We start from the raw sequence: 72,089 nt of genomic DNA, 5'->3' as shown, positions 1-72,089 counted from the left end.
AAACAAAACAAAATACCCCTTCTTCAATGAAGTCCAAGGCAGACCCATTATAGAGTGAGTGTTTTTCTAGAGAGGATAGTATAGTATTCAAAATGAGAACTGAAAAACAGATTAAGACATATAAGCGAAAGTCTAGTGAAGAGTGTTCTTATTTTTACTTATTCTTCTTTCCAAGATAAAATTTGCTCTCAAAATGATGCAGCTGTTTTTCAAACTGAAAGGCTAAAGAAGGCAGATCAGATTTAATTTATATGTTTACATTGCTCCCAATAATAAGAATTTTGATATAATGACCAAGATGACAATTCTAGTGACAGTGTAAAAGGAAAGTTAGAACACCATTCTCTACAATAGAGGCACCTAGTTCAGATGAAATAGAGAATAATACAGTCATGATTCCTATAAATAGGACGACCTACACCACTGAGTTAGATCATTCATTACTCCTTTTTTTTTAATGACCTGTACTCTATTAATCCAACAATATAGAAGCACCTACAATGGGCCAGGCATGGAGATGGATAGAATTTATATAAAGATGAATATGACACAGTCATTAGGATATATATCTAATTCCTCCTGGCTTCTGTTTCTAAGTAAGAGAGTATGATTCTCCAATACATGATTTAGATTATCTCACAGGACCAAAAATAAAAGTTTCTTCTTTTCAAAATATCTCCTGATTTGGAAAACATAATTGTGCTTGCCACATTTTCTATTGTTTAGTGGCATGCTGTACTGAATTCTCAGAGCTAGTCATTGGCAGTGTGGACGAGAATTCTGACACAAAGAATAATAGTAGGTATTTCTTTGTCCACCTTCCTCCCTGAGATCCTGAGAATTTTGCATATCACTCCTAACATAATCCTCTCTCTTGATTCATCAACTGCCACCAGAAGTTGGAACTTGTTGACATACGTGGATTTAAAGAAGAAATTCCAGTTGAAAAGTTATGACATTCCTCAATTTTCCTATAAAGAAAAACACATTCCAGTCCTTTAAAAGTCTTGGGAATTCTTAATATATGTGACATGAAGTGGGATCAATATGTCCAAATTACTGATCACTTCAATTTAAAACCTATCAGTCAATTCAGGAAAGGTAAATTAGTCACGTCAGTGATTCATTATAGTCTCAAGCACTTGAAAATTGAACATACTTTTTCTCAGTGAATTATTCAGTAAATTAATCTTATGGTGTGCATGCACACAGCCTTAATTAATTAATCCCACTGAACCGGAGATTGATAGTGCATGAATGTACTTTGTGACTTTAAGCAAGTAGTAAAACTTTACTAAGGCATCTCTCCTATTCAGCTTTCCCGACACTCTCAAAATGAGCCTTGCAACAGCTACACATCTCTCTTCCAAAATGTATCTCTTTTCTCCCCAAGTACATTCCTTACAGGAGTGACCTGAAGGTTGTGGTAGAAGTCTGTAGCTTGATTAATGGTGCTGGCTCTTAAAAGTTTGTAAGTCACATTCTGGACATAGTGCAGACACTTTGGTGGGAGCATTAATCCTTCCCTCTAGACCACTAGGGCAGCACATAGGATCTCAAGTCTTTGTTCTGAAAAGAAATGAGCAATTATCTAAAAGAACTGAAAGTACCCAAGGACTTAATTTGCCATTCACTCAGCAGAGTCTACTTCATTATAAGAACCAACATTTGGATGTTACTTACAATTTACCAAAACATGCCATTTGCATGATCCCATTTGTTCCCCTACAAGAGTTCTAACATGGGAAATAAGGTACATTTGATTAATATTTCTTTTATAAATAAGGAAACCGAGGCTCAAAACCCCACTTCTTATTAGAGTTATCCAACACACTAAGATAACACTTGAAGTGGCAAACACCATGTTCCTTTTGTATAATTCTGCCTCATTTTACATGTTTTAATGGGGCTTGTTCTGATTCCTTTCATGGGCTGATCCAGGTGCAGGTCATGACGTTCCTACAGGATTCTACTTTCAGAAGTGGGAGAATGAAGTCATTCCCACGCGGGGGTCCAAAGTGAAAGCCCTTTAGTATCCTCCAGAGAGCCCTGCTCTGCCTTTCTGAAGTAAGTAGGCTGACAGTTTACTCTTTTACTAACCACTATAATATGTAATAACAACTGAAAGCTGTAATTGTTTTTCTTCCAAATATAACCTTTCTTTAGAGGCTGGTTTATGAATCCTTGGCAATCAGCTGGAGGGTAGGTGAGTCTGGGGTTGTCACTTCAGTGATTGCATAATCAACTGAGAAAAATTGCATGAACTGGGAACTAGACTAACAATTGGAACAATAATGAAAGGAAATACAAGGGAGCAGAGGGAAGAAACTGCAAGTGTATTTTTGGAATCCTGATGCAAGAAGCAGATTGCGTTAGGTGTGAGAGGAAAGGAGTTAAGGTTAGGTTTCACCTGGATTTTGTGTGGTCTTTTGCAAAAAGGTCTAGACTTTTCATTCAATATATTGAAATGGCATTTAATGCGCGACCAGTTAATGAATGAACGGTACGGCACTGTTCTTGGCACAATGGGCTGCCAATCGGGATATAAATAGTTTCTGCATTCAGAAATGAGTTTTGGGAAATAAGCCTAAAGTGGGCAATAAACTGTAATGGAAAAGGAAAGGTATTTGCCATCAGTCCCCCAGATCTGCTACCTGTGCATTTTGTCATTTCTCTGGGATTTTAATATATTAATTATAAAAATTTGTAATTAATACACTAAGCTTCTGAAAAAATATCTAACATAATGAGTATTCATGATCTACCCTAATACTTTGATAATACAAAACAGACTATTCTATTAATGTACAAGCATATGTCAAAGACATTGTGGGTTCTGTTCCAGACCACTGCAATAAAGTGAGCTTCATTATCTTTTAAAAATAATACCCACTTCATAGAATTGTTTTGAAAATTAAACCACTGAAGTGATAAGCACTTAGTATGCACATAGAAATGGTAGCTGGTTATTAGGTCTTCAGCAAAATTATATTATATTACAGGGCTCCAATCCTTGAGAGCAGAGACTCAGCTCTATTTGCTGTGGGCATAAACTGAGAAGGAAATCTCCTCAAAAATAGACAAATGTGCTCTAGAGTCCTCCTCCAGAAAGAGACTCCTCCAGAAACTGAGAGATTACTTGAGCAAGATTTCCAAAGATTTATGTTTTTGCTTCTGAAAAAGGATTCCTTTAAAAAACTCCTTCTTGTAGAGATAGAAAGCTGATATTCTGCCACTCTGAATAATAAATAGGCTAATCCATAATTTATTCTATTTCTATTCTAAATCTTTCAATCAGAAAGATGCCAGCCACAAAGAAGGTGCTCAAGAACACACATCAAATACAGGCATACCTCGTTTTACTGTGCTTCGCTTTATTGCACTTTGCAGATACTGTGCTTTTTTTTTTTTTTTTAAGATTTTATTTATTTGCGAGAGAGAGAATGAGAGACAGAGAGCATGAGAGGGAGGAGGGTCAGAGGGAGAAGCAGACTCCCTGCTGAGCAGGGAGCCCGATGTGGGACTCGATCCCGGGACTCCAGGATCATGACCTGAGCCGAAGGCAGTCGCTTAACCAACTGAGCCACCCAGGCGCCCCGGAGATACTGCTCTTTTTACAAATTGAAGGTTTGGGGCAACCCTGCGTCTGGCGAGTCTTTTGCCGCCATTTTTCCAAAGGCATTTACTCCTTTCATGTCTCCGTGTTACATGTTGGTAATTCTCACAATATATCAGACTTTTTCATCATTATTATTATATTTGCTGATCTGTAATCAGTGATTAGGACTTGCTAAAAGTTCGATTATGGTTAGCAATTTTTAGCAAGGAAGTATTTTTTACTAAGGCACAGACACTGGTTTTTTTTAGACATAATGCTATTGCATGTGTAATGGAATATGGTATAGTGCAAACCTAACCTTTCTGTGCACTGGGAAACCAAAGAATTCATTTTGTTCACTTTATTTTGATTGTCTGGAACTGAACCCACAGTATCTTTGAGGTATGCCTATCAGTTAATAGAATAGTCTGTTTTATATTATGAAAGTATTTGGATAGATGTTGAATACTTATCAAGTTAGACATTTTTTCATGAGCTTAATGTGTTAAAAATGTATTAATTACAAATTCATTATAAATTAATATATAAAAATCAGTTTTCCACTTGTATCCTAGGTTTTTCCCCTCTTTTCTTCCAAAGTAATAGCGATGAGCTAAAGAAAACTATAATAGTAATGTAACACTTATTGAGGCTTATTATGTGACAAGCATCATGGCAAGCTCTTTGGCTGATTATCTCACTTATCCCGCATAGCAACCCTGAGATAGGTGCCCTTACTGTCCCATTTCACAGAGGATGAAACCAAGGTGTAGATAAATTAACGTTACGTGCATTGCTACTAAACTCACCTAAAGTCAACTGGTAGCTTTAGTAGTAATAACACAAATTTATCTGTTTTAGTCATCTTTTAAAAATTAATATGGTATTTCCATGGGATAACTTAGACTCTAGTCCTATTTCTCATCAAAAATAACAACACTTTGGGGACACCTGAGTGACTCAGTTGGTTAAGTGTCCGACTCTTGGTTTCTGCTCAGGTTATGATCTCAGGGTTGTGGGATCCAGCCCCTCACTGGGCTCTGCACTCAGTACAGAGTCTACTTCAGATTCTTTCTCCCTCTCCCTCTGCCCCTTCCCACTTGCATGTGAGTGCTCTCTCTCTCTCTCTCTCCCTAAAATCAATAAATAAAATCTTAAAAAAAATAATAACACCTGGCTGGCTCAGTCAGAAGAGGCTGTGACTCTTGATCTCAGGGTCACGAGTTTGAGCCCCAGGTTGGAGGTAGAGATTATGTAAATAAATAAAACTTAAAAAAACAAAACAAAACACTTCTGGTGGTAAGCCTTTAACACCTCACAAACTATGCCAAGAGTCAGAGATTCTGGCTGCAAGTCTCAGCTTTGCTACCCACTGATGAGAAAGAGGAGACCTTCTACATGAATTTAATAGTTGTTCCCACCAACAGTGACAATACTGCTAGATGTGATGAAGAGAGTGTGCTGAGAGGTCGGGAGGAGGGCATGGGGTCCCATTTCCTTCGGGACAGGGAGCAGGATTTATTACCTTTTTATCTACCAAAGCAATATTTTTTCCCTGCTATGACACACATGGGTCAGTGAAGGGACATTCCCTTGGGCATGCTAGTAAATTAAAATGCAATAAATATAATTCTACTTTTTCTCTCATTCAAGTGAGTACACTACATTGCAAGTGACTAAGATGAAAATAGATCTGTTCTAACGTATTAAGAAAGGAAACTACTTACAGATTTTTGTCCCTTAAATATTATTGTCCATAAATTACTTGTGAAACATGTCAAAAATTGATGGAAACACAACAGGGAACCTAAGCTAACTTGTGGTATATACTCAATAAATATTTGTTAAATTGAATATATTTAGAAGGAGGAAAGAAGTCAAATAATTATTTTATTCCTTGACAGCATCAATATCAAAGAAGTAAATATTTAAACCATAAAAAACTATAATGTTATTGAAGGAGGATCAGAAATGTTTAATTATATTTTTCTGATATTAAAAATTCCTTTTCCTATAAAGTCTCTCATAGGAAGGTATGAAAATTATAATCTATGTTTTAATCACATTTTTATTGTGAAGACAAAATTTAACAAAAAAAGTTATTATAATGAAATGAGAAATCACCATTAGCCCATTACAGTATTCTTAACTTATTTTATTTTTTGAAAGCATGGTCTATAAGGATAGATATTTAATTATGGTTGTAATATATAAAAGAGAAATGGGAAGAAATCTGTGGGTGACCACTTGAGAATGTAATGGGATCTACTGAAAAAGCGGACCTCCTTGTCCGCAGAATATCTAAAAATCTGCCTTAAGACTTGTTCTAATCCATATTGATAAGTACATCATAACATGCATTGAGGAGAAAAGCAAAGGAAAAAATAATCAGATTCATCTGAATCATAAATACTATGTAAAAAACACAAAAAAATTCAGTACATAAACTGGTTTAAAAAAAGAGAAACTGATTGAACTAAGACATTTTATAGCTACATTTTAACTAGTTGCCAAGTGTTGTATGTAACCAAATATAATCATTCCACTTCCTCCCTCCCTCCCACCTCACTAACCAGTGTGTAAGTGTAAGTGTAAGTGAAGATACTGCCTGAGGATGCAAATAAATTAGTGTCAGCACAATATGGTGGTGAGGAGCATGGTTTTGACCCCGGCCCTACCAGAAACTAACCTGACTTCGGGCAAGTTACTTACTAAGTATCTGATCTTTAATGTCCTTAAATTTAAATGGGGAAAAATAATGGAATCTAATCAATAGAGTGATTGTATATGTACAACGCTTAGGCAAGTAATAAATGTCCAGTCGGCACTAAATAAATGTTACCTTTCCTTTTTTGTTGTTGATTTTGCTGCTGTTATGTTTAAGAAGCGGTCAATCCAAAATATCATATTAGATATACTATTAGATATTATATTTTTGATTATGATGTTAGCTATGTGAAGTGACAAAACATTAATTTTTAACTCACTGCTGAAACCCAACATTTCGTCTACTGAATAAAAACACGTGCTTCTCAAATGAATGAATAACTTACCAACATTGTACAGTGAGGTTGTTGGCTCTGTGACTTACTCTTAAGTAAGGCTATTTGGATGAGATTGATCAGAAATAGCTAAGTTTTCTTTGGAAGAGACTGAAACCATGAGTAGAGCTACTACAGAGTAACAGAATTTGTATATTGGAACAACTAAATTATTCAGCAAAACTACATTAAAAACAGAACATTTGGAATAACAACTGAGTGACTATAATTTGAATAATTTGGAATCCTCTCTCTCTCTCTCTCTCTCTCTCTCTCACACACACACACACACACACACACCACTTAATTAACTGCACCAAAACTAAAGAATCATACAATCAGAAGTATGGAACTCCTTGTCACTAATAAAACATCAGTAGCACAGAAAAATAGTTAACAATAACAAAAAAGCAGATTCAAGATTTCAAAGATGGCACCATGCTACTGAAAGGAGAGAGAGTGATGGCAGGTTTAGGTGTGCATAAGTGTCTGCACACCTCCAATCAGGTTCCTTTTTATGTCCTTCCTCGGTAAACACGAAAGGCTTTATTCTGAGAGTCTCAGTGATGAAAAGAGATCTGCTGTCTTCACATCTTATAAAGGTGACAGGTGTCGTAGCTGAGCCAATAGAGCATTTGGTGCTTTCATAGAAGGACTTAAATTTCTGAAAGATGATTCAAAATCTTGTTGCAGGATCTATCAAATTGCAACAATAATTACTTTGCTTCAATTTAAACTCCCAGAAAATAAGGGAACATTAAGGTCATGTGGACATAGAATGTTACTAAAAGAAGCAATATGTATATGTTTACTGTGCTAATCAAAATCATGCTAATTAAAATCGGAGTATTTATAAAGTTATGACACCATGTACAGAACTGGGCAATACTTTAAGTATGAAGAACAAAATAATTAGTGAGGCATCTGCTTGAATTACCTAAAGAATCTGAATGCAATGTTGTCTTTAGTCTTTCCTACTTTACCTACTTCCCTAGTCCTTAGCCCCAGCCCAACCCCTCAGCATGGCTAAAAGTCACACTTACCAGCTAGTAAATATACATGGCTCTTGGAATGTGTGTGTGTGTGTGTGTAATTTTATCTTGGAGGGAAAACTTATTCAACCCATAACCTGTCTTTCACCCACTGTTGGTTATACTCTGCAAATGACCTAGTCCAAGATGATTTCAGTATCTTAAAGTCAGCCCTTCTCTGATAAAAATGGTTGCTTATCCATGTGCACTTGAGAAATACACAGTGTGTGTGAACTGAAGAAGTGCATCTAGATGTGTACACTCAGGTGGGTTTGTGTCTCAGACTCTTCACAGACATGACTGAAGAACATGAGTTTCAAGAATGTGTTTGATGTGCATGTGTATGTAAGTAAGTATATAAATGTGTATGCATGCATAGGTAAATATAGATCTTCTTGGGATGCAATTTAGCATACTTATAAACCTGAACTCTGCAGCAGAAATCTTTTGCATTCAAATCCTAGGACCAATATCTATAAGCTGAGTGACCTTGAGCAAGTTATTTAAACTTTCTATGCCTTAGTTTCCTCATCTACAGAGTGGGCATAAAATTTTACCTACCTCATGGAGTCATAACAAGAATTAAATAATCTTTTAAGTCGTAGTCCTGGCACATAGTCATCAGTAAAAATTATTGTTTATTTTCATCTCCCCAAAAAGAAAGGATACATGTTCTGAGAAGTATAAATGTGCTTGCCACGTATGTATCAGAGAACACTGTCTATACCTTGCATAGCGTTTACTGTTTGCTCCTTCCTGTCCCCCAACTCCATAAAGGTTGGCATCTTCTCCATTAGAAAAAAGGAACAGAAAGAAGAGCTGGAGGCAATCAGTGAGCCCAGAGTAATCCCTGAGTCAATGTGAGGAAATTCCACTGAGAATCCTGTGTGACCCTGGATAATCAGCCTATTAAACATAGTAGCACACATGAAAATAAAGCAGAAAATCTAGGCGAAGACTTATTAACTCCTTGGGAAAACAAACTTGAAACTCGTAATTCAAAATAATTTACAAATTTCCTTGTTGTTCAATGCCAGTATAGCTGGTTCTAGCATTTCAAAATCTGTGTCTATTAAGACGAGCTTACTCATGTATTAGACGCGCAGACTTATTTTTGCTCCTCCAAGTTTACTCTCATATATATGTTTCACCTCTTGCTTTCATTGATATATGCAGATTTGGAGGCAATAAGAATATATTTTCTGCCTATGTTTTTATAGTATATTCATCAACAAAAAGCTTAGATTTGCAGATAAATATACAGACCCTGTCAAAAATTCCAGTTTGAAAATCAGGATGGGCTTGTCCATTTTGAAAAAAAAAAATAACACCAGATCATTCAAAATTTAGTCAATATACATAAGCATACTGCTTTGATCAAACAGAAGAGAAGAGATGGAAATTCTTAGGTGCTTACTCATTAGTCAGGATGCTCAAGTCCACCTAATTTTCAGGGTAAACGGCTTTGCCTCTGCCCCCAACTGTTTCAGTTTTCCACGTTACAGGTTTATAAAATGTTCACCAAAATCTATATTTAAAAAAAAAACAATTTATAAAGGCTGTCATAATACAATCTGAAAATACATTTATTTGCGAATAAACACAATTACTTATGCCCTATCTTACTCTGCCTTTAGTCCAAAAATGCTGAAGCATTGATGCAGTATTGCCCCACACTTAAGAAGAAACACGTGGTAACTGTGCCCTTTCACCTCCTGGATGTTTGTTCATGAGCAGATTACTCAAGCCTCAATCGTCTTGCCCCCCTCCCCCCAAAAGAAGGATGAAGATTAAAACTTTAATCTCATAAAGTTGTTTTGAAAATTAAATGAGATAATGAATAGAAAGGGCTTAGAGTTTCAGGCATATATTAAGTCCTCAAGCATTTAGTAGCTCTTATTTTTCCTATTCTCTATGTCTAACATGCTCTTTTCCTATTTCCCAAGTAGGAAACTGATATTTACACTTCAAGCGTAAACCCAAGTAATTCCTTTGTCAATCCTTCCTGACATCTCCAAGGAAGTCAAGCAGATTTTTCCTCATGGAGAAACTGGGAAGCATCACTATGGAAAGAATGATGCTGGGAGAAGCAACAAGAAAAACTCAGTAAGAAACAGACTCTACACTGCCCTGGGTCAAGAGTTTGGTGAGCTCCACTTCCTCTTTCCTGAATCCCTGATGGCACCTTCATAGTCTGAGATGGAACTTCTGGGATGGAAAACGGGGGGGTTAACAAAATTTGAGAGAATGTAGGACTGAGATATTTTTGTTGGGAGATCTGGATCTTCCATTCTCTCTTTAGTTCTTTGGCTTGGTAAAGCCTATTTTGTTGGTAACTTTGACTGAGACAGAGTACAAAACAGGCTGGCTCTAGGCTCAGAGAGAGGTACCATGGGGCTCTTTAAATTTCATTTTAAGAAATTACTCGTTCCTGGATATGAAATAAGTAGGGGTTCAGGGTGAAATGTAGGAATAGAAATATAACTAGAATGTATGGGAACATCCCTGTTTGTGTGTTTAACAATCTTAATATCAAACACAGTGAAGCACTTGGAATATTTCACACAAACATCCATCCAGTCCAATGACAGGCTCTAGGCTCTGTCAAGGCAGCCTGTCCCAGTTCTGGCCCAGAGAGGAAAAGCAACTGCTGTTCCTGCCTCCACATTTATGAACTGAGTCAGAAGCACTTACAGTCTGGATCGATAGAAGATTCTGGATTTGAGATTGTCATAATCATCTAAGACACTTACATGTGAAGGCAATACAAATATACACATAGATATGCACTGGCTCAAGAAATACCAAGTTCATGAAAATAAAGCGAAGTATTTAACACCATTTTTCAAGAGATTGAATCAGAACAAAGAATTTAGAAATAGAGAGATCCTGCTAAACAACGCTTGTAATCATAGAAACCAGTGAAGCAAGGAGTAATAAAGTAGTCGTTATATAGTACAAGGCAAATGATTGAAAATACTGGAAAAAAGAAAACATGTATAGAAGTATATGCATAAATAATGAAAATACAAAAATTTAATAGCAATCCATTCAGTCTAACTCCTCACATCATATCACAAAAGATCTGAAACTGAATGTGAACTAAGCAAACACTAACACAAAATATACCACATTTTATCCTTGGCTTTGATAATTACCATAAAAATAATGATAGCATATAATTTTTCAAAGTAAAACTAAGAGCTAATTAAATTCTGAATACAGATTTATACTCTCTGAATCATTATTTTGAGAGAGGGAAAGAGTTGTGAACGCAAAACATGGAGAAGAAATAAGACATGAAGGAAAGATAAAATGAAATCAAACAAAAATGCAAGAGGAGACAATGTGAGAGGATTAAACTACTAATGTAAAAGCAAATACTTGGGGCACCTGGGTGGGTCAGCTGGTTAAGCGTCCCATTCTTGATTTCGGCTCAGGTCATGATCTCAGGGTTGTGAGATCGAGCCCCATGTGGAGTTCTACGCTCAATGGGGAGTCAGCTTAAAATTCTCTCTCTCCCTCTCCTCCTGCCCCCCCCATACACACATACACTTGCTTGCATACTCTCTCAAAAAATAAAATGAAAGCAAATACAAATCCAACTATAGCCTCCTTAGAAGAAACCAACCTGAACAAAATGACACAGAGAATTTAAAAATAAAAGAATGGCACATGTCTCTCAAAGTAAAAGAGAAGGGGTAGTGATAATAGCTTCATGTGAACTAGAATTACAAGCAAAATATTTTAAATGGAATAGAGAAAATAGTAATAATTATGTATAAAATTCAAACGATGTAAAAAAAAATCCTATTAGAATTTGATCAAACACAGTAAGTGCAAGAAATGCAAATACAGTTACAGATCAGGTATATTAAAAAAAAATAAGAACAAAGGAAAATGAATAACATAATGAATATGGGGAATGAATATAAATATAACAGTGTGTGTGTACAACCAACCCTCTTCAATAAAGAATATAGTCTTCTTTTCAATTATCCAAGTAATTAAAAAACTGAAAAACTGAGAAAAATCTCAAAGAATAGACATTTATAAAGCCATATTTCTGACCAAAGTGCAATAAAATAAATTTACATGAAAATTTTAAATAAGAACAACAAAAGCAACGAACACTCAACACTTCAGGTATTAAAAATTAAAGTGACTATTGAATTAAAAGAAAAACCAAACCACCATTTTCAACAAATACTACTTGTGTTGAACATTGATTTTTGCTGTCATTGTACTATACATTTACAAATATATCTCACTTAATCTTGCAAAGCACTGTAAGGTAATATTTTTACTATAAATTACAAAGAAGAAACTTAATGAGTTAAAGTTCTTTTCACAATATGTGCAGAAATCAAACCCAAGCCTGCATTGTTCCAGTCCCATGTTCTTATTAACCAGACTATATTTTAAAGTTTTAAATGAGACCAAAGCAATTGTTAGAGACAAAGTCATAGTCAAAAATGTTCTCAGTATTAAACAAGAAGAATTTTTAAAAGAAGGAGCTAAATGTTCAACTCAGGATGTTATGAAAAGAATGAAAGCAAAGCTCCCCATGGAATCAGAATGAAGTAACTACAAAAAAAAAGTAATAAATTATAAAATCAAAAGTAACAGAATTAAGAAAATTAAAAATTCACAAAACTGTGGCACACCTTACCAAAAGAGCATGAGAAAAATATGACTAAAATTAGGAAAAGAAAAAAATAATAACAGATTTGGAGAATAATCAAGTTTAACAGAATCATCTGTACAATTACTTGATAAAAATTGTTAAGCATTTTCATTAAATAGATAAGGAATCCATAATTTACCAAAATTAATGAAGATATATAACATATAATCAAAAGTCTTAGAAAGAATTATAATCAATTTTTAAAATTTTTGTAAAAAAGAATTTGAGCTTTTTATCAAGAGTTTTATGGGGGGGGGCCATTCCAATATTTAAAGAATTGATAATCCTCATGTTCTATGAACTCTTCAGCAGCATAAGGAAAAAGGGGAAGCCACCAATTAATTTTATATAATCAGTATGATTCTGATACAAATATGAGTCAAATAGAACTCAAAAAATTTTTTGAAAACTTTAAATCAATCTAAATTATTAATGTAAATGCACAATGTTTTGGTAAAATACTAGCAAAAAGAATTCAACAGTACATTAAAAGAGTAAATGATGACTAAAGCCACTGAATTGAAAATGTATTAATATTAGGAAAACTAATATGATACATAACAGTCTCTATCCACAAGAATGTGTGTGTGTATATGTATACACACATAATAATCCCAAAGCATTAAAAACAAAATATTTGATGAAATTCAATTCCTTAATATCACATATAGCATCTGCCTTAAACCAAACTTCAATGCCATATTATTGGTAAAAGACTTAAAGAATTCTTATTATACTATAACAAAAATTGATTGTTTCAACATCGTTATTGTTTTGTAACAATTACTATAGTTATATTCAGTTTTATAACATTAATACAAAACATCGAATCCAAAAAGATGTTAAATAAAAACAAGGAATAATTTACTGCAAAGCAAGGGACATTTTTCATGATTTATAATGAAAGTTAATGCAGTATATTTATAAATACTATATTTATATATCAAGTCCAATAAATTACAATTTTATAAAAAATGCAGTTTTATATGCTAGACTCACCTTTTACTAAAAATCCTTCTAGACATAATTAAAATCCACAAGTAAATATTTTACTTATACCCCTGTCATTTTAAATTAACTTTTAGAAAGATAAATCTTTCCATACTTTTTTCCATCCTCATAGGGTACATTGTGAAATGCACTTTAAGAATATCCGCAAAAGTAACATGTATTTTGATGCAGAGGTGGGAAGTTTGTTCCCGTTTTTGAAAGGGGGAAAAGCAAGATTTCCTTTTGAAGATACACATAAACATTACGGAAGACACCAACTGAATCCCTGGGAAGATGGGGTTAGAAGTGTCCGCTGCTTGTGAACAGCTCAACAGCATGGAGTCCTCCAGGTTGGTGTATCTCTAAACGTGACCCACCTGGAGATCCATGGTGTCGAACAATGAACTTTGCACACCAGCAAGGTCTCCATAAAGTGAGGGAGCTCCTCTTCACCATCGTTGGTTGAAGAATACACAACCTGCATCTACACTAGCCCAAATTAGGTTCTGTCCTTTGTCTTCTAGGTCAGAGTTTCCTCCATTCATTTTCCATTTTTAAGCTCCCGGCCAGGATGCATGCTTCCCAGAATCCAGATTAATCCTGAGCTTGGACACTTTACCTTTGCTGAAGAAAAATGAACATGGAAACTAGCAAAAAAATTGCAGGGTGTGTCTACTTGCTCCTAAAGGTTCAAAGAGTACGCAATTTCGGTTGCTATATAACAAACATGAAATTGTACTTTGTGGCCAAATATATACATCTTGCTGTGGAATTTCAAAGTTCAACGACTATGCTTCTGATTGCAGTTGTTACCTGTACTTAACATGGTGGAGAAAGGAGGCGCCGCTAATAGTCATGTTTAAAAACTGACCTGGGGTTGCACTGCAACCAACTTTTAAAGGCCTAGTTGTTTCTGATTTACCCTTTTACATTCAGTGGTGTCCTAAGTACCCCCCAATCTAAGCTGCTCCATCCTCACTGTGGTCTGCTCCTGGTGCTTCTGGAGCTACATTTCATGGGATCCTTGAAGTGTTTTTCTGCTCTGCTTATTTCTGCCATGCTCCTCAGCTCCTCACAGATGGCCACACCAGCTGCTCCAGAGCCCTACAGTAATACTCACTCCCAGCACAGCCATTGTCCCTAGGCTGGAGTAAGGTGTAGGGGAAGAAAGTGTCTGCATATATGGCATGAGTTCATGACCAGGGGAGGGCTGTGCTTAAATACATGTATCCCATCTGCTTCCGATTTTTAGATGCATTTAATTGGGGCAATGTCTGTTATTTTTCAATTAGAGAGAGATAAAAATTAAAGCGTATATACTGTTGGAAGAAACCACAGGTTAACTTCTCACTTCTTACGAAGTTGCTTTATAAATCCAAACTCTTCTGAAATTTATACCAATTGTTAATTCTGAAAACCATTCCAATTCTCTCAAATTACTGACAACTGAGTACAAAAGCAGATAGATGGACAGATAGGTGAGTTTAAAAGAAATATCATAGTACAAATTTAGTAGTAAACTATTATTTCATATTTTGATCAGACAGTAGGTTCTGTTGGTGCAGAGAGGAACTTGGAACCTACTGAAAGCCGCGGAAAGAATGGAGATCTGGTGGGGGAGGCTGAAGTGTTAATTCTTCATTAATCTCTTCATTAAGGCTCTTCATTAATCTCTTCATTAATCTCTTCATTAAGGCTCTTCATTAATCTAGTTTAACTAAGAATATCATTTCAATATAGAAGGAGAGAATGATAGAATCCACTGACAGTTCTTCCTACCTGGCTACATAGTAGATTAGCAACATCTCACATGTACGCACACTCCTGTGTCAGAAAACTTGGATTTCAGTTTCATCTTGGGGCTCAAACAATTGAACCAGCAGCTACCTTCGCAAGTCACTCAGCCCCTAATTCTGTGCTTCTCCATGTGTTATTTGGAAAACAACACAGGAGTTTTTGTGAGGTATGAGTAAGATAATGTGTGTGCAAGTTCTCTGTATGTTGTAAAGCTTACACATTTAAGAAGTTTTGATATCATTATTTTAGTCAATGCAACTGATCAAGAAACTAAAGGGCTAGGTCCTTACAACAAATGGGATCGAATGGCATCTGCATGCTTTTAATAAAAGCAATGGGAAAGAGGAGGAAAAAAGACAAAAGAGAATGGTCAAAGGGCATTCATCAAGATCCAGAGATCATTGCTATTTGTGTTGCTCTCCACAGGCTCACGTGAAAAGCTGCTGGTCAGTCTGATTCAGTCCAGCAAGGACTCAGCACATGACAGACGCCACGTGACTAGATGTGGGATAAAGAAATACACTTTTTTCTTCTCTTTGGGTCAGTATTTGGTGGGTCTGTTTTCAAAACTGCCTAGATGGCAAAACCACACGGACACTGGAAACATGCCATTCAAGCACCCATGTCTAAAATGCCTCAATCCATTTCCACCTGAATACAGATGCAAATCCATGTTGTACCTTTCTACTTTGCCAAGAACCAGGGGTCACCACTCAATGTCCTTAATTTTGGGCAGTTCACAATAGTCTAGATCCTGAAAGGACATTGTCACTTTGCCAGTGGTCTCCATATGGGAGCGCCTGCACTCCAGCTGTTGTGCAAGGCGATCCACTGGCTTGCAGGAAGAATGTATTTTTATCTCATCCTTTAAAAAAAAATGTGCACATATACTATAATATACGTAATCAGGTGATACCCCCTCAATCTATATAATTTATAAATAAATATCCAATTTTTAAAAAAGATTTTATTTATTTATTTGACAGAGAGAGACACAGCAAAGAGGGAACCCAAGCAGGGGGAGTGGGAGAGGGAGAAGCAGGCTCCCCGCCGAGCAGGGAGCCCGATGTGGGACTCGACCCCAGGACCCTGGGATCACGACCCGAGCCGAAGGCAGGCGCTTAACGACTGAGCCACCCAGGCGCCCCGTAAATATCCAATTACTGATCAGGGCTCAACATACCGTGATTAGAGGCTAAGTAGCTGATCTCCTCACTAAGTACCCACCCATATCATTCCCATCTTTTGGTGTCCTGCTGATTTCCACATGACCATAGCTGTTCCTGTAGGTCTCAGAGCTTTTTCAGAAACCTACAAGTCTGTTCTGCCCTCCCCTTGTGGCAAACTGGAAATGGCCCTAGGAGGCAGCCTTCCAATAATGATTTTCTTTTTTTTAAAGATTTTATCCATCTATTTGAGAGAGAGAGTGATCAAGCATGAGCAGGGAGGAGCAGAGGGAGAGGGAGAAGCAGACTCCCCACTGAGCAGGGAGCCCCACGTGGGACTCCATCCCAGGACTCCAGCATCATGACCCAAGTCAAAGGCAGACATTTAACCGACTGAGCCACCCAGGCGCCCCTCAAATAATGATTATTTCAGCCATTGGTATATAAATCCCCCAGCTCCCTCAGTCCTCAGGCTAGACAATTATGAGGCACCATTTCTTAGCACTTCCCATGTGTTCAAGCTCCAGTCACCGTCTGAGGCGCCCAGCCTAACAGAAAATCTTGCAGTGACTGCCTCTCTTTCCTGTTTCACGTCCTCTCTCCCCAACATAGCTTTTACTCGCCCACATTTATGTCCCAAGCAGAAGCAGGCTCTCGTTCCTGGGAGAACCCTAAACCGAAACAGGTGTGTGGTCACAATCATTCAGATGCCACTGCTCCAAACCACGATCCTATTTTATTGATTTTCAGGGCAATCTGCTCACAGTCACTGACACAGCAAAATCAGTCCTGCTTTAACTCCCTGGCATAGTGTAGCTGTAATGTGGTATAATACCAAACAACAACAACAAAAAAAGTGAATGTGGCAACAAAACATGTCGGTTAGTCTTAAGACTTGTCTCCTTTCACCAATATCTGCAAAGTCCACCCGGGCTGCTCCCAGGTTCTGAAGGGAGGGCTGAGGAAGCGATCCATACACTTGGTGATGATGATGGCCTCAGCAATAACCCTGCTTTCATGTTGGTGGCATTACTTTTTTCCCACTAATTCATGCAAACAAAATCATGGCTCACTAGGTTTCTGTGTTTGTTTTGTTTATTTAAACACTCTTCACTGCCTCCTGGAAAACAAAAGGGAAAATAATGACAATAATAAAAACTAAGCACTCCTCTTTATAGAAGATTATTTCTCTTTATCAGATACTTTTCAGTGTTTATCTTCCCTTGGGAATTTACTAGAGATATTTGCATGAAAACATGCTTTTTAAGCTATGAAGTACACCCATATCTAGTGTTTGTCACCTAATCCATAATACTCTCTTTGTATCTTTCCTCCCAAATATTAACTCTGAAGAAGATTCTGATGCTCTCACAAACAGGTCTTTGAGTTCAAGGAACCGTAAAACAAGAGATGGATTACTACATTGTGCATTTTACAACGCACGTAGACTCCTTAGGAGAGGATGCAGACTTCAATATTCTCTATATCTGCTGCATTGTTTCTAAAGACAACGGAATACTTCTCAAGCCTCTTATATTAATGCCTTCTTAAATTCTTAATTTGATTGAATGGCATATATTCTGACTCTCGGTGACATGAAACAGACGCTTAAACATCACATTTCTCAACCAACAGATAATGCAAAGATACGGCGTATCTTAGAAAATTTTTTGCTGAGTTTAGAATCAGTGGCTTAGATTCTTCTTGGGCTAAAGTCAATTATTCACATTAAGAAGTTAATGAGCAGAGGTGTCTGGGTGCCTCAGTCAGTTAAGCGTCTGACTCTTGATTTTTGGCTCAGGTCATGATCTTGAAGTCCTGAGATTGAGCCCGGCGTCAGGCTCTGCACGAGGTGTGGAGCCTGCTTAAGATTCTCTTTCTCCCTCTCCCTCTGCCCCTCCCCACCCATCCCCTACCCTGTGCTCGCCTGCTTGCACACACACTCTAAAAAATTTTAAAAAGTTAATGAGCAGTCATCTGTGATCTGTGCTGTAACAGGAAGTTCCACTGCCCAACTGTGGAGACATTTTCAGTTTGCCAAATGATAAAGTTTCAATACAGAATCAGCTTTTCTTTATAAATAATGAATAAGAGCAACATATGTTAAGAACTCCCCGAATGAAACTGTTCATTTTTTGAGACGAATGGTCTATGCCCACTCGCTTATTATTGAAACTATACAGATTATAAAGTATGAGAGATTACTAGGAATATAATCAAAATATTGAAATTCAGAATTGCATAACATTCCTTAGTAGTAAGCTTCCTGAGAATAATAATAACTGTGATGTTTTGAATTTGTGGAGAACAAACTCACTGTAAGCCATAAATCAGCCAACTCAACTTTAGCACAATAGAATTTGCTCTACTTATAAACTGACACTTGATCATTAACTCTTTAGAATTTTCTATTCTTTTGTTAACTGTTTTATGACTGTTCTCAGGTTAGCAACAAGATTTGAATAGTGAAATCTTTCCCTATTGTGTACATCTTGATAGTTAACCGTGTTAGGTTTTTTTTAACAAGTCAAAACACATAGTGCTCATTTTAGCCTTTTAATTTCCCATTTTGTGTAGCCATGTCAGCATCGATTTGTATACCTTCAGGGTCACCACACTCAAAATACACTGAATACATCCTTTATCCTACTTTCTATTTACTTTGTGTCAGGATACAGCTCGTCCTTTCTGGTCAGCTCCTTCTTTCTTACAAGTGGATTAGTCACTGGGACAGTTAGTCTCATTCTTTCTCTAATAGGGCCCAGAAAAGGCTCCATATAATCTATTAATTCTCACACACACACACACACACACACACCACTCTAATATTTAATCCACAGAGATTTAACAACGTGAAGTAATTAACTGCATGAATGATAAAATCAATGTACCAAAAAAACTGATTATTGATATGACCTAAACCAACTCTTCTACTAACACTACCTACTTAGTGCTTGTCAATGGAGATACCTTGTTATCAAATTAAGAGCATTTTCTAGATCTAACACTACTCTGACAGCATTTAACAATGGATATGTTTTTGTTTTTAATTCTACAAGCACATAATGCAAACATGAGCTTATTAAATAAGCATTTCAAAAAACCGGTTGTATGGACTAGGAGAAACACATAAACCTTGAGAAAAATAGTTCATAAACGTCAGTGTTAATTTTAACCTTCCGTTCGTCCATTAAATTCATTGTCAACTCTTCAGCTGAAGTGTCTGATAACCAAAAATAAGATCACTTGAAATTTATTTATTGCCATCACAGCGTGCTGTCATCAGCAGCAGTCCCGAAGTATTTAAGAGAGGAACGTGTGCCCTTGCATAGGCCAGCCTTTGTAATTCTACTGTAGAAACAGGCACAAAAATTAGATGGGATGTTGGTTTTAGATTGAGATGACATTTAGAAAATTATTTTCTTTTGGCCAGCATTCTTAAAAAAAAAAAAAAACCCTCTAAAAACAAAACAAAACAAAACAAAACAAACCATGGAGGGGAGACATAAGTGAAAGACAAAAAGTGGGGGGAAACAGTGATTAGGTTTACACAAAAGTAAAAATTAAGACATGCAGATAAGCAAATATGAGTTCTCTCCTGTGAAATACAACAAAAGATGTGTCTGTTTTTACTTTCCAGGACTATTATTAATGCTTGCTAAAAATGGCTTGAACAGTGGTGCAAGCAGGCCCCTTTAATTATACTCTGAGTTACACCCAGCTATTCAGAAGGCAAACACAGAAAACAAAAAGCAGGGAAAATGAATAAAAGATAAACGATTTTCAATTAAGAAAAATGACCAAACACTGCTTTCCAGTTCAGGAGCTCATTTATTACCAATCCTCCTCTGTTTGTCACCACTTGGCAATTTTGTTTCCTAAAGGGATAGAGCCTGAGAGCTTTGGAGTTGGGAACAAATGTGAGTTGAAAATAAGCTGTTTGGATATGAGCAGACCCCTGCAATAGCAGTTTGCCACTGTTCTCCTGGCAAACACCAAATGTAGATCGTCAGTGCAGATCTCTCTGCTAAGACATGTATCACAGCTTACCCTAATGCTCCTCTAGCTTATGCACTGGTTTCCCAAACTCGAACGTTCAACGCTGAACTAATCATACTTCTTAGGAGACTGGCCCCTTCTCCATTAGCCCAACTGCCTACCCTCGAAACCCAACTGCTCCTGGGGCCTGATTTTTGGGAGGCCAACCTACCACCCTACCGCCATTGCTACACATACCCAATCACCCAGGCCAGTCGATCCCGAGTCTTTAGTATTTTCCCAACTCATCCTCTCCTTCTACTTGCATCGACGCTGACTTAGTTTGGGGGTCACTGCCCTTTTTTACTTCATTTACTTCCAGGCTCCCTCTTTTCAGTCTTTTTTCTTTCCAAATCATTTTCCATTCTTCAATCACCACCATTTTTCTTACCCATAAATCAATCGTTTCTCTCTGTTGATTAACCCTTTAATGATGCTTCACTTCCCTAAACTCAACCTTGCTAAGGCGACAGCAAAGACTCTTGACGGTGTGTCATGGCCAACCTGTGCAGCCACATCCCACCACTCACCCCCCTCACTCTTGAGTCTGGCCAGTCTTGAATTACCTTAATTTAGCAAACGCATCACCTTCTTCCCTCTGGTTCTTCAAACTTAGCTGAGATTCCATGACCCTAAAGACACCCTTATGTACTTTTCAGTTTTGGCTAGAATCACTCTGAAAACATAAATACAAGTGCACATGTGAACACACAAGGCAGAATTATGACTAAAAGCACTGGGGCCTTAGGTCTCTCTGGGTGGTATAGCTTAAAACTTACTGAATAATCTTCCAGCCTTGAAAGTACCACATTCTACCTAGAAACATAATCCCGCTTAGCGAGAACATTAATGCTGTCTTTAGATACACTTGAAGATCTCATTATGATGCTTTCCTAGACCTAGATTAGACTGGGCAATTCAGGGAGTTCAAGAGAATTCAGGAAAGTAACATTTACTTTAACCACTTATAATCATTGAAGAATTGTGTCCCATCTCTCAGAGAAATTGTGGGGACTGCTTTTCCAAGCGCCTCTGGCGAATATCATCTATTAGACCTTCCCAAGACCATCTAGTTCAATGCTCTCACTTTAGGATGACACTGAAGCCTGGATGAATGTGACACTCGCTGAACAGCTCTATTTTTATTGTTGAGGTTTTTTTTCCTATCAGAAAGACTATAGATAATCTCCCCATTGCTCAAATGCTTTTATTTCCCTCTTGCATTGTCTGTGAAGAAATAGAAAGATGAGTCTTTATTACACTCTTAAAGCTTTGGACAATATGAAGCACGAAATGGGTAACAGAAATGTTATATGCAAAAGGACAGTTCACCTAGAATGTCCCCCCACTCTGTTACACATCATACATTCCCACAGCTCCCTGACAGGTGTTATCAATTAATTGATCTCTCTGATGATATACAGCTTCAAGACTTGCTTGGCCAGAAGTAGAGCTTCATATTCCTAAAATTACTGGAATCCAATCCATGTTTTATATGATGGTGACTACACTTCTTTTTCATTTAATTTTTTATTTGAACATCAAATAGGCTGAGAAAATTGCTTACAGGTGCTTGAGCATCCCACTAGATTCTTTACATTTTAAAGGTGCAAAAGAGGTTTACCAGTGTGTTTCATTAAACAAAGTAAACCTGCAACATAACACAACCACATCAGTAAGAGTATGCATCAGCAGAAAGGCATACTGATCCATCAAATGCAATTTGGCATTTGAGCTTTTTGCCATAAAAAGGAAAAAGTGACTTACCGAAGATATATCATTTTAGGTGCCATAGACAGGGTAAGGAAGGTATAGTAGTGGGAAGGTTTCAACTGGGTGAATCTTGCTATTTCAACCATGAGAGATAGAGGGGAATTGGCAATTTAAGACTAAAACTCCAACGGTTTACTAACAGGGCTATTAAATTTATTTTCAGAGAATCCACGCTAAGAAGGGTAACCTGAATCACAGAAATAGCATGGCCGGAAGAGTGGAAACATCAGAAGGGGCTCAGAGAACCTGCCTATTAATTCTGCACTTTAGATATAACTCTGGGACTAATGAAGAGATGGAAATGGAATGAGGAAAAAGGCTGGAGCTCGAAGCATAAGAAAAACTGGGGAGACTGAACTGCCAAAAACTTGAGAATTTTAAATCATATTTTATTTTAAGAGGGTTCTTCAAAGTTGTTAGGACTTAGAGTCTCATTATACATGCTCAAAATTATGCATTATAGGACACATATAAATTTTATCAAACTGGAAATGAGACCTATTTTAAGTACAGCTTTATATTTCTACCCACGGGCCCATTGTGAAGATCAAATAATAATTTTATAAATATATTTTGTATAATTAGGTAACATTATGAAAACATATTATTATTATTTCCAGGAATACTTGAATCCACGCAGATAAAATATTCTGCCCTAATTTACTTTGCTGGTCTTAGAGAAATTTTCCAAATCTAGGATGCCAAGGGATGCCTAGATATTTCAAAGCACTGTGAGTTACACAATACTGACTCAAAAAATAAGAAAAATTCAAGCAAGCTGAAGTGCAAATGTAAAGCCCATTCAATGACAGCCTTCAGTTTGTTCGTTTTGTTATGCCCTACCTGACAATAGTGACTATCAGACCCTGTTGAAGAAATATCGTCCTTTCTGAAGAATTCTTGGTGATTGATGGGTGGCCACAGCAAAGTGCTGGATGCTTCTGGAACATAATAGCTTCCACATAGTTTATAGTTTGAAAACACTGAGAACCTTTTTTCTGATTGAAAATAAATCCATACACCTTGTAAAAAATAAAATAGAACTCTAAAGAATATAAAGTGGAAGTTCATTATGTTTTTCTCTGAGAGATAACCAATACTGCACTTTCTGTCTATCCTTTGGAGTTGTGTTTACTCAGATGCTACCCTTTGTATATGCTGTATGAATCTAAATGGGTATACATATATACATTTATTATGGTGACCATGATTATCATTGGTATCATTCTATATAGAGAGTGGTCAGAGAGGATATTTTGAGATTAGATACTTTTGTTTTCATCATTATAAAGTATTGAGGTGAAGACTGAATAAGGTTTATAGAATATATACACACATGTATTATTGGATCTTAAAATGTACCCAACAAAGGGCAGCTTTATTACTGTAAATAGTGTCTTTGTACAGAGAATTCTGTCACAGTCCCCTTCAAGGGGGCAAAGCCAGAGTGGCAAACCCTGCACCTTCTTTAAGGTGGAAGGTTCTATTACTCACTAGAGCAGAACCCATGGTTTCTGGCTATTGGGCTAAAAGCAGTCCTCTGGGGCTTCTCCCTAGAACACCCCTGATAAACAGACGGTTTCTATTCATGATCTTACTGCCTCTGAGTCACAAGTTCTCACTCCTGCAGAACAGGGCAATTTCCTTTTGAGAACTGACATCCTTTGGGGATTCTGCAAAGGAAAACTACTTAATTTGAAAGGTAGCCAATGGTCACCAAATACTCTGTTCAGAACCTTTTTTTCTCAGAATGTATGATCAGTATCACTGGTTATTCTTGGGCATGCACAGCAGTACACTGCCTGGTATGAGATGCAGTGACATGAAACACTGAGGGGATATCACAGCTCTGATTCCATTGCCCACAACCTTTCCTTAGAGTACATTTCTGTTACCTCCTTCCCAATCTGTCCCAGCAGGATACAAGTCAGCACACTTCCAGAAACCACATCTAAGTGCAAGCTATACATTTCTTAACTCTCCCCAAGATGAGGAATATTTTATCTCAGTTTTGAAGGAATTTCCTTTAAAATTTTGGCAATAGCTTTTTTTTTAGGAAAAAGAAATACCTCCAGGACTATCAATTGTAAAGTTCATGCTGGACTTTAATGGGAAACATTTAGGAACGGCTGGATATGGTAAGATATGCTAGGGCAGGGAGAATTCTTTATTCCTCACTTATAATCCTAGTCAACTGCGAAGGTAGCCAGTTCTCATGCCTGCTTTATGTTTGTGAAATATCTCTGGGTCCAACAGGAATAAGTAAATCAGTCTACCAAGACAAGGAACATAATTTTAAAATATTTTCAAATGGAAAATATAACATCTTTATAACACTACTGGACAGATAAACCAAATAAAAACAGTTGGAAGTTTTAATCTGAATCTAAATTAGGTAAATAGCAATAATAATTTTAGTATACTTCATCTGTACAGCATTTTAAATGTTTACAAAATGCTTTCAAATTTATTGCTTCTGATTCTTGAATTATCTTATGAATTTGGAAGTACACATACTGGTAATATCCATTACAGAAATAAATAAGCTTCAGGATGAATGATGTCCTGAGAGTCCCTGTTTGTTTTGTTTCATTTTTTGGAAAAAGGTGCCATGCACTTGAGTTGGAAAAACTGATTAGTTTCCTGGTTATGTCATATACTTGAAGTCGAGATTGGGCAAATTCTTAAGTACTCATATTCCTCACCTGGAAATCAGTAATGACACCTACCTCACAGGATTATAAAGGGAGCAACAGATGCAAAAATAAATCTGAAAGCCCTAACTGTTCAAGGGCTATAAGGAAGAAGAGGCTCAAGAAGAGCGAGAGATGCCTACAGTCAAGTCACCTCTCCATAAGAATCCGCGGTTCCCTGAGCACTCCAAGCTACCTGCAAAGGAATAGCATTCCACAATGACCAAACACTCAGGTTCACATCACCAGCCTCTCTCCTCAGAACACATATACCCATTGGTACTGAATATTATCACAATATTCAACAGCAATAATTCTAAAGGAAATGAGGACAGTATTAATTGGGTTATGAGACAGAAAAGTTCTTTTTTGAAGAGGCGATCACTGTTAATTGGAATAATCATACCAACATTTCTTTAAAACTGCCAAGTCACTCCATTAAGAATCACTATTCTTATGATTTCCCATTGGAGGAAAGAAAACAGATCATAGCCCCAAGTTAAATTAAGGGAAACTGTAAGGCCTGGGACTCATCAACAAACAGTCGGAGCAGGAAGTGCTAATCTCTCATTTCTCAAAATTCACTCCCTGGCAGAGAAACCTTTTGCCTTAAAGATAGAAGGCTGAAGACTTGTGTGACTTGAAAAATGTTATTCTTACCTGTATATTTAATTCCTTTCTGAAAACCTGCTAAAACACTTCCCACTGAATTCCCATAGCTTCCAATACCACAGGTCAACCATTCATGTTAGGCTGAAGCAAGGATTATTATTATTTTTTAAATTTAATTTAATTTTATTATGTTGTTAGTCACCATGTATCATTAGGTTTTGATGTAGTGTTCCAGGATTCATTGTTTTCGTATAACACCCAGTGCTCCATGCAGTATGTGCCCTCCTTAATACGCATCACTGGGCTAACCTGTCCCCCCACCCCTCTCCCCTCTAAAACCCTCAGTTTGTTTCTCGGAGTACCTAGTCTCTCATGGTTCATCTCCCCCTCCGATTCCCCCCTTCATTTTTCCCTTCCTTCTCCTAATGTCCTCCATGCTATTCCTTATGTTCCACACATAAGTGAAACCATATAATTGACTTTCTCCGCTTGACTTATTTCACTTAGCATAATCTCCTCCAGTCCCATCCATGTTGATGTAAAAGTTGGGTATTCATCTTTTCTGATGGCTGAGTAATATTCCATTGTATATATGGACCACATCTTCTTATCCATTCATCTGTTGAAGGGCATCTCAGCTCTTTCCACAGTTTGGCTATTGCAGACATTGCTGCTGTGAATATTAGGGTACTTATGATACTTCTTTTACTACATCCGTGTCTTTGGGGTAAACACCCAGTGGTGCAATTGCTGGGTCATAGGGAAGCAAGGATTAAATCAGGAAGGTTCTCACAGGTTCACATCTCTCCTGGCCCCATCGCCTGGGCATGAGCACATACATTTATCAGACATCACAGGGAAGAGGGGAATTCAGCTCCTATGCATTTTAAAACAGTAAGGCCTCTCTTAGGGTTCATTTTAGGACCCCGTAAACTAAGCTATGACTTGATGTTTTAGTCATTCTGTCCGAATTATCAGCACACAAGTAAAACTTTCCTGTTTAAATACCACAGGGCAAAGCAACACATCCAGCAGAGCCAGCAAGGAGGGAAAAAAATGGAGATTGTTCATCTTAATTTAGCCCTGGGGAATCTGTAGTTTATCAGGGAGTCCCAGAGACCTCTCCTCAGAGAACCCAGGAGACACCTCATGTCCCACCCAGAGGATTTAAAAGTCCTAAGGGTAGTTTTCCTTCAGATCTGCGTTCCCGAAGATTCCTGAGCTGGGGCTGTCTTACTGAATCAAGGCTGGTCATGAGAGCACCTCCCAGGACAGGGAACTTTTCCTCTTCACATCTCTTTCTTCAGACAAGATCACAAGCTTACTTCCAACTAAGATTTTAAAAATTATCCTAAGTGTCCCACAAACGGGAACTGCTTCACAAGGATCAAGCAGCAGAGACTTCTTCCTCATCTCCTCCAAGTGGACACTTGGTTTCCTCAGGAGGGCGACAGAATCGTTCTTGTGAGGCAGGGTCAGGGAGGTTTTAAGTTCGACAGTGAATTCCCTGTTGGTGGAGGGTGAGCTGATTTAAGAGAAAAGTTTGGACCCCTCATTCTTAGTTTACTTCTCTGTAATCCATTTAACGATTTATCATACATGAATTGCCAGTTGACTTTTGTTGTACACTCAAGGGCATTTCTGGGAATGACGCAGTGGGTTTTCTGTGAGGAAGGACGGCAGACACAGCAGGACAGAAGGTAGGCATTCTGAATTTTCATTCAAGCTGAATCACCTTGGGCAAGTCCTCAGAGATTGCTAATTCTGAATTTCTTCAACTTGTTACCATCACCCTTCTAGAGTCCTTGTGAAAATGAAACGAGATGACAGATCTAACAATCTGTTGTAAATTGTTGTTTTATTTCTTTAACAAAGTATTGTTTATTTGAAACTATCATTATGTAACCCACAAATATGACTTCAAGAGAGTGGGAATCAAGCCTAGTGATGAAGAGGTGGAAATGTGCTCTGAAAACCAAACTGAGACATGCAATCCACTAGGTACATTTATGAGACAATGGGATACAGATTTTGTCACTCAGAATGACCACAACAAATCAAGTATCTTAACACAAATCATATGATGTTGGGCCACTGAGCTTCACCAGTCTTGCCTTAGTTCCACAAGAAATGGAACAAAGTGGAACTAGTTACACTTTGAGGAGCATTGCAAGCATCTGTGAGGCTTCTTCAAGAAGAAGGATCAGAAAACATATTTTTGTAAAGTGGCAGATTGTAAATATTATCAACTTTGGAGGCCACATTTGGTTTCTGTTGCACATTCTTCTTCTTCTTCTCCTTCTTCTTTTTTAATAACCCTTTCCCAATACAAAAAAAAAAAATTCTTGGCTAGAGGCCATAAAAAAACAGGTTGAAGACTGCACTTGGCCCCAATACCTACTCTAAAACAATGCAGTGATGAGATTTGGGAACTCTAGGGCAACATGCGAATAGAAGGGGTTATTAGCTCAAATCCATACTGTTTTTTTCTGACCTCCCAATGTGTACTTTATTTTGATACTTGTTCTTTACTTCTGTTGTGACAAATGTTGCTTGACCAATTATAGTTAAAGTGCCACTATTCACTTCATATCTTACATACACTTACATGTAGAGGTATTTTTATACAAATTTATATCTTTAAAATATTTTATATATTATAAGCACTCAATAATAATAACAACAAATAATAATATAAATAGTATATATTATAGTCTATTTTACTCTAATTATTTTTTTTTAAAGATTTTATTTATTTATTTGAGAGAGAGAATGAGATAGAGAGCATGAGAGGGGGAGGGTCAGAGAGAGAGGCAGACTCCCTGCTGAGCAGGGAGCCCGATGTGGGACTCGATCCCGGAACTCCAGGATCATGACCTGAGCCGAAGGCAGTCGCTTAACCAACTGAACCACCCAGGCGCCCTACTCTAATTATTTTATGTGGGTCTTCTTTTATAAGAGATTTGAGGCTTCTGAGTCAAATCCAACTGGTTCCAAAACCAAGCCCTTCTACCTATTTGCTTCATCTGGAGTAAGTTATTTGACTTCTTTAAACCTCTCTCCCTCTTATGTAAAATGGAGATTATGATGCTTCCATCAATGTGCTGTGAGAGCTGAGTGAGACGAAGCACATGGAAGAACCTACCCCCATGTCCAGCACTACTTAATAAGGACTCATTTCCATTCCAAGTCATAGCCTTCTCAATTACTCATTCCATCAGCTATAGCAGTGGATCTGTGACAAATATTTTTTGTTGTGTTTAACTGAACTATGTATGTCAAGTTATCTAGCTGTGCCTACACAACCAAACAACCAGCAGAAAGCACAGAAGTCCATCAATCATGTTATTTGGGAATCCAATCACGGTATTTGGAGTATTGACAGATCCTAACATTGCTGTGGTGTAACTCCCTGAGATAAACTTGGCTTTGACTGGATTGCCATTAGAGCATCTTGTCTCTCTGCTCATAAACACACCTTCTGGAAAGAACACTAGAAGCTGTAATGCCCAGCAGAGATAAAATGTTTGGATGACTGAATCAATTATTCACTGCTTCACCCCAGAGGTTTTAGGGTCTTGGAAACAGTCAATAACTAGTTCTACCACCAAAAAAAAAAAAAAAAAAAGGTTGGTTGGTTTTAAATGGGTTAAATTTCCCGCTTCCTTCAGTGGTCTTGGTCACTTCCTTTTTTTTTTAAGATTTTATTTATTTACTTGACAGAGAGAGAGAAAGAGAGAGAACACAAGCAGGGGGAGTGGCAGGCAGAGGCAGAGGGAGGAGGAGACTCCCCGCAGAGCAGGGGGAGCCTGATGTGGGACTTGATCCCAAGACCCTGGGATCATGACCTGAGCCAAAGGCAGTCGCTTAACTGACTGAGCCACCCAGGCGCCCAGTCACTTCCTTTAGTATAAGAATGAGCCTACTCTTCTAAAGCCCAGACTATCATGAATGGGAGAAAGTCACAGAATTATACAGATCTATTGCTCTCTGTTTACATGGCCCCACTTTCTTTTAATACAGGGCACTATGATATTGGCAGACATCATAAGTTAGATGATCCAAATGAATGACCTAATTAATCTTCTCTGCCATGGTTCTATCCAATTTTCTACTGCCTTCTTAGGCAAATGTCAGATGAAATAGAATGGTGCAGGGCATAAAATAAAATATTTCCTTTTGATGAAAGATTTTGCTCATGGGAGCCAACAGGGTAGGTCTAAACCATTGTAATAGCATACTGGTATCTCATGGTCTGATCCAATTTACCTCCAGCTTTTTTCCCCATGTTCCCATACTACTGCTGGAGCCACTGAGAATAATGTGTAGGACCCTGACTGTTCCATTCTTATGCTTTATAAAGTGCACGCTGTACTCCCTTCTTGGAGATCCTTCTCCCTCCCCAGCCATGGATTGAATGATTGTGTCTCCCCGAATTCATATGTTGAAGCTCTAATCCCCAGTTTGATGATATTTAGAGATGGGGCCCTTGGGAGAAGATGAGGTCTTAGGACAGTGGAGCCCTCATGATGGATTAGTGCCCTTATAAGAAGAGTCAGAACAGGGCGCCTGGGTGGCTCAGTTGGTTAAGCAACTGCCTTCGGCTCAGGTCATGATCCTCGAGTCCCGGGATCGAGTCCCGCATCCGGCTCCCCGCTCGGCAGGGAGTCTGCTTCTCCCTCTGACCCTCCCCCCTCTCATGTGCTCTCTCTCATTCTCTCTCAAATAAATAAATAAAACCTTAAAAAAAAAAAAAAAAAGAAGAGTCAGAACATCTTGCTGGCTCGTACTCTTCCACTCCCTACGCCCACCATATGAAGACACAGCAAGAGGGTAGCTCTGCGTAAACCAACAGGAGGGCTCTTATCAGAACCAAACCATGCTGGTACCCTGACTTCAGACTTCCAGCCTTCAGAACGATGAGAAATAAACGTCTGCTGTTGAAACCACCTCACCTATGGTATACGTATTATAGGAGTCCAAGCTAAGGCATCCCATCAACCCAGTAAATTCCTGCTTTCTCTTTAAATGTTCTATTAAACCAAGCCTCTGCTAGGTTAGTCCCACCTCTTCTCTGTGGTTGCAGAAGTCCTCATAACCTCTATATGGGACCCTTATATCTTGTATCATTGTTTATTCCTCACCTATCTCCCAGGATAGACACTAAGGGCTGGAATTATGATTAATCATTTTTGTATTCTAGATGTCCAGGCAGACATATGTTGAATACATTTTACAGCAATAAATGTTGAAGAATACAGGAAAAAAACAAGTATTTCCAGTGTGTTAATATCTGTCCCTTATAAAGCACTCCCATGTGCCTTCTATACAAGGACCGAATGCTGCAGGGAGATGGAAAAGTAAGCTTAAAATGCAGAATGAGGAGGATGATACTGACATGAGTGATGGGTTTTCTCTCAGTTTTAAATATGGGTAATGTCCTCTTTATATGCGTGTGTGTGTGTGTGCGCGCGCACACGCGTGTGTGATGCCTCTGGAATTCGAGCTCTTTTCTGGGAAGGGGTGGAGTTGAAGGGAGTTCCTTAGTCCTGCTCATCTTTGTGAGCAAGCTGTGCTCCAGCTCCCTTTGGAATGCATCAGACAGAAAAGGTGGGAGATGCCGGGGTCTGATTTGTTCCTCCTTTTTTGCCATCATTAAGGAGGTACAATTTGCCACAGGAGTGTCATCCCTGTCCAAATATTATATGAAGATGAATGAAACATTTCTTTAAAGGTGGAGGCAAATTAGCTTCCAGCCTCTGTAATACAGTTTCTCTGAAAACAAAGTCCCTTTGGTCTTCCAATGGATTACTGGTACCAGGGAATGGCACCAGCTCATTGATAAGCTTAGGGAGCTCATATAGAAAAAAGATGAAACAAACAAAAAGTGGATTTCCTGCAATTTTTGTTGAAATGCTTCCATTTGATTGTAGGTCTTCATTTAGTGTGGAACTCTCCTCTAGTGGGGCATGATAAGCAGCTTTATTTCCTGGCAAACCTCTTTTTGATTTTGCCACTGAGTAACCCCCGAAGAGAATACAGTATTTGCAAACAAGGCTTCTGGCATGTTGTCCTATACTTCCTTGTCCTCTCACAGCTCCAAACACCTCTTAAAATAGCTTTGCAAGTGCCTTCCTGACATTCCCCAGGAGGACATCACATTCCAGTGTAAGTGACAGGGGTCTGAGAGAGCATTCTGTCACCTCACACCTCACTGTGAGTTTCTCTGGACCATGAAATGCCCAGTGTCCCAGACAACACCAATTCCTCGGCTCACCACCAACCACTTCTCCTTGCCACTTCCCTCTGATATCAAAGAAAAAAGACAACCAAAAAAATGGGCATTTCATTTTGAAAACATTTGTGGCAACAGTGATTACATTTATGGTTATAGGACTTCAGGATGAAGTAATCTGCTCTTTGGAAGAAAAGTACATTGACAGAATTAGGAGAGATGACATGAAAATACAGCTTTCCAATCTATCTTTTTTTTTTTTTTTCTTACTCTAAAGATACTGCATGGACAATTTCTGACAATTTGGCAGTAAATGTGACAAAAGAGTTTCCTGATGACCTCATGAATTGGGGAAGCAGAAGAAAGAACTGGATTTTGATGTCATTTTCCAAAAGGCTTCATCCATCATACTTCCCTCTGCTTTTTAAAAGACGTCATACATCTCCAGGGAACAAATACACTGTGCAATTTGTTTTCAATTATTCTTTATTATGTAAAATTAAAAGGATGAGTTGATATCTTTTTATAAGCATCAACATTATTTAAAAAAAATATTAGTCCAAATAGATACTGCAAAGATAAACGAAAGCCCCAATTATTTACATGCAATTCAGTAGCAAAAATGAATAGATGAGATCTCCAAAATGTTCAGAAAGTAGGAAAGCAGCTACTCTCACAGGATTGGAGTAGCCTAGTGAACCAGGGTTGATTCTTGGTAGGGACCCAGAAGAATGACACAATGGTCAATTCATGTTCCGATAGGTTGGCACCATGTCATATCTACCATTAAAGCTCTGATGATCACCCGTGTTTGAACCTCAGCCTTTCCAACAAAATCTTACCACTAATTGAGGAACCCCTTTGGAAATCATCAAGGAAACAGAAGATGGGAGGTGTGGAAAGAACAGAAGTCCCACACAAATGAGGAAGAATTACAAGGGTTTTGTTTGTTTGTCTTTTGTTTTCTTTTGTTTGGAGCTCACATCTTTCTTAGAAGGAATTAAACTCTAGGATTAAAAATAATCACGTGAAACACTCCATAGGGGCAGTCATGGTGAAGGAATGGAAGTGACAAGGGTTGGGTGTCAGGATGTTTAGGCACCAAATCCTGGCACTATCACCCTAAATCACTGTCTCTCATGGGACAACTCACTACTACTTCTTGGTCACAGTCTCCTTAACTGTAAAATAAAGGTGCCAAACTAGACGAGGTTGAACACTAAACTCTTGAATGTGAAGCTGAAGGAACTAAAGGTAAACTGACAATGATGGAATGGTCTCCAAGGTCATACTCTTAACCTCTACTCTATACTGCCTGACAGCGGGGACACCCTTGGGGAGACACTGGAGCCTCAAGTCAGGGAAAGTGCTCAAAGCCTTTTCTTTTTATGCTCTCAAGGAGGTGGTGAAGGCCCGTGGAAGATTTCTGCAGCCAGGGGGCACAGGGCTGCTTGACTGTGCTCGAGGCCATGGCAGTGTTGACGTGAAGGAATGCTTAGCCTGAAAGAGGGTGAACATGGGCACATGTGAACCTCCCCTTCCATGAGTGATACTCGTGTGTGATGACAGAGAGGGGTCAGCTAGGAGGGAAAAGTGGGGGCACAAGCACAGTGATGTGTACAAAATAAGTGTTTAGCAAATATCTGCTGAGTGAATGAATAAAAGAACAAATAAAGGAATCCTCCAATTCTATGCACAAGACCAAAGCCATATATGGCAAGTTATCCAATATGGTACTTAGTTTCGTGATATAAATTGTTCTCTATCTTTGGTCATATATCTTGTAGATGGAGTCAAACAAAAACAGTGGTACTGTAAATCCATCCTAGTATAATAGGGAAAAAGTGGTCTGTTGAAATCAGATGTGATCTGTGCTAGCTAAAATTTGTTTCAACATAGGTTCCACATAAAAGCAAACACGCTGTGTCCCTTTAAAAGTTGACATCCTAGATATTAATTAGATTCAGCTTAAATAAAGTAGTACTACTACTATATACCTACTATATACCTACAGAGGTAGCCCATATAAAACTTTGCTCAGGCTTAGGTGAAGTGTTGGTTTCAAAAGTGGGAAAATGTTCCAGAAGGGAAGATTTCTTCGGGGGGGGGGGGGGGGTTTTTTTTTTTTTTTTTTACCTAGAAAGAGAGATTCTTTGAGCTTTTTCAGAAAATGATGACTTGCTATTATGAAAGCAACAGAAGAAGCAATCTAAAGGAGTATGAAACAACCTCTTAGGACTTGGTTTACTTCTCAAATAGAAACAATAACGCTTGGTCTGCTATTGGTAAAACAAATTAAGATTTATAGTGCTTCATTCAGGGGTCAGTAGAAGTATCTTGGGTAAGCTTTTGGCTTTTACTTAGCTTCATCATGAACACTGGCTGCTGAAGCTTGGAAGGTCAGCTGGGAAGGAGAAATGGAAAACAAACAGCTCTGTGGTGTCCTTTCTTACCTCTTTTTGTTTATGCAGATTCAATGGAGTAAAAGAATCACCAAAACTTGATAAACAAACCACTTAAGTTTTTCAACAGAAAGGTGGAAGATTTTTGTTGCCTGAATTACCAAAACAAAAACAAAAACAAAAAATAAACAAAACAAAACAAAAAAACTAAGAAAAAGAGAATACAGGGAAAACAAAAATAGTTCAATAAAAACCACAAAATGCCAAGTAAAACTGCTCCTTTCTCACTAATTGCTGAAATAGGAGTAGAGTGGGTTAAAGGGGGGAAAAAAAAAAAGAAAATTAAAATATTCAGAACATGAGTTCTGCTGTAGCTATTGAAAGCTCCAGAATTTAAGAACATGGAACTGTAAGATTAGAGAAAATCCAACACAAGAATAAAATAATACACATGATGAAGCGAAAAAAAAATATTTCCCTAATGCATAGCTAAAAGGTATCTTCAAAGAGGTAAGAAAAAGCATTTACTGATTTAATGAAAATACCAAAGAAAAACAAATACAATTGAATATTATTCAGCACTAAAAACCAATGAACTATATCAAGCCATGAAAGACACGGAGGAACCTTAAATGCATATTAGTAAGTGAAAGAAGCCAATCTGAAAACTATATGCTGTGTGATTCCAAATATATGACATTCTGGAAGAAGAAAAGCTATGCAGACAATAAAAGGATGCAGTGGTTGCCAGAGGTTAGGGGGGAGGGAGGGATAAATGGGTGCCCACAGATTTTTAGGGCAATGAAACTACTCTTTGTGACACTATAATGTTAGATACATGCCATTACATATTTGTCAAAACCCACAGAACACACAACACCAAGCGTGAACCCTTATGTAAAGCTATGGACCTTGGATGATTACGATATGCTAATGGAGGCTCATCCACTAACAAACGTACCACTCTTGTGCAGGATGTTGACAGTGGGGCCGTGTATAGGGGCAGGGAGTTTATGGGAATGCTCTGTACTTTCTACTCAGTTTTGCTGTTAACCTAACATTGTTTTAAAAAATAAAGTTTATTTAAAAAAACACGAAACTAGGGCAGCAAGAAAGTTACTTCCTTTTTTTTTTTTTTTTTAAGATTTATTTATTTTAAAGATCGAGGGAGAGAGCACAAGCAGGAAAGGCAGGGGGAGAGGAAGACAGAAGCTCAAGTAGATTCTCTGCCAAGCGTGGAGCCCAATGCCAGGCTCAATCTCAGGACACCGAGATCACGACCTGAGCCGAAATCAAGATGCTTAACTTACTATGCCACCCAGGTGCCCCAAGAAAAGTTATCTTTCAATAATTACACAGCGTAATAAAAAAAAGTACTTTGAATTTTAGATAACTGAACTATTGAAACTGTTCCATCTTCAATTATATTGGAAATGTACAGTAAGAGAGCACATGGGAGTTTGAGAGAAAAAACGGATCTTAAAAAGTAGTCAAATAGTTGCTGCAAGGGGAATGCGTAAGTCACACTGATTTAATTAAGAGAGGCAAACAGGGATAATGACTTTTAGCGTATCTGACCAACACAAGGTGCAGTGATTTCAATGACCTGTAATTCCTAAGTCTTAGGGAGATGAGCTAACGGATTTACAGTCACCATCAATTATTTCTGAAAATGCATCTCATACCAAGAGATGCCAAAATACAGAAATTGAGCAATATCTATTAAAGGAGAAGAGAGCAGGGCTGCCAATTATAGCCGACTCTCTAGATCCAGTATCTCCTAAACTAATGGGACTAAATCAAGGGGGGAAATATAACAAACCGTAGGCACTGAAAAAGCTGCAGAGGCAGAAGCAATTAAGTAACTGAGGATTGAGAAACAGAAGAAAGATCCAAGAGGAATGGACCATGGGAACTTGCATTGTGGTAAAGAAACTAAAATGAGCTAGTGAACATCAAAGAGGAGACACCTGACAGCCTCCTTCTTCCATGAGAACGACCCCTGGGATTTAATCTGAATGCTTCAGTGATAGAAAGGCGCCATTTTATTTATTTATTTATTTGAATATGGCAACTGGCTGGAATATAAATATGACCTCTTTTCTGTATCACTGCTTGAAAATAAAAGAAATCTGAATTTTCAGTAAATTCTTACAGAGGTAGAAGCAGCAAGGTATCTCCTTATAAAGGAAGGAATTTTAAAGAGCAATGCTAAGGATGTGAATTTCCTGAAAGATGTGTTATGTAACTAACTGCGAGGGAGAGGAGCAATTATCACTTTAATTAATTAGGGCCCTGTTGTAGTTCCCTTGTGAAAGATAATCCTTGATTAAAAGTGTCAGTGTGTAAAAATACTGACTTTATTGACATGTAAGAGTGTGAAATTTCAATTAATTGTAAAAAATTAGCTGGTATTATCATTTACCAGTAGACACTAATGATTATCTGGAGACTTGACATACAAACAAATGGTTAGAGCTGACAGTGGACATGTAAACAAAAACAGAATTAATTCACTGATGGTTCATCCCTCAGCATAATTAGTTCCTTTGGCCTTTTGTTTTATATTTTGTTTTATATCTGCAATGCAGAGGTTAATGTTAAGTAATAGCCATAGTTTTGCAGAGGAAGGGAACAGACAGAATATTATGAAATAGAAGGAGACAAAATAACATTTTACAAGCACATGGGCGACAGAAATTTTCCAACATACATACGCTTTATAAATAGTCAAGAAGTCGTATTTTCTGCCTTAGAAATCCCTTACCTGGAAGCCTTGCTGAGACTTTTCTCCCCACTGTGCCTGGAAAGAGTTCCCCGGGAACTATGAAGGAACAGCATCTTCAATAGGAAGCCTAGAATTAGACTAAGCCAAGAGACTAAGCCACGACACACTCTAAATCTCACCTGAGACCAATTCCTCAAACAGAAACTCGGTTTTCATGATTCCCTTTTCTAAACACTGACTCAAAGTGTGATGTGCCTCTATTTCTTTTTCTTCTATCTCAGGCCTTGTCTTATTGGAATTAAATGACAAATGATATAATGAACTATTCTTTAAAAAAAAAAAACTGCTTATGGTATAGTAAAGCAAAACAAAAAAATTTTTAAACTGATTTTGACATGGTGACTGATGCCTGAAGCAACGAACTCACTCTCAGACCTAGAACAAACTCATCCATATCAACGAGCTCCAACTTCTAGACTTAAAAGGAAAAAAAAAAAAAAAAAACAAACATCTACCACACAGGGCTGGCAAGAAGTACAGGAATAATATATGTAAAGAAATGACATGGGTCCAAAAACTTGGTTTATACCTAAGAAAGAGCGGCTGTTGTTTCCTTATTTTTGTTGTCATTTTAAATTTCACAGAAGAGCACCTTATCCAAAATTTGACGTTTTCCCTAATACAGAAATATCCAGTCATGGTCACTTTAAAATAAAAGCAGAAGTGGGAGTCCTTGTTTACCTTTGAGTGAGATCCAAGACAACAGAAATTAAACTGACCTCATCCACCACTCTCCCCGCCTTCGTACTCCCAGCACACAGTACAAAGGGAGAAAAGACAGTTTGTAATCTTCAGGCTTACACGTGAGGACATAACTGCCCACTTCACTGATAAAATCTACAGAAGAGTAATTTTGAGAATGAAGCAAGAGAACAGCAGGCAGATCTGGGAAACTCTTTGGCCCTGGGGCTGCACTTTATCTTCTCCCTAAAATGAAACCAAGTGTCCTGATCCTCTCTCTAAAGAACACAGTCAAGTAGAGTCTTCCTATCATTTCCTATTTTCAGGCTGGCTATATGGTAGAAGCCTCTCCTCTCTATAGCAGTGCCAAGGAAGGCACGGGGTATGAGAAAATCTCATCGTGTTCAACAGTATGAAATTGCCCGTGAAATTTATGTTCTTCTCTCTACCAATCAAATCGTCCTATGTTTAGTTTTTATGAAGAGTGGGGGAAAATTGGTCTTCAGGTAATTCTTTCGCTCCCCATCTCATTGCTTCTAAAGAGATCCTTAGTTAATTAAAGAATCGAGAAATAACAGGCTTGTCTTCTTATATTATTCCATCTTGTTTACTGGCTTGGTAGAGTTGGGGAGGTAAGGGAAAGCTACTCTGCTTTATTAAAGTGGAGGAATCATCTTCATGACCAAGGGTGAACAATAACATCAGGAAAAATCATTATAACTTTCCTATTGCTAAGGGAGATACTAAATATAATATATCAGTCTGTTACTGAGGATCACAACAGTTCACCAACAGTTTTCACCAGTAACAGTGAAATGTATGCCCGTTAACATTTAAGAATATTCCCTTACTCTAACCCCTCCACTAGGGCTGGGGGAGAGGAAGAGGATGAGGCCAGGTGCTTGGTCCAGCTGCATTAGTAATGGAAACTTTGTCAGAACACCAGATAGGAGAGAGCACAGAGGAGCTGTGGAATCATGACGAAATCTTCCCAGGAAGATATCAGGGAAGGTGAGAGGAATTGTGGAGGAGAAGGAGTGAAGCAAAGCATAGAAAAGAAATCAAGTTGCTTACATCTTAGGTGGCCAAAGCTGACTTAACATAAGAACCTAAGATACACAGATGGGGACTCTGCCCCTCTAAACAAACAGGTCCAGGGATGGTATGAAACGGAAGAGAAGCACCTTTCCCTCTGGCTGCCCTCTTGAGTGGTTCTTTATCATTCACACAAGAAAATCAAGTCTCTGGCCACAACTAAGCTCTCAGCCTCCATGGCCCACACAAGGTGGAAAACTCATATAATCTCAGGGTTGCGACATCAGGTAGAGCATCCTATCCTTGTTCCTCTTTGACACCCTTTAGATGCCAATTCTTCAATCTGGTATTATTTAAAATGTGGTGCTGTGATCACCCACCTCAGTATCACCTGAGATGCTAGTTAAATAATAGATTCCTGGGTCTGACACCAAACCCGCTGCCTTAAAAATCTTTGCAAGACAAACCGAGTATTTCAATGACTCAACCTATGAATTAATCTTTTAAAAGCCTTTTGAGAAGACAGCAGTGGTTTAACTAATTCAGAATCCGGTGATTCAAAGCACTATACCCGATGCCTCTGAAGACTGACTGCTGGACAATGGGTCCGGTTCTGCCATGAGATCAACACTCAAGGGTGTGTAGGGTTCAGAAAAGAGAAGTACTGCTTTTCTGAACCTAGTAAATACAGATCACTTCAAAATACTGCTCTGCTACCACACTTCCTGCTGTTTGTTTTCACTGACCTTAAAAACAATCTACGTCTTCAGTTCTGTTCTTAGTGCTGCTGCACGTGTGGCCTGTGGGGATGCCGACCCCTCCCTCGACACAGGAAAATAGAAGGGGAGACTATGCGTACCGACTAAAGTCCACATTATCTGTGAAAACATCGGGAAAAAGTGAAGCGCCACGTTTCTAACGCATTTGAAACATCCGTATTTATAAAATTACGGCCTCTGTTCTCATTTCAGACTTTCCTGGGCCTCCCTAGTGAGCTCCAGTTGGCACTCTGCTACCAGCACTGGGTAAAATCACCCAAGTTGTGTAACACTTCTACAGGTTAACCCTTCTGAAAATAGTTCAGTTTACTATCCAAGAAAATAATTCCGCCAACCCCAAAGAACTCTTGAAAATGAAAAACCCATGTTTTCACCTTCCAAGCACTTTGCTATAACTGTCAAGTGCCGAAAGTGTCACCATTATTGTATCAACTATGCTTATCAAAATAACAAACATACACTGAGTGACTAGAATGCAGTGTGCCTGACTGTGGGAGATTAAATGAGATACAGAGTGTAAAATGTTCAGCTAAGTACCTGCCACATCATTGCTTTTCTTAGCTATTGTTATTAGTTTGGGTGACAGCTAATGTGAGTGTGATGTTTATCATTGCTTCCTATACTACTAATAAATTAGATAAAGAGGAGGAGGGGAAAAGAGGAGAAGGAAGCAGAGGAGGAGAATAAAGAGACAAAGAAATATGTTGGTCAATATTTATTTAGCATTTACTCTGTGCCAGTCATTACACAGCTATTTACGTGTATTATCTCCTTGTGCAGTGGGGGAATGTAGAAATGGCAGCAAGAGATACAGCCTGGCAAAAAGGCTTTGGTCAGTTATGGAAGAAGAGCTCATGTGGGTTTGATTTTAGAGTTTATCCTAGACAGTTGAGAAACAGTGAAGAATTTTTAACAAGAGGACGACATGTTCAGATTTGCATTTTAGAAAGGTCATGCTGGCAGCGTGAGGCATAGATTGTACTAGGGAAAGACTGGAGGTGGGAGGCCAGCTAGAAACGCAAGGCTCTGGTGACAGTTCATGTGAGAGACGCTAAAGGTCTGGAAAAGTTATGTGGATGGAGAGGAGGGGAAGAATTCTAGGCAAGTTTCAGGGAGAGGTTGGACTGGGGGACACCATGGTGTGAGTAGAATTTGGAGTGAGGAAATAAGACATGCTTATAGCATATCAACCTCACTTCTAATGTCATGTAATTTGTGATTAATAATAATGTGCAGATTGGCATTACTATTCACATAACAATATAGAGTCAAAATTCCAGGTTTCTCATATAACAAAACAACAACTAAAAATTATATATAACATAAAATAATATCCACCAAGAAAAATGTTCTCATTCTAAAGATAAAAGAATTTCATTTTGAAGTTTTAAAGACTTAAAAATACAGACGATTCCATTAGATTCTTCTTCCAGAGATACCTCAATGGAATCTCTTTGTCTCCCACAGCAATTTTAAACAGATAAGGGTATAAATATTCCAGCTTTTCCATAACTTTCTAGAATTCTACAGAGCAAACGGCCCTTGCTATGTTCAGGCAATGAACTTCTTCTACCAATCCCTCTGCTTAAAAAATAAACTAATTACAGGTCTTTCTTGCTTTTGTCTATTTCAAATTAAAATGAGAACTTAAATTTTCTCAGTTTAAAAAATGATGTTCTTGCCCTCTCCAAAGTAATGTGCTTCCTGTTACTGAACACTAGAGGGCATCATTCAGTGAAAGCCAGGATTTGGAAGAGAGGGAGAAAGAGAAGGAATTCCATTGCTAATGAAAGAAACTGATTTTTTAGTATGTACCCTTATCTACCATGAAGCATTACCATGGTAACAGCACCAGTTAAGATGATTGTATATTTAGGTCACAGTATAAAAGAAGGAGCTTGAACATGAGGGGAGAAAAGGGAAGCAAAATAAAGACAAGAATATATGAAGTGTGGAAGGAGGCAAACCAGTCAGAACCTACCTCACTGGCTAATAGCTGTTTCACAAAGTTACATCACTCCTCTCAAAAGAAAGGGGGATAGTAAATTCTAACTAAAATTAAAAGTTGCTACTGAAATACAGAACCGGAAGCACCGGCAATCTTAATAAATTAAGAGGAACTAATTTAGCACGGCAAAATGAAGAGCGATCACTATACTCAAAGTTGGGAGATGTGTGTTCTTAGGCAGCTCTTGGTGATCTGCCTCATGCTGGAAAAGCCTCTTCACCCACTTCAACACATATCATGAGTTAATCTGAAAGATATCAACACTGTCTTTGACCCTGTGCGCCAGACAAAAGGAAATCTTAGCTGGAAAGAACATCTGCCAAAATATCAGGTAATTTTGGTGCTCTTGTTTTCCTCTGCCAGAGGCATTCACTGATTAATCAGAACAAGCATGTTGTGCCAACTAAGAATCTAGTTGGCACAGAATCTGCCTTGCTTAGGGTTTAGGGGATCCAACAAGCATATGCAGAGCTGAATTAAAAGGATGGGGATAACAATGCTGAACTCTGAACACCAGAGTTTTGACTTCCCCAAACAGAGGGAAAATGAATGCTGCCACTATTCAGAGAGCCAATCAGCACAGCACAGGGCAAAGACTGAAGTCCAACAGGCTTGTGTTTGCATCTAGGGGCTGCAACTTACCAGCTGCGCAATCTTGAGCCATCATCTGACCCCTCCGAATGCTGGAAAATGGGGAAAATGATGTCTACATCACAGTACTGTTAAAATTACAAAATGAGAATTGATTCATCTATTCATTCATTCAACAAATATTTAATAAGCTCCTAGGATGTGCCAGACACCAGCTTGAACAGTGGGGCTAAAGCACTAATAGAACAAATGAGATAATACATGAAAGGTGCTTAGGACAGTGCCAGGGACTTAGAACACACTCTTTGAAAACTCATTTCCAAGGAAAAACAATCTGCTTCCTTTGTCCCACGGAAACCACACACACACACCACCACCACCACCACCACCACCACGTGACTCAGTGGAGATTTGGGGTTTGCAATCAGGACACTGGCTCTGATACCCTGTAACAAAAGCAGTCCCAACGTCTTGCTCAATGACCCGAAGGTAGACAAAGTGCAGACAGGTGACAGGGAATGAAAGGTATTAATAGTCACAAGGAGAATACTGACAGTGTTTGATATATAGGAGTCTGAGGAAAAGGACACAGAATTCATACCATAAAATGTCCAACCAACTCAAATATAAGTTTAAATGAAGAAAACCAGTCCTTCAAGAGAAACGTGTGACAAAATGTTTGTCAGTCTCTAGATCCTCCTGAGTAAAGTGAAGAAAGATTAAGATAAGATCATGAGTGGGGTGTGATGTGAGTGGCTGTGTTTAGATAATCACTGATAGACATTCTGTCACAGGCACACTGCAAAGACTGACATTGGTGACGGAGCTTGTACCAAGCACTTCGGGGGGCTGTTAATGGCACACCCACACATTCTTGCCCTCACTGATTCCTCTCCCAGTCCTGTTATTCTACTGCCCCCTCTTCTTCCTCTTTTGCACTTGCCTTAACTTTGATCACTGCTGTGTATGGGAGAGACAAGTGCCTCCTAATCAGCCTGCCTATCCTCCTCTACTGAAGTGGGTGCCATGCTTTTCCTGCCTTCCCTGCCAGCCAGCAGGCTGGGGCCCGCTGTCTTCCTCAGACCTGAGAGGCTGCCCCTCCCTCCTGTGCCCTTGGCCGTGGGGGATGGCTGCCCTGGACTGGAATTGGAAAATGCCACTAATAGGGACATCCAAGTGCCTGATGTTGGAATTATCTGGGTAAAGAAGGGGAAAGGGCCACATTTGGAATAATGTGGCTTTTAAAAGTGAAAATAGCCTCTCTCTCTGCCTCCCCCCCAGAACTGAGACAATGTGGGGACACATCCCAAAGGGACTTTTACCTACATTTGACTACTAGTCCCTTCCATATCTGCCCCTGAAGTTGAGAGCTGCAAATGTTTTCTTTGGGTTCCCTTGAACTTGAACATGGTAGGGATATTCAAATCCACCTATTTTGTCACTCCAATTCCTCTCCAGACACCCTCAGGCATACTTACATAAACAAATATGCCTCTTTCTTTTGTAGGAAGACCAAGCATCTGTCAGGAATTTTGGGTCCGAGGACTCTCCCTCACTCCCACCCCACCTCATTCATAGAGTTTTAAAACAGTAAGCTGACTTGGCTGGAATTTCCACACCTTTTAAGGGAATTTCCACACCTTTATTTTTCAGCTTTAATTGGCCTAATTGTTTAGCCTAGTAAAAAATACAGCATCAACAGAATTCGCTTATCTATGTACTGCCTCAAGTGGAACATACTGCTAATAATAGTAATATCAATAAAAATTCATCTGGCATTAACATATCACTTCTCAAGACCTTAGGTGCCAAATCCTGCAAAGCTGCGACATCGCTAGCACAAAATTCTTCCATCCATTTGACAAGTCCACTTTCTAAATTGCAGCCCAATACAGTTCCCAATGTGAAACTGTCTTCTGGCCAAATCACCTGGTTTACTTCTATGATTAACAGTTCCTTGTTGTTATCACCCAAATAGGACATGCACACATGCCTAATTGTAGCTTCTAAAGTGTATCGTCATCATTATTTGCTTATCAGTGATAACGTAATCTCCCTGCCATATGCTTTCCAATACAATGTATACACACATACAGATTGCCAACGGAATAGAATGCATGGCCTTTGCCACACAATGCCAGGTTGAGTATCAGGAGTTTATGAGCTGCCTCACTTTTAGAGCCCTCTTAAACCCAGTAAGCCAGAATAGCCTGGAGTAGAGTCAGGTGCTGCAACCCCAGGATCGCGCCATTTGGACTTCCCTGGGCGGGCTGAGAGAGGCTGCCCACTGTGGCTGGGCTCTGGCCTGAGGCATGCCCAAGGCAGAGGCCTGGGTGCCCCAGCCTCTGGCCCCTTAACACTGAGCACGCACAGCTGGAGCCAGAACTCCCTGGCCATTTCCCCTGGAGCCTCCTCACCCTCACTCCACCCCCTCCCAAATTCGAGTTTTTCCTAGGCCATTCCTGTTACCCCATGGAGTCTGGATGGCTCCCCTCTCCTCCAGCCCTGCCCTCTGCATAGCCGTGGGGGGGGGGGGGGGGGGGGCGGGGGTATGATGCTGCAGGTGCCCTGGAATGCACAGCAGGGGCAGCGTGCCAGAGCGCCGGCCGGTGTGTGGTCGAGCGTGGGGACGTGTGTTTGTGTTGCTGCCTGCGAGTACTAGGGGATGGACAAACCATACGGCTGGCTGCCACATACCCACTGCCACCCAGCGCTAGGAAAAAGCAAGAAACGCAAAAACAAACCAGAGAGAGAGAGAAAAGGGAAACAGAAAGTCAACGTGGGGTATTCGAAGCCGGAGGACTGGGAGGCACGGGGCTCCTGATGGGCTTGCAGCACCTGGTCAGGCAGACTCCGAACCCTCCTGTGACTGAGGCCACAGACGTGCCATGACCGTGAACTGACATAAGGCCATGGGAGGGCGGCTTGGGTGAGCTATCAGCAGGCAGCTCTGCTTGCCTTAGGCGTTTACCTCTATTTCTCTGCTCTCCTGCTTCTCTGCACCGGCTGACTCCCACAGATACTTCCATACAGGCAACAGCCTTGGTCTCCTGGCCTGGGGCTGGTGGCTCTATGGACCCTTACACGGACGATTTTGTGGCTCAAAGCAGCCTCGAGGACAGCGATGGGCAGGAGGGCAGAGAAAGGGATGAGGACGCTGGAGGGGGACTGAGGCAGTGGGCATGTGCTGCTTTCTGGGTCAGCAATTCAGGGGGAACTTCCCTTTTTGAAAGCTCTCCCAGGGGAACCTCCTCCACCCCCGCGGGGGGCCCAGGGGCACGGGGCAGAGCGCACAGGTGGGATTTCTGCGCGATCCACCCTGTGCGGGCTTGGGCCGCACCTCACTGGTTCCGCGAGCTACAAGTTAGCGGCGATGACCCAGGTCCACAGGTGCGGACGACGAGGGGCATTGTGGGTGCAGCAGCCCCTAACTCCGACCCCGTGCCCCGCCTCGGTGGCCCAGGGCCCACGGTGAGGTGGGGGTCGGGGAAGCCCTGGCATGATCCCGGACCTCGCGGGCTTCGGGCTGGGACACTGAATTGCTGACCTGCTGTGCGGAACCGAAGTAGGATGGGGTTGCAGGAAGCTTCCCCCTTCCTCTGTCCTGGGATCCTTTCCTCATTCTTATTACTTCCCCCCCCGCCCCCCCCCGCCGCCCCACCAACCCCTTGACCGAGGTCCTCGGACCGCAGCACCAAGCCTCCCTGCAGCGACCCAGCGCCGGCACCCAAGGGGCTGCTCGGAAGGCGGAGCCAGGGGACTGTGCGGAGCCGGGGCGAGCCCGGCCTCCACCCCAAACGCCCGGGAGACGTGGCCAGACCCCCCCAGCGGGAAGGAGCGTGAGAGGCAGGAAAGGGCGAAGCTCTCCTTGTCTCTTCCATGACAGCATCTTGGGGAGGGGGCTAGCGGGCTGGAAGGGGAGCTATGCCCCGCAGGCGCGGCTCGCAGGCTGCCTTCGCCACATTCCGCCGGACTCAGTGACCCGCGGAATCGCGCCCCCGCCTCTCGCTCTGCCTCGTTTGCCCCCTCCTTCCAGACCCGCCATCACTTGCCTTCAGCCCTCCAAGCCCCTGCAGTCAAAGTTTCCGTCTGAGAATCTGCACTTGTGGAGGACTATCGCCCAATTTCCCAGTCTCCGATCCCTCCACGCCGGGTTCTGGGGATTAGGAGGGACCCCGCCGTGCCGGGGTCGCCGGCGCGGGCGAACTGAGAGCTGGGCAGCGCGGCGCCCTTACCTGCCGCCGGTGTAGCTCCAGCTGCCTCCCGGGGCTGCGATTTCTTTGGTGAAGGCTGGCAGGAGCGAGGAGCCCTTCGCGGGTTCGGGGCTGACCGGCCCGGGAACGAGCTGCGCACCGCTCAGAGTCCGAAGCCAGCCGCCAGCTCCTCTTCTCCCTTGATCTTGCAAGAGAAAAGGCGAAGATTAGTTGGTGCCGCGACACCCGGAGGGGTGGGGCGGGGAGGCGGGGTGAGAGCGGACCCAAAGGCTCGGACGAGAGCTGCGGGGCTCGGGCGCGCGCGGGCAGAGTCGCGCACCCCACACCGGTCCCGGTCACTTGGCGAGTCTGGAACCCCTTCGCGGTTTAGGCTGGAGTTAAACTGACACTGCCCCCGCCCTCCACACCAAACCACCAAAGGAAACGCAGAAAGGACTTTCAAACCTGGCTTTCACGAAGAAGGCGAGTCTGGAGAGCATAACAGAACCAAGACCTGGATGCACCCGCGAGCTGGGCGGGATTCATTTCTTGACAAAAGTGCTTGGGGAAGTAGTAATTAGTGTGTGGGGGGGAGGGGCAACACCTACTTCAGTGCCTCTGGCGATGTCCTAGTGGGATCTGCGGTTTCAAGGCTCTTAGCCAACCCGCAGGCTGGCGTGTGTGTGTGTGTGTGTGTGGTGTCTGTGTGTTAGTGTGTGTGTGCGCGCGCGCGCGCGGTCGCTCGCTCGCTGGAGCGGGTCTATGCGCCCAGGCGCCTTTGGTACAGCAGAAGACCGTGTCTGTGTTCCTGCGTGTGTGTTCGATTAGCTGCAATGGGCGGACAATTTCTGGAGAGAACATTTACAATTTTCTTTCAATATGACAGGATTAGTTGCTGTTGAAGGCGCTCCTCCAATGAAATCTCCTCTGCTCTCTGATTTGGCGGTTCTTCTGAGCAAATATGACAGCCTTTTCTCCAGGCTCCTTTCTGCTCCTCCACGTCCATCCCCAGAGCCTAGCTCTCCATCTGCAGTTTCTACACCAGAACCTTTACAATTACCCAGTCCCATTCCTGCAAGTACATGATTACTATAAAGGTGACATGACACATTGGGAAGAACACAATGTTGCTTCTAGATTGCCGAAGATGCTTAAGCTCAATTTTTCCAGGTGGGAAAATGTTAGAATAAACCCGCTGTGCTTTGTAAACAAGTAATCATGCTGAACTATTTACAGATTGTTTATTTCTTTGCAATATTGGCAAATGTGTTACAGAGGTAATGTTTTTTTCTTCTAATTTTAAGCATGGTCTAGTGCCCATGTTTTCTTCAACTAGTAGGCATTAGATTGCAAAGTATCAATAGCACTTCAGGGAATTTGGGGTCTCCATGAAAAGAATTAAGATGCAAATTTCTTGTGTTCTGAACAGCCTTAGGTTTTTATTTCTTCATTTTAGCGAGAAATTCCTTCCAAGAAGACTACTAATTTAGATACTAACCCATTTGATAAAGGTACAATGTTATGATTCTAAAGTATAGCTGAGAATAAGACTTCCTTTTGCAAAAGTGTATGTGTATATGAAGATAACATCAATTTTTACCTTTCACAATCAAATGAAAAACAATGAAACCTTAAACTGAATAACACAGAATTAGATACATCACCTTTTGTATCACAAAGACAAGCAAAGGACAAGTTGGTTTAATATATCTGATTCAATTCAGTTCAATTCTTGATGCCCGGTTTTGCTAGGTGTCAAAGAGCATATGGAATAGCAAAAGTTAGTGTCCCTGTTCTTTGTAAGCTTTCAGTCCTATTGGTTAGGAAAGACACTCATATGAGACATCCATATAGCAGCTGACAATCAAGATTATACAGCAATATAAATTCACTGAGAAATGGAAATCCTATAGCGAAAAGTTTCTGCCTGTTTTGTTAACTCGGAGCAGCCACCACCAAGCAGGATGTGGCATAAACTCCATCTTGCTTGATTGAAGTCATCCTGAAATAATGCATTATAACACTGTAGCTTTACCTTCAGCCTCCACATCCCTACATCCTGCCATCACTGGAAGATTATAAGATACTTGTTAGAAAATCAAGACAGTTCTGTTCAATCTCGGCCCCAGCCTCCCCAAGCATTTGGTCCATGACATTAAAAATCTGATTTGGTCACTTCCTCTGCTTTAGATGCTCTTTTAAGAATGAATTCACATTTTCCTTCCTTACTCCATTATTTCTATTAAACTCCTACAAACCCATGGAGTTGCTCAAATCTTTTTGAGCCACCTGCCAGTAACCCCTCCCCCGCCCCAAACACACACCAAAGCAGAAATGTAAAGGGGAATGGATCCTTGACCAGTAATGGAGAAGAAAACCCAGTGATATGTTGCTGATTTATTCTTTCTTATCATTAATGCCTTCTTATAAACAAGACTATGCATTCCAAAAAAAGTGATACAAGCAAAAAGCCAATGAAAGCTAACAAATATTTTCTTAAACTTGGATAAAACAGTCTGTGAATAACTGAACTACTGGGTTCAAAGGAAGTCACTATACTCATGGCCTTTTGGAAAGGAGCTGCAAATGGAAGCAGAATTTTTGCCAAACGATCAGCAATGATGTCCATTTTCTTCTTCTAGGTCATCACTGAAGACACTTTTTTATATGTATATTTATAGTTGTGCCACTCACTGTGTGATTTTGGAAAAATTATTTACTTGCCCTATAAAAGGGAGATAGTGGTAGTGATATTTCCGGGGGCTGTTTTAAGGAATAGAGTTAATTCATGTAAAATTTTCAGAAGAATGCCTGCTATATAGCAAATAAGCTATAATCATAAGACTGTTAGTATTTAAAAGCATAGATTCTTGGACCATACCTCTGACCTACTGAATCATAATATTTAAGAACGAGTCTTGTCAATGGGAACCATACTGCTCATCAACAACATGCAGTAAGCATCTTAAACATAATCCGTCATGAAACTGAACCCCCAGGCCCCCATCCTTTTCCCTTCTAGTTTCTCTTTCTTTACAAGAGAAGATCATATGTATTCTGAGCATTTTACTTTTATTTCTTAAGCCAGTTCCCTTTCGGAGATAAAAGAGTACATGCCGAATTCCAGGCATATAGCTTTTACATTTATTAGTAAGCCATGGTGTGGAACATTTTCAAAAGTGCTTTTTAAAGACTTTGTAGAATGCACCTACGTATTCTCCTTTATCTACATGGCTGTTTTCCACCTCAAAGAACACTAATAAATTAGTAATTTCCATTTGGAAGCCAAACTTCATTACCTGCAACCTCATAAAGTTAGTTTTAGGCATGTGTTGAAGAGCTCAGCTGACTGAAAGGGATGACTTTGAATCTTTGACAAAGCCCCCTTTTGATTAAGACTGTAAATAAGGTCACTATGAACGCCCAGGAGAAGGAGAACGGCATGTCTCATTCCTGGGAAGGTGGTGCATTATTTTATTGTGCCACACTGATTTCAGGGAAGCAATAATTAGGCTTCAGTAATTAGATGCACAAATCAGCACTCTATCATCATAAGTGGATTAAGAGGGTGACAAGTTCAACTCGAGTGATTTCCCACCAGGTATGGCGGCCATAACATTTGCTTAATTTTCTGCTTTCAAAGAACCAAGAAAGAAAATGAAGGTGAGAACTTGGCCTCTATGGGGGAAATGGGCCAAGAGCAGGAGAACCTGCCTCCTTCTTCATCTCCCACTCACACAAACCATTCAAGAGTTGAACTAGGAAAGCACAGCATTTATCAGCAGGGGTTTGGGAACGGCAGGCTGATTTAGCTAATATCTGCCAAAGGAACTTTTCTAATCCTTGACCTCGGTGTGAAACAGAACAATCCTGCATTAAAAGTGACCCTCTGCTAGATTACAATCACTGCTTAAAATGGCTTCTTCAGTGTCCCTCACTGTTTTTGAAATCTTAGTAACAGCCCCATAAGAGACATCCTATTATTCTGAGAGTTTTTTTGTTTTCCATATAAACCTTCTCGGAATAACTGAAATGCTTCTATTCTTTAGCTAGAAAAGATTATCTCTTTTTCTCCTAGAAAATCCTAAGCTTTTTCTTTTATTTTTTCAGACCCTGCAACAGGAATTTCCACATACAAATGGGAATCATCCTGATGGACAGTGTTTGGGGTTAGTCTAACAAGCAAATAGCTTGGCTATTTTTTTCCCTTTTCCTTTTTTCTTGAAGTTTGGTATCACAGCTGTGTTAAAATCTTCCTCTCCTAGCAGGGATGGTGTTATCCAGAGCCTGAAAACTTTTACTGCTGCAGAGTCTAAAATATTTAAAATACAGTACAGAGCTCTTTTTCAAACAGGGAATGCAAAGAAGGAGGGGGGTAGGGAATGAAACACCGCCCTGCAAAATGTTAAGCAGCTGCAATGGTGATAAATCAGTGTTAAGCATGCAGAAGAAAAAGGCCACTGGGACACATGTTTACTTAGAGAAGCATTTAGTGTATGTGCATTCCTCCTACCAGGAGGTAATGCTGAGATCCTTTTCGGAGGTAACCTCTAACACAAAGAGGACCTAAACATTTCAACTGCCTTCTACCTCAGGGTGCATTTTGACAAACAGCTTAAGCTTCCTCCTTCCACAGCCTAAGCTGGATGCTGGAGTCCAAGGCGGAGATGAGACTCTAGAATGCAAGCGCAAAGTGAAACTTCTATCACTCTTCTCTGTGCATGGGGTTCCAAATTACTTGAACCCATGGCCCATTGTGCAGGAAAGGGTCGTCCAGGAATACTCAAAAATCCTTTTACTCTGTAAAGAAACCTAATTTCTTAGATTTCAAGTGAACTAATCACGTACTCATGGGAATTCACATAATTTCTCAGATCATATACTTCACCCTGTTCTTAAGCTAGAAGGGTCTTTCAAGGGAAGGGTGGAAATGCCAACACATTCTAAAAAAACGATATCCTGGAGCCCCCATAACACAGGCCAGTCTCCTCAAGAAATGTGATTTACCCTCTATTTAATGAGTGACTGAGATCACTGTGATGCAGAAAGCAGTGGTCTGCCAAGCAAGACTCAAACTGAGTGTGTCTGATAATAGTGCTCCATATAGACCTTTTCACTTTTTTTTTTTGGTCATTTTATTTATTTTTATTTAGATTCAATTAGCCAACATATAGTAGTACATCATTAGATTTCAGACGTAGTGTTCAATAATTCATCAGTTGCATATAACACCCACTGCTCATCATATCACATGCCCTCCTTAATGCCCATCACCCAATTACTCCATCCACCCACCCACCGCCCCTCCAGCAACCCTCAGTTTATCTCCTAGAGTTAAGAATCTCTCAAGGTTTTTCTCCCTCTCTGATGACTTCCCTTTCAGTTTTCCCTCCCTTCCTCTATGATCCTCTGTGCTGTTTCTTATATTCCACATATGAGTGAAACCATATGATAATTTTCTTTCCCTGACTGACTTATTTCGCTCAGCATAATACCCATTTACATCGATGTCGATGGAACTGGAGGGTATTATAGACCTTTTCACTTTAAAAACAGACTCTTTCTCTTACTCGTGTGCCCAAAAAGGAAAAACAATCAACAAACTAAAAGGCAGCCTATGGAATGGGAAAGCTATTTGCAAATGACATATCTGATAAAGGGCTAGTATCCAAAATCTATAAAGAACTTATCAAACTACCCAAAAACCAAATCATCCAGTTAAGAAATGGGCAGAAAACATGAATAGACACTTTTCCAAAGAAGACACCCAGATGGCTAACAGACACATGAAAAGATGCTCAGTGTCACTCATCATCAGGGAAATACAAATCAAAACCATGATGAGATACCATCTCACACCTGTCAGAATGACTAAAATTAACGACACAGGAAACAGGAGGTATTGGCGAGGGTGCGGAGAAAGGGGAACCTTCTTACACTGTTGGTGGGAATGCAAACTGGTGCAGCCACTCTGGAAAACAGTATGGAGGTTCCTCAAAAAGTTAAAAATAGAACTACTCTAGAATCCAGCCATTGCACTACTAGGTATTTACCTGAAGGATACAAAAATACAGATTGGAAAGGGTACATGCACCCCAGTGTTTACAGCAGCATTATCAACAATAGCCAAACACTGAAAAGAGCCCAAATTTCCATCAACTGATGAATGGATAAAGAAGAGGTGAGATTTATAATGGAATACTACTGAGCCATCAAAAAGAATGAAATCTTGCCATCTGCAACAAACAACATAGATGGAGTTAAGAGAGTATTACACTAAATGAAATGAGTCAGAGAAAGACAAATACCATGATTTTACTCATATGTGGAATTTCATAAACAAAACAGATGAACATATGGGAAGGGGAAAAAAGCAAGAAAGTGAGAGGACAACAAACCATAAGAGACTCTAAACGACAGAGAACAGAGGGTTGATGGAAGAGGGGGGTGGGAGATGGGCTAGATAGATGATGGATATCAAAGAGGGTACTTGTTGTGAGGAGCACTGGGGTGTTGTATGTAAGTGATGAATCACTGAATTCTACTCCTGAAACCAATTTTGTACTGTATGTTAAGTAACTAGAATTTAAATAAAAATTTAAAAACAAAAAACCCCCAGAACTAGTGCACCCAAAGAAGCATCCCTAAAGCACTCCTTGATTTCCTGTGCCTAATAAGATGGATCTTGGACACTTTGTCTCTTCTTCCTCATTTATTCATCAAGGTCCCTGGGTTTGGGGCTTAAGGGCCTCATTTATAAAATCTCATAGGCATACTGTATAAATCCCCGCTGAAAGGAACAAAGTAAGGCCCCAGGCAAAGTCAATGTACGTGCTACATTCCTCCAAGGCTTTTAATGACAAACATTTTCCTAGAAAATGAGTTAATTTAAAAAGCATGCCCAATAAACATGAATTGGTAATCATTGAAAGTCTTCAATAACAACCAGTGAAAACCTAACCTCAGAGCTCCGCAGGGACACACTGTGCTCTCCTTTTATTGATGCCAGGATATGGAGTATATAGATTCTCCTGCTTGACGGTCATCCTCTGGAAATGTTTCTTTCTTGAGCAAGTTTCATGTAAACAAGCTAAGCAATCATGTAAAGCAATCACTGGGAAGGCACTATTAAAACTTAAAACATGCATTAATGACCAATGAAGGGAGCTGAATATGCCACCCCCAAATAGCCTCTTTGGTATATTGATTATTTTGAACTGGTTATTTTTAAGGAACAGGAGATACAGGAGAAGCTCTGAAAACTGAAAAGTTATTTTTTATCTTTCTTTCCTTTTTTTTTTTTAAGATTTTACTTACTTCCTTATTTGAGAGAGCACTAGAAAGAGGGAAAGAGAGCTAGGGGAGAGGCAGAGAGAGAGGGAGAGAGAGAATCTCAAGCAGACTCCACACTCAGCACGGAGCCCAACATGGGGCTCAATCTCAGGACCCTGAGATCATGACCTGAGCTGAAATCAAGAGTCGGATGCTTAACTGACTGAGCCACCCATGCGCCCCACAGAACTTACCTTTTTTTAAAGAGACATTTATAGGAGAAATCTCCATTTGTAAAGGTGTCTCCCTCTCTGTACCAAGAAGAAAAGGATGACTAAATCTCTAGAAACTCTTATCAGTGGAGAAGGTGAGGGTTTAAATCTGCATCAGACCTGACCCTCACTTACTATTTTTCTGGGTAACTTCCCATAACTGCCTTCATTCCCCCCCTTCACCCAGTATCTTCTTTTGTCTTAAGCTGGAGATGTTATTCAAGGTGGCAGCATGGGCCATTACTGGAGAGTTACTCAGTTCTCCTGGGTCTTTCCCATGTATTCTGGAGGTATACATGTTAATAAACTTTTGCTTGTTTTTCTCCTATTAATCTTTTATTATGGGGGGTGGGTCTCAGCCAAGAACCTAGAAGGGTAGAGGGAACATTATTTTTCCTTCCCTACACCATCTACCAAAACCTTGGGCTCATGCTTTGTAGTATCCGGGGTGGACAAATATAACTAAAAGTCACTGGATTCCATAACTAATTTCCAAAGTTAGTTAATGGAGAAACCTAGAACAGGTCAGGAGCACCTCTACACACTCTTTGTCCAGGGTACAATATATGTTACTGTATACTTCCAATTCCTCTGTAACTCTTTGCTTTCTTTTACTAATTTGTTTTGTTTTGTGTTTTGGAATAAGGTGACTACAAAGTCACTTAACAATGAGTGCCCCTGGCACATGGACATTTCTGTAATCTCTTGAGAAGAAAACTCTTAGTCATGGCTGTTACAGCTTATTCTAATTATATAACAGCATTAGGGATGATGGTTATGTTACTTCAAACTGGAATGCAGTCCCTGTTCGTAGAATGGACTCAAAGGAATGGAGCCCTGTTTTAAGCCATAGTTCATACTTCCAGGTTGCAGTATGATACTAGGCTTATCCCTGGGAGTGTTCTCTCAGGCTTCTACTGCCCTGAGCTGGCCCAGGGTGATGGGTGACAGAATGAAAACTGGGGAAAAATGTACATTTTCAAGGTGAAAGTGGGATTATGCCACTCAGTATCCGAGAAGAATAGTGCTCTGTAGGAAGCTTGTCTACCATCATCTCAGAAGCAGAGATCATGTGGAAAATACTAGGAGAGTGAAGAAGATGGAAAGTTGCTAAAATAGAAACAGGAGATCTGCTTTTAGAGCCAAAATATAGGAAAGATGGGATCCAAAACTCTCCACACAGCAAAGCAAGGTTTAGGTTCACAACTTATCAGATATATGATCTCAAGACAAAATGCTTAGTCCTTCTCCACCTCAGTTCCCTCATATTTAAACAATATGTAGATTCTGCCCCAGAGTTGTGATGATCAAATGAAGTCATATCTGTGAAAAGCATTTTGTAAAATGTGAATTATTATTGACTGTGGATATGTAATTAAATTGTGATGTGAATGACTGATTTCTTTTCTCCTTGACCAGTTCTAACTCCCTTCAGGCAGGTGTTTCCTTCTTAATTAAAAATAATGTCTACTTAAGAGAATATTAGCCAATATGTGGCTGGGGACAGGGAAAGTTTGGGGCAGCGTGTTAATATTGTGCATTCAAAACACACCAGAAAAGAATATATGTGAATTTCTACCAGAAAAATGAAGGAGTCACTGGTGCCTCCTTTTGTTCACCTTCTTGGTCTCATCAGCTCCCGGTATGGAATATTGATTGAATCTAGGTACCCCTCATCCTTGTATGGCTCTCAGCGAAGAAAGATTGAAATTTCTGTTCTAAAACAAAGATGTTTAGGGCCTGTCCCGCTTTGCATCAAATACAGAACTCCAAGATTTGCTTTGCTCTGGCTTCTAAAATTATAAGTAGTGGTATCTGTTCACTTTAGGAACGAGTTTCTAATCTTCTAGAACGTAAGGACTTTGATAGTAAAATGATATCGACTAACTCCCTATGAATCTACACATTTATAAAAGAAACTGGCTTACTCAAATTCACAAATGTTTTCTCATTTCAAGCCTATTTGCTTTTAAAATATTCCCTCAGGCCCAATTGCTACCCTGTTCTTACACTTCCTACAGATGGCTTGAGATTCACCAGAGAATCTTGGCCCCAAATCTGTACTTCCTAATGCTTCTGAGCAAGTTTAAACTTGGACTCCTTCTTAAATGTATATATTCTGGTCTGAACCATGCTCCTCCTATCTCTTTTAAGCCTAATAACATTTTCTCTAAATCAGGGTGTTGTCACTACAGCTGAGCTGTATGCACAGCAGACCCTTCCCCCAGTGACCAAGTCAGCTCTCTTTAACCATATTCAGTCTCAACTGTATTTGATGTGGTTAACTGCTCACAACTTGAACAACTCTAGGGAACATTTCTCAGGATACTACCATACCAATATGATAATGATTCTCGGGGAGGACTTTTAAGACTCATGTTAAAATAGGAGTTGTCTTTGGCACTGGGCTTATTACCTTTCGCCAGAACACTAATATGCATATTAACATAAATATTTTATTTATATTAAAAATAATCACAACACATTAAACACATGTCTCACTATGCCTATTTAGTGACAATGACTTACTCCGAAATGTGAGAATTGGCAACATGTCTTATTTCATTCTCCCTCCTCTCTAGAAGTTCTGATTGTTATTTGTGGTTCTAATCTGGTACTATCACCAGTGAATTTAACTTGCGACCTAAAAGGCAAGCACTGGATTAACAGACTAATGAAGACAGAGAAATAGGAATAAATTCTAAAAATGACTGCAGTAGGGCGCCTGGGTGGCTCAGTTGGTTAAGCGACTGCCTTCGGCTCAGGTCATGATCCTGGAGTCCCGGGATCGAGTCCCACATCGGGCTCCCTGCTCAGCAGGGAGTCTGCTTCTCCCTCTGACCCTCCTCCCTCTCATGCTGTCTCTCTCTCATTGTCTCTCTCGCAAATAAATAAAATCTTAAAAAAAAAAAAAATTTAAAAATGACTGCAGTAGACAGAAAGCGATCACAGTGCACACAGGGCATACAGGAAGAAACTGTGAAAAAGGCACCTAACTTTTTCAGATACTCACAATCTGAAAAAGACAACTAATAACTAGCTCCCTGTGTGCACACAACACATGTCCTTGGTAGGATGGGAAACTATGCTGTCAGGGAAGGGCAAGGGGATACTGCTTTCTGTATTCCTTTGCTAAACTGCTGGAAACTAGAGTTTGGCTCTCACACTGAAACCTGAAAGTTCTCAGCTCCTCCAATGCAGCTTATAAATGCATTTCACTGAGCTCTTAAGGTAATTAAGTAGTGAAAACAAAACAGTACTGAAAAAGCTTCCGTTTCTTCCTTTCTCTTTGCTTGCTTTCTCCCTGGTGTGGTGACAATTCTCTCCGCGGGCCTCTTTTAGAAGCCTGATGGCACAGAGGCAAAGAACTTACTCAAAAGACACTTGGGGTGTGGTGATAGCAGGGAGGAGAGAGCTTAAAGTGTAGGGCCACCTAGTTGCTAAGGAGAAGGGTCAGAGTCTAATACTCAAAACCAGCATGCCACTGTGTCTCTCAAAATGGATCCATGGTGAACCAGAAAAATTACTCTCAGTGTTTTATTAAAGATATAAATAGCATCTCCTATGTCAGCGTTACGAAGAACAGCGCACGAGGGAGGCAATGTTTGTGAAGCATTTCTATGTGACTGTGTATAAACACGCAGAGTATTTGTTTCGCTTTCAGTGTGCCCTGAAGAATAAAAGTGACCCTCCAGTATAGATAATACTTCATAATGCAATTCCGAACAACACGAATTTGCAGATGATGGATCTTTGGAGTAGACCTCCGGCCTCCATTCACATTCTCCTGTGTTTGCTCCTATCACTGCAAACGTTTATGTATTTCCTTAATAGTGACCATCCTGACTCACTTAAAAATAACTTGCCAAACATTTGTCTATTCATGTGCACACTTCGGTGTGGTAAGATCAGCAAATGGCGAACTTCTGTTTCTCACAAAGAGGATGACATAGCCTGTATACAGCACTGCCCTATTGCAATGGGATGGACTGGGTGAATGTGCACCTGGCCACATCTGGGAACATCAGCCTCTTGTAACAAGGTCACCTTAAGCATTGGGATACCCCCTGCATCACCTATTTAGAGGAATGACTAACATCTTTTGATGAACATCAAAGGATGACCTCACTCTATATTTCTTAATTACCTTAGTATTGGTAAATTACGATTTTACGCTTCATTAATTTAAAAAACAAATGTTAACCACTTGATAGGTTTGCTCCAAAATCCATTACAAAATAACCTGGCTTCCTAAGTGAAATGCAACAGTGATGTCTTAGTAGAAAGTGCTCTAGATCCTAATCTGAATTCTTCCAGGTGACATGGCCTTGGACAAGTAATTTAACTCATCCATGTTTCATCCTCTTTATCTGCAAAATGGCAATGTGTTAATCCTAAGTAATTCCAGGTTATTTAAAAAATATTTTAATACCTTCAGACTCAATATATTTTGAGAGACCAGCTATTCATAGTACTCCTTTGGCTAACTTTACAATGATTTTTATAATCTTTTAATGTTTGTATATGCTAAGTTTGTTAGGTAGAAAAATGCCTCCCCCTCGAAAGATGTCCACATTCTAATCCCTGGAATATCTGAATCTGTTTTCATTCATGGCCAAAAATATTTAAATGGCAAATGTAATTAAAGTTGCTAATCCACTGACCTTAATATAGAGAGATTATACTAATTATTCAGTTGGGCCCCATGCTACACAAGTGTCCTTAAGACTCAGTATCAGAGTAATGCAATGTGACAACTTGACTGGCCATTGTTGGCTTTGAAGATGGAAGGGGCCATGAACCAAGGGATGAAGGAAGGCTGCTGAAGCTGGAAAATGCATGAAAACAGATTTTCTCTTAGAGCCTCCAGAAGCAATGCAGCCCTCCTGACAACTTGATTGTAGCCTAGTGAGATTCATGTTGGTACTTTTGAACTACCAAATTAAAAGATAATAATTTTACATTGTTTTAAGCCAAGTTTATAATAATTTGCTATGGCAGCCAGAGGAAACTAATATACCAAGTTTCCAGCAATGTCATAGACATTTAGATATTGTAGGCTTAACATTAATTTAGCTTACCCAAATTTCCAGGTGAGTCCTTATGTTAGTGGTAACATAACTGTGCCAAGTATTGTACCTGAAAGTCTCAGTCAAGTATACTGGCTACAGTAATTTTCTTAGGGTGAGGGTGTGGAGTGCAAAAGGTTTTGAAGAGGCAGTTTATTTTTTTTTTATTTTTTTTAAAGAATTTATTTATTTATTTATTTATTAGAGAATGAGAGAGAGAAACAGCACGAGAGGGGAGAGGGTCAGAGGGAGAAGCAGGCTCCCCACTGAGCCGGGAGCCCGATGCGGGACTCGATCCCAGGACCCTGAGATCATGACCTGAGCTGAAGGCAGTCGCCCAACCAACTGAGCCACCCAGGTGCCCTGAAGAGGCAGTTTATTGATATTAAATGTTCAGCACTCAGGACACTTCAGAAACTAGGACACGAGTTTTGAGTCAGTACCTTGGAAAGAGGACAGGATACATTCTTTCATAGCAGATCATCAGGATAGGCCCAAATGGCCAATTATTCTGTGGTGTCAGTCTCTGTTGTGATCTCTGAGGCCTGGGAAGTGACTGGACTGATCATAACCTGAGAAGGAATTATAAAGTTGCCTCTGTTGTAACTCTTACCTTACCATCAAGTTCCCTCATCTGAGTTTTGGCAAAGCCAGTTGGAGCCAAAATATCAAGTTTTCCCTGACCCAATGCTGCAGACCACATGTAGTTTCCGTGAAATTTCTCAGTCTGAATTGCTTTCCTATGTCTTTTCACATGCTAGTCTCAATCTCTGCCTTGAATCTCATAGCCCTTGCTTATAACCTGTCTTTATAGTCCTGCAATGCTCTTGACCCAGAATAAAGGCAAACTGAGCTCACTCATAAAAGCCACCATGGATTACTCACATTCATTCATTTAATAAACAATATTTACTACCTACTATAAGCTATGTATGGTTCTATGTGCTAGAGCTAAAGGCTGACCAAGACAAAATTTTGCTTTCATGGCATCTTGTAGGAGAAGCAGGCAGTAAACAGAAAAAAAAAAGTGTGTGTGTGTGTGTATGTATAAAACATTATAGTTACTATAAAATACAAAAGCAAGTAAAGAGACTAATCTAGATTAGGTATTATGCAATTTGCTAAATATTTATAGTTCTCCCTCCTTGCTGACACAACATCAGATTGCAGTTTTGGTGGGGTAGGTCCATGTGATCAGTTTTACTTATGAGGTCTGAGTGGCACTAACAGGACTCAAAGCTGAGCATTTACCAGTGTGAGAACCTCCAGGGCTCTCCTTCCCTCTGTTACAGCAACTGGCAACATTCAAGATGGTAGAAGCTCCACAGTTTGGGTCCCTGAATGACTCCTGCTAACCACACTGGATATATAATGGGATCGTGAAATAAAATTTAGTTGTTTTATGCCACAAATATATATCTTTCCCTCTACAACACAATTTATCCTATTCTGACTGATGAAGATAGTCAGGGAAGGCATGACACTAAGGAGCTGAAACTTCATCAGAGATACAACTGGTGATAAATGAGCAGTGCTGAGTTCTGGGCTAAGAATATTTCCGAGAGCAGAAACAGCTCCTGTGAAGGCTCTGAGACATGCTTACATCAGGCTCTAACACAATGTTGTGCTCCTCTGAAACAGGCTTGGACATGGATGAGAACTCCGGACAATGCCAGCTTTTGTTTTTTTTTTTCCCTTACCCTATTTCTTACCTAATGATTTCTATTTATTTATATACTAATATTTAATTTGAAAAACATGGTAGATGTTTGAATCCATATCTTTAATTCTTAGCAATCCGATCCCAGAAATATAGCTAAGGACCTAATTTATTTCTTATCCATACAATTTTCTATTCATGTGCAGTCACTTTTTTTTTTGGTACTACCTTTATACCCTAGCCCAAGTTATTCTTATAAATTTCTTTGTAACCCTGGGGAGAGGCTTAGGAGCTCATGAAGCCTCTGAATCACAGCAATGTCATCATTTTTCACCCATTCATTTATTCATTTATTATATATTTATTAAGCAACTACAATATTCCAGGTTCTAGGCAAACCACTTAGGATATAATGGTGAATGAAGGACTTGCAGTGTAGTGGAGGAGACAAATTTTAAGCAAGTAATCCCATAAACTCAATGCAAAGTGACGATGACTATAATAAATGTAATGGAATAAAGGTCATGTTGCTCTGACAGTACATAATGGGGGGATTTGAATCTGCCAGGAAGGTCAGAGAAGTCTTGCTTGAGGAAGGAAAGCTTGAGCTGACATCTCATAGATGGAGGAGGAATGAATCAGGTAAGGGGCCGAAGGAAATGTTTGCTTGGAAAACGGAACCATAGGTCAAATATTCTGTGGTAGGAGAGAATGTGGAGGGTAGAAAAAACTAAAGAGAAATCCATAGGGATGAAATGAGGAGATTTATGGGATGCCTTTGTTGAGAGGTGATGGATTAGGAAGCCATGGAGGAGGGAAGCCATGCATGAAGTATAGTCATGTTTAAGAACTCTGTGTCTTTATAATGAAGGTAGTGGGAAGCCACTGGAGAATTCAAGTGGGTTTGAGGAAAGATGACTATAATCAAATGTGTTTAAAAAAATGTGCTGGCCACACTGAGGAGAATGGGTTGGAGGAAAGCCAGAATAAATGGGGGCAGGCTGACAAGGCCATTGCCTAAGACCAATGAATAAACGACAGCAACTATGATGGCACTGTGGTGGGAAGAGAGAAAAATGGTGAACTCCAAAATATTTAATGAGGTGAATTTTATGAAATTTGGCAAGGAGTGGATATGGTGGAGGAAGAGGGAGATTTTGAGGATGACAGCCTGCAATCTGAGGTGGTGATGCCATCAACTAAAACTGGAAACATGGGAAGAGAACAAAAGCTCTCAGAGGAAGTTTCATGGTGGGCATAGTGATTTTGAAGGACCTTTCAGACAAACAAGAGGGAATGGCAAATAGATAGTTGAAACTATAGATCTGAGGCTCAAATAAACTCTAAGCTAGATATATAACTTTATGAGTCACTTGCTCCTAGGTGGTGACTGAAGCCATGGGTAAGGCTGAGACTGCCTAGGGAGAGACTGTGGAATGAGGAGCAGCCAGGGTGGGAAACCATTAAGATTAGCAGAGCAAGCAGAGAAGGAGCAGAAAACACAGAGTTAGAACTAGAGCTGGATCAGGACCAACATCAGGAAATCTGAGGTCTGTCCTCCAGTGACAAAATTTTAAAGAGTTTGTGTCTCAATACAGAGGTTCTCCACAAAAGCATTTACTTCACAGATTAATCATGCAGTTTATCAGAACTAGAGAATGAAGGACAGTTCCTTTCTCTGAAATCAGCTACCACTCTTTTCCCCCAAGTTGTCCCAAAGTTGAGTGTTTATAAATGAGAGATCCATTCTAAGAATATGACCATTGCAGTAGAGTGTCCTCAGGGAGGTGCAGGTGATTAACATACCTGTGGGAACAGGAGACCAGATAGCCTTACGTTCTAGGATGAAAATAAAGCAATAACCTATTTAGTCAAAACACAGACTTCCACCAAATGAAGTATTTGGAACATGTCTATATGTTCCAAGCAAACAAACAGATACTTCCTTTGCTTTACAAATAGATATTTTTTTTAAAAAGACCCTAAGATATGTTTTGTGGGGGGAATTCCTCACACACTTACACAGATGCAACTTTCTTCTCTCACAGACTCTGTTATCTGATTTCCAAACCAATAGAAGCTTAACTGCATCCAATTATAAAAATTAAGTAACAGGAACACAGACATTAAGGAGAATGGATGATTAAAAATCTGGAAAGAGTGAAAAAAAGAAAAATCAATAAAAAATCCTCCTGAGACTTCAAGAGGCAGCGATCTCTGGGGCCACAGACAGAACATAAAACCTTTCTCACCACAAGGGCCCTGGCAAAGTTTGCTGTGTTACAAGTTGGCTAAATATTTTTCAGTCATCCTGATAATCCTGAGGTTGAATTATGCTAACTCTACTCTCTCAAAGGGCAGAAAAGCTGACACATGTTGTAGATTAATTTCTTTAAAGAAAAATAAATAAATAATAACAGGACTTGAAGGAATAAACTTTAGTCATCTTGAAAATAAACGTCTTCCCAAACTCTCATTTCCATATGAGCTAGATAAAACATAAGCAGGGGTTAATCAATGCATTAGTTAATAGTCTTTCCTGCCTTTAGACAATAACAGGAAGCATATTTAAACTTCGTGTATTAGTTTGCTAGGACTGCCATAACAAAGTACCATAAACTGGGTGGCTTAGCAGAAAAATATTATCTGGTGGTTCTGTAGGCCAGATATCTGAAATCAAGGTGTTGTCAAAGCCAGTTCCTTCTGAGAGCTACAAGAGAAGAATCTGTCCCAGGCTTCTCTCCTTGGCTTATAAAAAGCCTTCTTTGTGTTCACATGACATTCTCTAAATTTGGCAAGTCTATCTCCAAATTTACTCTTTTTACTAAGATACCAGATTAGGGCTCATGCTAATGACCTCATTTTAATTTGTAAAGACCCTATCCAAAAAAGGTCATATTCTGAGGTACTGGGGCTACAGTTTCAACATATTAACTGGGGAGGGGATGACACAATACAATCCATAGCATTTGATATCTGTGCAAAATGAATAAGTTAATAAATTATATTTGCTACCTGCTGTTAATGTTGGCTAAAGGTATGCTCTTTTAAAGTTTATTTTAGTACTGCTGATTGGTTGCACTAAATTCACTTGCCTTATCTGCTTCATGATCAAAAGCAGTGTTTAAAAAGTAATGACTAGCCACTGTACTCCCATATTTATCACGGTCAGCCTGGTGCTCTATTCTTCCATAAATATCACCTTCTCTAATTCTCTGGTAACCTTCTTGGGGACATGGACCATATATTGATCATCTAAGTACACTTGTTGCATCTAGCATTGTGCTTTGTACATGATCCGTTATTAATAAGCATTTTTTTTGAGGTGAATTGAATTAAAATGTTAGTTGCGATAATAAATCTACAAAGTCACTATAGAACTGTATGAAGTTAATTGACTTGCAGAGGAGATTGCCTAAGTCTCATTCACCAAGTTCTAATTAAATAAGGTAATGAAAAATTGACAAATGGTGGCTCGATTAGACCAATTTTATCTATTTTCTTCTCTGGACATTCATCAGCCTTGCATTCCAAGAATGACTTTAATGAACAAGGATGGATCAGGACTCTGGTCCCATCTCTAAAACAATGAACCCAAAGATCTGACTGCCCAACTGTCTTCAAGAGTCAGTCCAGTAGCATCTTGTACCTGGCTAGTGAGTTTCGCACATTTAAAATTAATTATACCTGATAGAATTTTCCCAAAGGCCACATGCCATTAACTGAAATGAGAGAAAGAATGTGAATATATGTGAACTGTGTAAGTTTCTACGTTGTTCACTAATTTACATTTAGGTTCTGGCGTCATTTTTAGGTGATTCAGGTCTCAATTCTAATATCACCTTTTTGAAGATACTTTCCTGGATCACACAATCTGAAGATTCCTCTCTACCTCCTTCATTTTCTATCACTTACCCTTTTAGACATTTTCTTGCTAGTGCTGACCACTATTGAATAGAATCACTTATACTTTTGTTTACCATGTGCTGTTCCATGTTCCTCAACCCTCCATCTGATATAAACTCCATGACAGCAGAAGTCTAGTCATTTTTGCTTATTGGTATCTTGCTCATCAGGGCTGGCTATAGTAGAAATGCAACATTTGTTGAGTATGACTCTGCATGACTCCCCCTCTGTCCCTATACCAGTTCTCTGATCTCCCCTCTTACCAGTGTGCCCTCTATTCATGCCGCTTAAGGCTCATTGGTTTCCTTACTGTTCTTCAAACACATCAACCACCATGTCCTGCCCCAGAGCCTTTGCAGGTACTTTCCCCTCTACTTGGAATGTTCTGACCACAGAAATCTGCATGCTTTGTGCTTTCACTTCTTTCAAATCTCTTCTCAATACACAATAGTGCCTTTTCTGGATAGAAGCCCCCTCCCCCCACTGAAGCTCTAATGCCTTGCTTATTTTTCTCCATGGTCACCAGAGTCACCACCTGACAGAGCATACATTTGCCGTACTGGATGCTGTGAGGCATCACTCAGATATCCCTTCAGGAATTAGACATTCGTTCTCCAAGCTGTGGAGAGTGGTGCCTGCTCACAGATCATGGGCAATAAACCTGCCCCACTGGACACTGCCCTTGACTAAAGGAAGCATGCTCACTCAAGGTTTTGTTTCTCCCAAGGGGCAACCACATCAAATACATGGTCAGTGAGAAGGCCAGCCCAACTCCAGGCTGTCTCTGCAGTTTTCTTGTTGCAATTCTCAGTTTTGCCTTTCCCTCTGCCCAAACCTGCTTCGATCACTCGGACATGTCTTGATCCCTCATAAACCTCCTGTACACAAACCTCCATTTCAGAGTCTGTTTTCCTAGGAACACAAGCTAAGACTTATATGGAGTGTAAGCTCCATGAAAATGGGGACTTTGTCTGTCGGGCTCATTCTTATTCGCTGTTGCATCCCCCAGTTACTAGAACAGTGCCTGAGAGGGGCTTGATTAACATTTGTTGACCAAATAATGAGAAGACAATCATCTCTCTTTCCAGAGGAGGATTTATGGACACAGATGGATTTTATATGTCTTTACTAGGAGACAATACAGAGAAGTTTTCAGGAAATGTTTTCAACTCCTTTGAAGAAAGCATGCTGCCACACCATGAACAACCCCTATGGACAATTTATCTTGCATTACACAAGTCCAGTCTTCAGTGTTTTCACGGAAACATCCAGAAGAAGGCATTTGAGCAATTATCTCCATTTTCTAAGTGATGAAACTGAAGATTAGCAAGTTTAAAATGACTTACACCTAAGGCCACTCATTATTTGGACATGGCAGAACTCACACCCAAAACCAGGTCTTCTGTACTTTTGTACCATGTTCCTTTTCATTCTTTTGTTAAGAATAAATCCAGTTAATAATGACTGTGTTAATTTCATATAAATATGAATATACACGCACACGCATGTGCACACACACGCCCTGACTTCTTGTCCAAGCTTTATTTAAAACTTAAGGTCCTTCAGTGCACAGGCGTCCCTCTTTGATCAAAACTCACAAATTCCTCTGTAGAGCTGAAACAAGTAGAAACTTAAATTAAAAGATTCTATTGCTTTTAAGATTCATTTATGAAGTTCTTAATACACACTGCAGGAAATACTAATCATTATGCCACTGATCTTCAGAAGTCTTTCCTCTAAGAGTCACCAATTAGTCCTGTTACTATAGACATGTCAATATGGTTTGTCAATGTAACTTTCTTACAAAAGCCTAAATTTGAATAGAAGAGATGCACAAAATATTTAATATACTAAGGATATATATAATTTTTAAAGATTTTATTTATTTGAGAGAGAGCATGAGAAAGCAGAGAGCACAAGCAGGGAGGAGGGGGGAAACAGGCAGAGGGAGAGGGAGAAGCAGACTCCCCGTCAAGCAGGGAGCCCGACGAGGGACTTGATCCCAGGACCCTGAGATCATGACCTGAGCTGAAGGCAGACACTTAATCGACTGACCCACCCAGGTGCCCCTATACTAAGAATATACAGAAATCTGTCTTTATGCACCCCTGCGTAACATACAATTCAAAAAATAATTTCAATCAATACATGTATAATGATCCTAGCTACGTTGTTTTTAAAAAGCATTTTATGTTCAGTAGTTTTAACTTCATGCTGGGTCACTTGAATCTTATGGCAAATCAGACTGAGAACATCTAACAATATTAAGCCACCAAAGCTGTTCTAGAGAAACATTTTTCAGAGGAATATGTTAATACCAGTATGTAGCAGCCATGAAAATGCGCTGCTCAGATCTCCTGCTGTGGTCAGCACGGTTGACTGGTGACCCTTGCTTCTGTCCCTCTGGATCCACAGAGGCCATGCTTTCCATAGACTAAACCTAAAGAGGTGCCAAAGCAGATTAAGCTGGTGAGATGTGGGAGTACTCTAACTACTGGCTTTGCCTTGAGGACTCTGCATTGAGCTGGCTGAAACTTTCTTGAAAATATGCTACAGTCCAATATTCTTTTTACTGAATCCTCTTTCCTTGCCTCTCACCTTCCAAAATGTTAGCTTTGCATTGCTGTCTAAAGAATCTTCTTGCCTTGCTCACCTCCAGGAAATAAATCTCCTGCATGCACATCTAAACTGATATTGGCATCTGCTTCTCGGCCGATCCAAATTCATACAAATGATAGACTTCACTGAAGAATGTTCTACCTCCACCTCACCACTTACTATACAAACACAAGATTCAACGTAATTTTCAAAACAACTGAAGTTTTGACACTTCTTCATTAAGTGTCCACGAGACATCTAGGAATCACTCCCGAGGAATCTCACAGGTTACATCCATCCTCAGGATGCGCTAGAAGGATATTTTCCTAATATGGCAATTCTTCATGTTTAATTTTGGGCATGGTTATAGTAGGAAAAATAACTGTGGTTGAAATATTAAGAAACTGTTGCAGGTACAGATCCAAAAGGAAAAAAAAAAAGCAATATAATCTTTCTTAGCTGCAAAGGGAAAATGATTGTGAGCTACAGAAATATGGAAGATAAAGAAGGTATGGAAGAATAGCTGAGGCCACACCCACTGTTACAGCCTGCAAATGCTGTCGTGACCACCGACAGCCAGTTCCTGCTGGACACGCTGGAGGGAGGAATGTATCTTCCGAGAGACAATCTCCATCTGTGGTGATGAATACATGCAGCAGCTTTATTCCTTGATATATAGCTATATTATAAACCTTATAATGTGATCATAAATGAATCACTTTTTCTTCTGGAAACCAGGTGTGTTTATTCTGATGTAAGGATGTATGAGAGACTACTCTGGTAGTCACTGCACCTTGGGACATATTGTCATCAGAGTAACTAAACTGAAAGCTGAGCGCTCACTCCAGCTCCACCACTGATCAGCCACTGGCCATTGGGTAAATCGGCTCTCTGAGTTAAGAAGTCCCCTCATGCAAAATAGTGCTATAATACGTAGCATCCTTAGCTCAAAGTGTTGAGCATATTCAATGGAGTCAAAAATGTTTACAAGAGCTATGTAAATAAAAAAGGAGGTACAAGACTAAAAAATATTTTTTTCTTTACAAAAGAAATCTATGTCATAAAAATGGCAAAATTTAAACCTCCCAGCATTTCACTTGTTAGAACAAAAATTGCAAAATTTAAATATGGAATTGAGGAGCTCCTTGTGATCTTTCCTGCATGTTGCACATGCCCTCTGTGGTTTTCAGTTCTTAATGCACTGTTTATATTGGCTACTGTTGAGAAGATCATCCCATTTCCATTTACAGGCAAGAATATGGATTTGTTAATGTACTCCCTATAGTTTATAAATCAGTGACCAAGGCACTAATAAATATTACCCAGGGCTTAAATTTTAATCCTTTTTCTTTTCCCCACAAAGGATCCTCTTAGTGACATACACATTTCTGTTTAATATTTTTATTCCCCAACTGAAATATCAGCAATAAAATTACATCTTCCAACCCCAAGGCCTCTATTATCTATTCTAACACCAGGTCCAAGATTTTTCCATTTTTCTATACCCATGGCCAGTATGCAATACAAGTTATTTTTTTTAAGATTTTATTTATTTATTTTAGAGAGGGAAGAGAGGTGTAGGGGGAGGAAGAGGAAGAGGGAAAGAATCCCAAGTGGACTCTGAGTTCAGCGTGGAGCCCAACGGGGGTTCAATCCCAGGACCCTGACATCATAACCTGAGCCAAAATCAAGAATCGGACACTTAACTGACTGAGCCACCCAAGTGCCCAACAATGCAAGTTACTTTTACATCACCTTTTCTATTGACAGGACCTCCAAATAACCCTTTCCACTACCTCTAATCCCTTACTCCTTCATATTACTGCCAGATTACAGTTCCATAAGTCTCCCACTCTGAAATCACCAGTGATTATATGAGATAAAGCTCATCTTCTCTAGCCCGACATTCAAAACCAACTATGATCTGATTCACGCTCACCTTTTCAGCAACATTTGCCATTATCCTTCTCTTAGCAACCTTTTTCTGTGGGGGAAAATGTTTACTCCTTCATTTCAGAACCAGGGTTGTAGTTTTCCTCCTCTTGTGCCTCCTCCCCCCAAAATGCTCATTCCTCCTCCAGTATCACCTACTTCTTGAACTCCAAGGGTCTTGAGAGAGATCTGTCTAAAGCCCTTTATTTTAAACTAAGATACAGAAACATTAGGCAGACCCAATTCCTTCAGTAAGTGAGAGCCCTATGTTCTGGACCCACAGCTCAGAAATATGCTATTGATGCTATTCCCACTGTGCTCCGCCACTTGCAGTGAGCTGGCAACTAAGACGATGTCATGCTGACTGCATGGATTCGAATGCAGTACCCTCTGAGACCTAACTTGACTGTGATCCCTGCCACCAATCCTCAAGATTAAACCAGCTGGAAATTCTATCTTTTCTGACTCTCTATATCATTTTTACTGTCTCTACAATTCACCTCAATATTAACCATGTGATGCTTTGTGATAATTCTCAATTTTTATTGATTTTCAAATTACAGAAGTACTACCTACTGCTGTAAAAATTCAAACTGTTCAGAGATGTGTAAAAAAAAAAAATGGAAAGACCAGTAACTTGCCTTCAAGTTCCCCTTCCCAAAGTAACAACTACTAATAAGTTAATACTGTCCAGGTTTTTCTACACATCTCCCATAACATATGTAATTAGTACATCTAGAAAAAGAACCCGCTGGTGCTCCACAGAGCTCACATTCAATCCTTCTTTTGCACTATCTCCCTTTTGTTTTCCCCCCAAAGTGTGCAAATGCACATGCAAGCACATACATATTATCGTAATTGATCATATTATGTATGTGATTATATAATATATATATCTTTTGGATTGTTCCAATGTTTCACTAGGACAGGCAATTTGATGATGAAGATTTCTGCTCTTCCATAGAATACTTACATAACATTTATAGGAGACTGATCAAAAAGGAAATGTTGTGTCAACTGTCCATAAACTTAAAATGTAAATAAAGTTTCACAAGTTTCCCTCCAAAACTCACCAGCAGTACATATGAGGATTTATTTTTCCTTCCCAATCTGGATGTTTTCAGTTTTTACCAACCTGACTGATAAAAATGTGAATGTGTTATTATAGTATGTAGATGTTTACATACATCACACTTATCTATTTCTTCAGCAGTTTTTAAGCCATGTTTCTTTTTATGGACATTTTTCTTTTTCCCATTTTCAACATTTATTCCAATATTTTTCTGAGCCTTCTTTGACATATTTTGCTGTGAATTAGCTTTGTTAAATGCTTTTCCTTAAAGCTAGAACGAAAACTTAAAACAGAGATTTTCTTTCCACCTTTGTCTTCTCAGTTTTTAATACAGACTTTGCATAGGGTAGGTGTTCAGTAAATACTTAGAGCTTGGGTTTCTATGACAGACTGTCTAGCTGTCAACTCTGAAACCTAAATGACACAGAAATAAGAGATATTTGCATTATGGGATTAGAGGGCTGGCTATGGCTGTGACAAAGTCCTTTTCTGCAGATCCAGGAGTGCAGAACCCACTGAATGAATGTTAAGTTTATACACCCAATGACTTATTGAAAGAGGCCAACTTGAAAACGTTCATGGAGTTAGGGATATTTATCTCCTCTACTGACCTATGAGACACTGCTACTTAAAACATGATATTCTTCTTCATTTTTTATTCCACTGTCTATCCCTCTCCACTCTCTAGTCATGCATATTTTAAGGCTCCTTTCTACTCTGTGTCTTCATGTTTTAATTTCTATTAAGAAAACAGGAACTACACTTGACATCAACTGGTAAGAGTCAAAGGCATATGCCCAGTCCATTCCCTTTCTGCTGAACAGATGAGAATATGTCCCATTCTTTACATCCAGGTGAATGAAAAACTTATAAAATTAATAGGCATCATGGGTGAAAGGAAAGGGAAGAAAAAAACCCCATAATCTATTTTTCCTGTGAAGCTTCCATCTGTCTCAAGAAGAGACTGAACCTCATGGTACTAGCTGCCTCTGCAGCTCAGGGTAAACCTATTTCTTTATACAGCTTGAGGGAGAGCTACCCGTAAGCTGCCCAAAGGGAAAAAAAATCCATGAAGCCTAACTCAAGTGTCTGTCAAAATGAATATTCTTTCTGTTCTGTCACTGAAGAATTTGGAGAAATTTCCATCTTCCCTTAAGTGTTTCAATATCCAGGGCTCTCTCCAACACTGTTAAAAGAGTTTCTGAGTAGATTGCTGTTTCTCAGAGTTCCCAGGGAGTATAGACACACATCACTGCTCTTCTTCCCCATCATTTCCTCTGCATCCCCACTCCCACATGACTAATTTCTTCCATTCCATAATACGAACTGCTACCCAATTACTCCACCCCACTCATTACCTTGCCTTGCTGTTCCCTTTCTGTCATATAGCCCAACAACCCAAGGATAGAAATTGGTAGTTGTATACGTGATTCTACATGCTTTATTTATTTCTCAGGAATATTTAGAGAAAGTTTATAGCTCTTCTGCTCATCAGAAGAATGAACTCAGTTTTACTTCTGCAGCCTGAACTTGTTCCTTCCTTCGGGTGACAATCTCTTTCACTTTCTTCCTGTGTACTATCTTTACCACCTCTTGGAAAAAACAGCATCTCATTCGAACCCTACACTACAACGCTGCCGCTCTCTTTTCCTCCTACTCATCTTTTTGTCCAATTATTTGAATATTCCCCTCTGATATATTTCCCCTTTCTTACTTACACTTCAGTGCTTTGGTTGTTTTTGTTTTTTAAGAATTACACATTGCTACCTTTTTTCCCAGAGGGCCTTTAGGCGGCAGCCCTTGATATTCCTTACCCTGGTTTGTTATATAAAGGTTTCTAAAAGAGTTGTGAGACAGCCAGCCAGCCCTGTAATATATGACTATTGCCCGAGCAGTGGCGTGGCTGGAAGAACTGAACAAAACACAAGAATCCCAAGGGAAAAAAACAACCAATGTAAAATGGCACAAACCTGTAGTTTCAAAAGGATCATTATGATAATCTAGTCAAGGCTCAGTATTTTAGGTAAGAGGATACTGCAGCTCAAAGATGATAAGCAATTCACCTGGTCATACACTGTAGTCACTTCACCATTTTTCAAGGTCCGGAATTAAGCACAAGCTATGTGAACCAGTCTGACAACAGCTCAGGAGCTCACAATTGCATTGTTTT

Source organism: Mirounga leonina, unplaced genomic scaffold (genome assembly GCF_011800145.1).
Source record: "Mirounga leonina isolate KUSES-001 unplaced genomic scaffold, KU_Mleo_1.0 Mir_174, whole genome shotgun sequence".
NCBI classification, from domain to species: Eukaryota; Metazoa; Chordata; class Mammalia; order Carnivora; family Phocidae; genus Mirounga; species Mirounga leonina.
This window is presented reverse-complemented; position numbering follows the sequence as displayed.